A 55,787-nucleotide genomic window follows, 5' to 3' on the forward strand; every position below is an offset into this window, starting at 1 on the left:
GTTCACATGGAACCAGAACTAGTTCATATGGTACCAGCACTAGTCCACCAAGTACCAGAACGAGTTCACATGGTACCAGGACTAGTCTACCAGGTACCTGAACTAGTCCACAACGTACCTGAAATAGTCCACCAGGTTCCTCGAACTACTCCATTGGGTACCAGGACTTGTCTACCAGGTGCCAGAACTAGTTCACATGTTACGTGAACTAGTCGACCAGGTACCTGAACTAGTTAACATGTTACGTGAACTAGTCAACCAGCTTCCAGAACTAGTTCACATGGTACCAGAACTAGTCCACCAGGTACCAGGACTAGTCCCACCACGTCACAGAACTAGTTCACATGGTAAGAGAACTAGTCCACCAGGTACCAGGTGTAGTTCACATGGTACCAGAACTAGTCAACCAGTACCAGAACTAGTCCCACCAGGTACCTGAACGAGTCCACAGGTCCCAGGAATAGTTGACATAGTACCAGGACTAGTCCAAAGGGTGCCAGGACTAGTCCACCAGGTACCAGAACTAGTTCACATGGTACCTGAACTAGTCCACCAGGTACCAGAACTAGTTCACATGGTACCAGAACTAGTCCACCAGGTACCTGAACAGTCCACCAGGTACCAGGACTAGTCTACCAGGTGCCAGAACTAGTTCACATGGTACCAGAACTAGTTCACATGGTACCAGAAACTAGTTCAACATGTACCTGAACTAGTCCACCAGGTACCAGAACTAGTCCACCAGGTACCTGAACTCGTTCACGTTCTCTGAACTAGTCCACCAGGTACCAGAACTAGTCCACCAGGTACCTGAACTAGTCCACCAGGTACCCTGAAACTAGTCCACATGTTACGTGAACTAGTCCACATGTTACGTGAACTAGTTCACATGTTACGTGAACTAGTCCACCAGCTTCCAGAACTCGTTCACATGGTACCAGAACTCGTCGACCAGGTACCAGGACTAGTACACCACGTACCAAAACTAGTTCACATGGTACCAGAGCTAGTCCACCAGGTACTTGAACTAGTTCACAAGGTACCAGAACTAGTCTACCAGGAACCAGAACTAGTCCACCAGATACCATAACAAGTTCACATGGTACCAAAACGAGTCCACCAGGTACCAGAACTAGTTCACCTGTTACCAGAACTAGCTTACATGGTACCAGAACTAGTCCATCAGGTACTTGAACTAGTCCACCAGGTACCAGAACTAGTTCATATGGTACCAGAACAAGTCCACCAGGTACCAGAAAAAGTTCACATGGTACCAGAACTAGTTCACATGGTACCAGAACTAGTTCACCAGGTACCAGAACAAGTTCACATGGTTCCAGAAGTAGTCCATCAGGTACTTGTACTAGTCCACCAGGTACCTGAACTAGTTCACGTTACCAGAACTAGTCCACTAGGTATCTGAACTAGTCCACCAGGTACCAGAACTAGTTCACATGGTATCAGAACTAGTCCATCAGGTACTTGAACTAGTCCATCAGGTACTTGAACTAGTCCACCAGGTACCTGAACTAGTTCACATGTTACCTGAACTAGTCCACCAGGTACCAGAACTAGTACACCAGGTACCAGAACTAGTACACCAGGAACCTGAACTAGTCCACTAGGTACGAGAACTAGTTCACATGGTACCAGAACTAGTTCACATGGTACCAGAACTACTCCACCAGGTACCTGAACTAGTCTACCAGGTACCAGGACTAGTCTACCAGGTACCAGAACTAGTTTACATGGTACCAGAACTAGTCCACCAAGTACCAAAACTAGTTCACATGGTACCAGAACTACTCCACCAGGTACCTGAACTAGTCCACCAGTTACTTCAACCAGTCCACCAGGTACCAGGACTAGTCTACCAGGTGCCAGAACTAGTTCACATGGTACCTGAACTCATCCACCAGGTACCATGACTAGTCTACCAGGTACCTGAACTAGTCCACCACGTACCTGAACTAGTCCACCAGGTTCCTCGAACTACTCCATTAGGTACCAGGACTTGTCTACCAGGTGCCAGAACTAGTTTACATGGTACCAGAACTAATTCAACATGTACCTGAACTAGCCCACCAGGTACCAGAACTAGTTCAAATGGTACCAGAACTCGTCCAACAGGTACGTGAACTAGTTCAAATGGTACCAGAACTAGTTCACACGGTACCAGAACTAGTCCACCAGGTACCTGAACTAGTTAACATGTTACGTGAACTAGTCCACCAGCTTACAGAACTAGTTCACATGGTACCAGAACTAGTCCACCACGTACCAGAACTAGTTCACATGGTAAGAGAACTAGTCCACCAGGTACCAGGTGTAGTTCACATGGTACCAGAACTAGTCCACCAGGTACCAAAACTAGTCCACCAGGTACCAGAACTAGTTAACATGGTACCAGAACTAGTCCACCAGGTACCAGAACTAGTCCACCAGGTACCAGAACAAGTCCACCAGGTACCAGAACTAGTTCACATGGTACCATAACTAGTCCACCAGGTACCAGAACTAGTTCACATGGTACCTGAACTAGTCCACTAGGTACCAGAAATAGTTCACATGGTACCAGAACTAGTCCACCAGGTACAAGGACTAGTCTACCAAGTACCAGAACTAGTTCACATGGTACCATAACTAGTCTACCAAGTATCAGAACTAGTTCATATGGTACCAGAGCTAGTCCACCAAGTACCAGAACTAGTTCACATGGTACCTGAACTAGTCAACCAGGTACCAGGACTAGTCTACCAGGTACCAGAACTAGTTCACATGGTACCAGAACTAGTCCACCAAGTACCAAAACTAGTTCACATGGTACCAGAACTACTCCACCAGGTACTTCAACCAGTCCACCAGGACTAGTCTACCAGGTGCCAGAACTAGTTCACATGGTACCTGAACTCATCCACCAGGTACCAGGACTAGTCTACCAGGTACCAGAACTAGTTCACATGGTACCAGCACTAGTCCACCAAGTACCAGAACGAGTTCACATGGTACCAAGACTAGTCTACCAGGTACCTGAACTACTCCACAACGTACCTGAAATAGTCCACCAGGTTCCTCAAACTACTCCATTGGGTACCAGGACTTGTCTACCAGGTGCCAGAACTAGTTCACATGTTACGTGAACTAGTCCACCAGGTACCTGAACTAGTTAACATGTTACGTGAACTAGTCCACCAGCTTCCAGAACTAGTTCACATGGTTCCAGAACTAGTCCACCAGGTACCAGGACTAGTCCACCACGTACCAGAACTAGTTCACATGGTAAGAAAACTAGTCCACCAGGTACCAGGTGTAGTTCACATTGTACCAGAACTAGTCCACCAGGTACCAGAACTAGTCCACCAGGTACCTGAACGAGTCCACAGGTACCAGGAATAGTTGACATGGTACCAGGACTAGTCCACCAGGTACCAGGACTAGTCCACCAGGTACCAGAACTAGTTCACATGTTACGTGAACTAGTCCACCAGCTTCCAGAACTAGTTCACATGGTACCAGAACGAGTTCACCAGGTCCCAGAACTAGTTCACATGGTACCAGAACTAGTCCATCAAGTACTTGAACTAGTCCACCAGGTACCAGAACTAGTCCACCAGGTACCAGAACAAGTTCACATGGTACCAGAACTTGTTCACCTGTTACCAGAAATAGTTCACATGGTACCAGAACTAGTCCATCAGGTACTTGAACTAGTCCACCAGGTACCAGAACAAGTTCACATGATACCAGAACTAGTTCACCAGGTACAAGAACTAGTTCATATTTTATCAGAACTAGTCCATCAGGTACTTGAACTAGTCCATCAGGTACTTGAACTAGTCTACCAGGTACCTGAACTAGCTCACATGTTACCAGAACTAGTCCACCAGGTACTTGAACTAGTCCACCAGGTACCAGAACTAGTTCACATGGTACCAGAACAAGTCCACCAGGTACCAGAACAAGTTCACATGGTACCAGAACTAGTTCACATGGTACCAGAACTAGTTCACCAGGTACCAGAACAAGTTCACATGGTTCCAGAAGTAGTCCATCAGGTACTTGTACTAGTCCACCAGGTACCTGAACTAGTTCACGTTACCAGAACTAGTCCACTAGGTATCTGAACTAGTCCACCAGGTACCAGAACTAGTTCACATGGTATCAGAACTAGTCCATCAGGTACTTGAACTAGTCCATCAGGTACTTGAACTAGTCCACCAGGTACCTGAACTAGTTCACATGTTACCTGAACTAGTCCACCAGTTACCAGAACTAGTACACCAGGTACCAGAACTAATAGACCAGGAACCTGAACTAGTCCACTAGGTACCAGAACTAGTTCACATGGTACCAGAGCTAGTTCACATGGTACCAGAACTACTCCACCAGGTACCTGAACTAGTCTACCAGGTACCAGGACTAGTCTACCAGGTACCAGAACTAGTTTACATGGTACCAGAACTAGTCCACCAAGTACCAAAACTAGTTCACATGGTACCAGAACTTCTCCACCAGGTACCTGAACTAGTCCACCAGTTACTTCAACCAGTCCACCAGGTACCAGGACTAGTCTACCAGGTGCCAGAACTAGTTCACATGGTACCTGAACTCATCCACCAGGTACCATGACTAGTCTACCAGGTACCTGAACTAGTCCACCACGTACCTGAACTAGTCCACCAGGTTCCTCGAACTACTCCATTAGGTACCAGGACTTGTCTACCAGGTGCCAGAACTAGTTTACATGGTACCAGAACTAATTCAACATGTACCTGAACTAGCCCACCAGGTACCAGAACTAGTTCAAATGGTACCAGAACTCGTCCAACAGGTACGTGAACTAGTTCAAATGGTACCAGAACTAGTTCACACGGTACCAGAACTAGTCCACCAGGTACCTGAACTAGTTAACATGTTACGTGAACTAGTCCACCAGCTTACAGAACTAGTTCACATGGTACCAGAACTAGTCCACCACGTACCAGAACTAGTTCACATGGTAAGAGAACTAGTCCACCAGGTACCAGGTGTAGTTCACATGGTACCAGAACTAGTAAACCAGGTACCAAAACTAGTCCACCAGGTACCAGAACTAGTTAACATGGTACCAGAACTAGTCCACCAGGTACCAGAACAAGTCCACCAGGTACCAGAACTAGTTCACATGGTACCAGAACTAGTTCACCAGGTACCAGAACTAGTCCACCAGGTACCTGAACTAGTCCACTAGGTACCAGAAATAGTTCACATGGTACCAGAACTAGTCCACCAGGTACAAGGACTAGTCTACCAAGTACCAGAACTAGTTCACATGGTACCATAACTAGTCTACCAAGTATCAGAACTAGTTCATATGGTACCAGAGCTAGTCCACCAAGTACCAGAACTACTTCACATGGTACCAGAACTTGTCCACCAGGTACCTGAACTAGTCCACCAGGTACCTGAACTAGTTCACATGGTACGTGAACTAGTCCACCAGGTACCTGAACTAGTCAACCAGGTACCAGGACTAGTCTACCAGGTACCAGAACTAGTTCACATGGTACCAGAACTAGTCCACCAAGTACCAAAACTAGTTCACATGGTACCAGAACTACTCCACCAGGTACTTCAACCAGTCCACCAGGACTAGTCTACCAGGTGCCAGAACTAGTTCACATGGTACCTGAACTCATCCACCAGGTACCAGGACTAGTCTACCAGGTACCAGAACTAGTTCACATGGTACCAGCACTAGTCCACCAAGTACCAGAACGAGTTCACATGGTACCAAGACTAGTCTACCAGGTACCTGAACTACTCCACAACGTACCTGAAATAGTCCACCAGGTTCCTCGAACTACTCCATTGGGTACCAGGACTTGTCTACCAGGTGCCAGAACTAGTTCACATGTTACGTGAACTAGTCCACCAGGTACCTGAACTAGTTAACATGTTACGTGAACTAGTCCACCAGCTTCCAGAACTAGTTCACATGGTACCAGAACTAGTCCACCAGGTACCAGGACTAGTCCACCACGTACCAGAACTAGTTCACATGGTAAGAAAACTAGTCCACCAGGTACCAGGTGTAGTTCACATTGTACCAGAACTAGTCCACCAGGTACCAGAACTAGTCCACCAGGTAACTGAACGAGTCCACAGGTACCAGGAATAGTTGACATGGTACCAGGACTAGTCCACCAGGTACCAGGACTAGTCCACCAGGTACCAGAACTAGTTCACATGGTACCTGAACTAGTCCACCAGGTACCAGAACTAGTTCACATGGTACCAGAACTAGTCCACCAGGTACCTGAACAGTACACCAGGTACCAGGACTAGTCTACCAGGTGCCAGAACTAGTTCACATGGTACCAGAACTAGTTCACATGGTACCAGAACTAGTTCAACATGTACCTGAACTAGTCCACCAGGTACCAGAACTAGTCCACCAGGTACCTGAACTCGTTCACGTTCTCTGAACTAGTCCACCAGGTACCAGAACTAGTCCACCAGGTACCAGAACAAGTCCACCAGGTACCAGAACTAGTTCACATGGTACCAGAACTAGTTCACCAGGTACCAGAACTAGTTCACATGGTACCAGAACTAGTCCACCAGGTACGTGAACTAGTACACCAGGTACCAGAACTAGTTCAAATGGTACCAGAACTAGTACACCAGGTACCTGAACTAGTCCACTAGGTACCAGAACTAGTTTACATGGTACCAGAACTAGTCCACCAGGTACAAGGACTAGTCTACCAGGTACCAGAACTAGTTCACATGGTACCAGAACTAGTCTACCAAGTACCAGAACTAGTTCACATGGTACCAGAACTAGTCCACCAGGTACCAGGACTAGTCCACCACGTACCAGAACTAGTTCACATGGTAAGAGAACTAGTCCACCAGGTACCAGGTGTAGTTCACATGGTACCAGAACTAGTCCACCAGGTACCAGAACTAGTTAACATGGTACCAGAACTAGTCCACCAGGTACCATAACTAGTCCACCAGGTACCAGAACAAGTCCACCAGGTACCAGAACTAGTTCACAGGGTACCAGAAGTAGTTCAGCAGGTACCAGAACTAGTTCACATGGTACCAGAACAAGTCCACCAGGTACCAGAACTAGTTCACATGGAACCAGAACTAGTTCATATGGTACCAGCACTAGTCCACCAAGTACCAGAACGAGTTCACATGGTACCAGGACTAGTCTACCAGGTACCTGAACTAGTCCACAACGTACCTGAAATAGTCCACCAGGTTCCTCGAACTACTCCATTGGGTACCAGGACTTGTCTACCAGGTGCCAGAACTAGTTCACATGTTACGTGAACTAGTCGACCAGGTACCTGAACTAGTTAACATGTTACGTGAACTAGTCAACCAGCTTCCAGAACTAGTTCACATGGTACCAGAACTAGTCCACCAGGTACCAGGACTAGTCCACCACGTACCAGAACTAGTTCACATGGTAAGAGAACTAGTCCACCAGGTACCAGGTGTAGTTCACATGGTACCAGAACTAGTCCACCAGGTACCAGAACTAGTCCACCAGGTACCTGAACGAGTCCACAGGTACCAGGAATAGTTGACATGGTACCAGGACTAGTCCAAAGGGTGCCAGGACTAGTCCACCAGGTACCAGAACTAGTTCACATGGTACCTGAACTAGTCCACCAGGTACCAGAACTAGTTCACATGGTACCAGAACTAGTCCAACAGGTACCTGAACAGTCCACCAGGTACCAGGACTAGTCTACCAGGTGCCAGAACTAGTTCACATGGTACCAGAACTAGTTCACATGGTACCAGAACTAGTTCAACATGTACCTGAACTAGTCCACCAGGTACCAGAACTAGTCCACCAGGTACCTGAACTCGTTCACGTTCTCTGAACTAGTCCACCAGGTACCAGAACTAGTCCACCAGGTACCTGAACTAGTCCACCAGGTACCTGAACTAGTCCACATGTTACGTGAACTAGTCCACATGTTACGTGAACTAGTTCACATGTTACGTGAACTAGTCCACCAGCTTCCAGAACTCGTTCACATGGTACCAGAACTCGTCGACCAGGTACCAGGACTAGTACACCACGTACCAAAACTAGTTCACATGGTACCAGAGCTAGTCCACCAGGTACTTGAACTAGTTCACAAGGTACCAGAACTAGTCTACCAGGAACCAGAACTAGTCCACCAGATACCATAACAAGTTCACATGGTACCAAAACGAGTCCACCAGGTACCAGAACTAGTTCACCTGTTACCAGAACTAGCTTACATGGTACCAGAACTAGTCCATCAGGTACTTGAACTAGTCCACCAGGTACCAGAACTAGTTCATATGGTACCAGAACTAGTCCACCAGGTACCAGAACTAGTCACACCAGCTACCAGAACAAGTTCACATGGTATCAGAACTAATAGACCAGGAACCTGAACTAGTCCACTAGGTACCAGAACTAGTTCACATGGTACCAGAACTAGTCCACCAGGTACCAGAACTAGTTCACATGGTACCAGAGCTAGTTCACATGTTACCTGAACTAGTCCACCAGTTACCAGAACTAGTACACCAGGTACCAGAACTAATAGACCAGGAACCTGAACTAGTCCACTAGATACCAGAACTAGTTCACATGGTACCAGAACTAGTCCACCAGGTACCAGAACTAGTTCACATGGTACCAGAGCTAGTTCACATAGTACCAGAACTACTCCACCAGGTACCTGAACTAGTCTACCAGGTACCAGGACTAGTCTACCAGGTACCAGAACTAGTTTACATGGTACCAGAACTAGTCCACCAAGTACCAAAACTAGTTCACATGGTACCAGAACTACTCCACCAGGTACCTGAACTAGTCCACCAGTTACTTCAACCAGTCCACCAGGTACCAGGACTAGTCTACCAGGTGCCAGAACTAGTTCACATGGTACCTGAACTCATCCACCAGGTACCAGGACTAGTCTACCAGGTACCTGAACTAGTCCACCACGTACCTGAACTAGTCCACCAGGTTCCTCGAACTACTCCATTAGGTACCAGGACTTGTCTACCAGGTGCCAGAACTAGTTCACATGGTACCAGAACTAGTTCAACATGTACCTGAACTAGCCCACCAGGTACCAGAACTAGTTCAAATGGTACCAGAACTCGTCCAACAGGTACGTGAACTAGTTCAAATGGTACCAGAACTAGTTCACACGGTACCAGAACTAGTCCATCAGGTACCTGAACTAGTTAACATGTTACGTGAACTAGTCCACCAGCTTACAGAACTAGTTCACATGGTACCAGAACTAGTCCACCACGTACCAGAACTAGTTCACATGGTAAGAGAACTAGTCCACCAGGTACCAGGTGTAGTTCACATGGTACCAGAACTAGTCCACCAGGTACCAAAACTAGTCCACCAGGTACCAGAACTAGTTAACATGGTACCAGAACTAGTCCACCAGGTACCAGAACAAGTCCACCAGGTACCAGAACTAGTTCACATGGTACCAGAACTAGTTCACCAGGTACCAGAACTAGTTCACATGGTACCAGAACTAGCCCACCAGGTACCAGAACAAGTCCACCAGGTATCAGAATTAGTTCACATGGTACCAGAACTAGTCCACCAGGTATGTGAACTAGTCCACCAGGTACCAGAACTAGTTCAAATGGTACCAGAACTAGTACACCAGGTACCAGAACTAGTTCACATGGTACCAGAGCTAGTCCACCAAGTACCAGAACTAGTTCACATGGTACCTGAACTAGTCAACCAGGTACCAGGACTAGTCTACCAGGTACCAGAACTAGTTCACATGGTACCAGAACTAGTCCACCAAGTACCAAAACTAGTTCACATGGTACCAGAACTACTCCACCAGGTACTTCAACCAGTCCACCAGGACTAGTCTACCAGGTGCCAGAACTAGTTCACATGGTACCTGAACTCATCCACCAGGTACCAGGACTAGTCTACCAGGTACCAGAACTAGTTCACATGGTACCAGCACTAGTCCACCAAGTACCAGAACGAGTTCACATGGTACCAGGACTAGTCTACCAGGTACCTGAACTAGTCCACAACGTACCTGAAATAGTCCACCAGGTTCCTCGAACTACTCCATTGGGTACCAGAACTTGTCTACCAGGTGCCAGAACTAGTTCACATGTTACGTGAACTAGTCCACCAGGTACCTGAACTAGTTAACATGTTACGTGAACTAGTCCACCAGCTTCCAGAACTAGTTCACATGGTACCAGAACTAGTCCACCAGGTACCAGGACTAGTCCACCACGTACCAGAACTAGTTCACATGGTAAGAGAACTAGTCCACCAGGTACCAGGTGTAGTTCACATGGTACCAGAACTAGTCCACCAGGTACCAGAACTAGTCCACCAGGTACCTGAACGAGTCCACAGGTACCAGGAATAGTTGACATGGTACCAGGACGAGTCCACCAGGTACCAGGACGAGTCCACCAGGTACCAGAACTAGTTCACATGGTACCTGAACTAGTCCACCAGGTACCAGAACTAGTTCACAAGGTCCCAGAACTAGTCCACCAGGTACCTGAACAGTCCACCAGGTACCAGGACTAGTCTACCAGGTGCCAGAACTAGTCCAGATGTTACGTGAACTAGTTCACATGTTACGTGAACTAGTCCACCAGCTTCCAGAACTCGTTCACATGGTACCAGAACTCGTCGACCAGGTACCAGGACTAGTCCACCACGTACCAAAACTAGTTCACATGGTACCAGAACTAGTCCACCAGGTACTTGAACTAGTTCACAAGGTACCAGAACTAGTCTACCAGGAACCAGAACTAGTCCACCAGATACCAGAACAAGTTCACATGGTACCAAAACGAGTACACCAGGTACCAGAACTAGCTTACATGGTACCAGAACTAGTCCATCAGGTACTTGAACTAGTCCACCAGGTACCTGAACTCGTTCACGTTCTCTGAACTAGTCCACCAGGTACCAGAACTAGTCCACCAGGTACCTGAACTAGTCCAGATGTTACGTGAACTAGTTCACATGTTACGTGAACTAGTCCACCAGCTTCCAGAACTCGTTCACATGGTACCAGAACTCGTCGACCAGGTACCAGGACTAGTCCACCACGTACCAAAACTAGTTCACATGGTACCAGAACTAGTCCACCAGGTACTTGAACTAGTTCACAAGGTACCAGAACTAGTCTACCAGGAACCAGAACTAGTCCACCAGATACCAGAACAAGTTCACATGGTACCAAAACGAGTACACCAGGTACCAGAACTAGCTTACATGGTACCAGAACTAGTCCATCAGGTACTTGAACTAGTCCACCAGGTACCAGAACTAGTTCATATGGTACCAGAACTAGTCCACCAGGTACCAGAACAAGTTCACATGGTACCAGAACTAGTCCACCAGGTACCAGAACTAGTTCACATGGTACCAGAACTAGTCCAACAGGTACCTGAACTAGTCCACCGGTACCAGAACTGTCGACCAGGTACCAGGACAAGTCCACCACGTACCAGAACTAGTTCACATGGTAAGAGAAATAGTCCACCTGTTACCAGGTGTAGTTCACATGGTACCAGAACTAGTCCACAAGGTACCAGAACTAGTCCACCATGTCCCAGAACAAGTTCACATGGTACCAGAACTCGTCGACGAGGTACCAGGATTAGTCCACCACGTACCAGAACTAGTTCATCTGTTATCAGAACTAGCTTACATGGTACCAGAACTAGTCCATCAAGTACTTGAACTAGTCCACCAGGTACCAGAACTAGTTCATATGGTACCAGAACTAGTCCACCAGGTACCAGAACTAGTTCACATGGTACCAGAACTAGTTCACCAGGTACCAGCACTAATTCACATGGTACCAGAACTAGTCCATCAGGTACTTGTACTAGTCCACCAGGTACCTGAACTAGTTCACATGTTACCTGAACTAGTCCACCATGTACCAGAACTAGTCCACCAGGTACAAGAACTAGTTCACATGGTACCAGAACTAGTCCACCAGGTACCAGAACTAGTTCACATGGTACCTTAACTAGTCCACCAAGTACAAGGACTAGTCCACCAGGTACCAGAACAAGTTCACATGGTACCAGAACTAGTTCATCAGGAACCAGAACTAGTTCACATGGTACCTGAACTAGGCCACCAGGAACCAGAACTAGTTCACATGGTACCAGAACTAGTCCACAAGGTACTAAGACTAATCCACCAGGTACCAGAACTAGTTCACATGGTACCTGAACTAGTCCACCAAGTACCTGAACTAGTCCACATGGTATCAGAACTAGTCCATCAGGTACTTGAACTAGTTCACATGTTGCCTGAACTAGTCCACCAGGTACCAGAAATAGTACACCAGGTACCAGAACTAGTACACCAGGTACCTGAACTAGTCCACTAGGTACCAGAACTAGTTCACATGGTACCTGAACTCATCCAACAGGTACCAGGACTAGTCTACCAGGTACCAGAACTAGTTCACATGGTACCAGAATTAGTCCACCAAGTACCAGAACGAGTTCACATGGTACCAGGACTAGTCTACCAGGTACCTGAACTAGTCCACCACGTACCTGAACTAGTCCACCAGGTTCCTCGAACTACTCCATTAGGTACCAGGACTTGTCTACCAGGTGCCAGAACTAGTTCACATGGTACCAGAACTAGTTCAACATGTACCTGAACTAGTCCACCAGGTACCAGAACTAGTCTACCAGGTACCAGAACTAGTTCACATGGTACCTGAACTAGTCCACCAGGTACCAGAACTACTTCAAAAGGTACCAGAACTAGTCCACCAGGTACCTGAACTAGTCCACCAGGTACCAGAACTAGTTCACATGGTACCAGAACTAGTCCACCAGGTACTTGAACTAGTCCACCAGGTAACAGAACTAGTTCACATGGTACCAGAACTAGTCCACCAGGTACCAGAACTAGTTCAAATGGTACCAGAACTAGTCTACCAGGTACCAGAACTAGTTCACATGGTACCTGAACTAGTCCACCAGGTACCAGAACTACTTCAAAAGGTACCAGAACTAGTCCACCAGGTACCTGAACTAGTCCACCAGGTACCAGAACTAGTTCACATGGTACCAGAACTAGTCCACCAGGTACTTGAACTAGTCCACCAGGTAAGAGAACTAGTTCACATGGTACCAGAACTAGTCCACCAGGTACCAGAACTAGTTCACATGGTATCAGAACTAGTCGATCAGGTACTTGAACTAGTCCATCAGGAACCAGAACTAGTCCACCAGGTACCAGAACAAGTTCATATGATACCAGAACTAGTCCACCAGGTAACAGAACTAGTTCACATGGTACCTGAACTAGTCCACCAGGTACCAGAACTAGTTCACATGGTACCTGAACTAGTCCACCAGGTACCTGAACTAGTCCACCAGGTACCAGGACTAGTCTACCAGGTACCAGAACTAGTTCACATGGTACCAGAGCTAGTCCACCAAGTACCAGAACTAGTTCACATGGTACCAGAACTAGTTCACCTGTTACCAGAACTAGCTTACATGGTACCAGAACTAGTCCATCAGGTACTTGAACTAGTCCACCAGGTACCAGAACTAGTCCACCAGGTACCAGAACAAGTTCACATGGTACCAGAACTAGTCCACCAGGTACCAGAACTAGTTCACATGGTACCAGAACTAGTCCACCAAGTACCAGAACAAGTTCACATGGTACCAGGACTAGTCTACCAGGTACCTGAACTAGTCCACCAGGTTCCTCGAACTAGTCCACCAGGTACCAGGACTTGTCTACCATATGCCAGAACTAGTTCACATGGTACCAGAACTAGTTCAACATGTACCTGAACTAGTCCACCAGGTATCAGAACTAGTTCACATGGTACCAGAACTCGTCCACCAGGTACCTGAACTAGTGCGCCAGGTACCTGGACTAGTTCACATGGTACGTGAACTAGTTCACCAGATACCTGAACTAGTTCACATGTTACCTGAACTAGTCCACCAGGTACCAAAACTAGTCCACCAGGTACCTGAACTTGTCCACTAGGTACCAGAACTAGTTCACTTGGTACCAGAACTAGTCCACCAGGTACCTGAACTAGTTAACATGTTACGTGAACTAGTCCACCAGCTTCCAGAACTAGTTCACATGGTACCAGAACTAGTCCACCAGGTACCAGGATTAGTCCACCACATACCAGAACTAGTTCACATGGTAAGATAACTAGTCCACCAGGTACCAGGTGTAGTTCACATGGTACCAGAACTAGTCCACCAGGTACCAGAACTAGTTCACCAGGTACCAGAACTAGTCCACCAGGTACCAGAACAAGTTCATAAGGTACCAGAACTAGTCCACCAGGTACCTGAACGAGTCCACAGGTACCAGGAATAGTTGACATGATACCAGGACTAGTCCACCAGGTACCAGGACTAGTCCACCAGGTACCAGAACTAGTTCACATGGTACCTGAACTAGTCCACCAGGTACCAGAACTAGTTCACATGGTACCAGAAGTATTCCACCAGGTACCAGAACTAGTTCACATGGTACCAGAACTAGTTCAACATGTACCAGAACTAGTCCACCAGGTACTTGAACTCGTTCACGCTCCCTGAACTAGTCCTCCAGGTACCAGAACTAGTCCACCAGGTACCTGAACTAGTCCACCAGGTACCTGAACTAGTCCACCAGGTACCTGAACTAGTTCACGTTACGTGAACTAGTCCACCAGCTTCCAGAACTAGTTCACATGTTACCAGAACTCGTCGACCAGGTACCAGGACTAGTCCACCACGTACCAGAACTAGTTCACATGGTACCTGAACTAGTCCACCAGGTACGAGGACTAGTCCACCAGGTACCAGAACAAGTTCACATGGTACCAGAACTAGTCCACCAGGTACCAGAACTAGTTTACTTGGTACCAGAACAAGTTCACTAGGTACCTGAACTAGTCCACCAGGTACCAGAACTAGTTCACATGCTACCAGAACTAGTCCACCAGGTACCAGAACTAGTCCACCAAGTACCAGAACGAGTTCACATGGTACCATAACTAATCCACCAGGTACCTGAACTAGTCCACCAGGTACCAGGACTAGTCTACCAGGTGCCAGAACTACTTCACATGGTACCAGAACTTGTCCACCAGGTACCTGAACTAGTCCACCAGGTACCTGAACTAGTTCACATGGTACGTGAACTAGTCCACCAGGTACCTGAACTAGTCCACCAGGTACCTGAACTAGTCCACCAGGTACCTGAACTAATTCACATGTTACGTGAACTAGTCCACCAGCTTCCAGAACTAGTTCACATGGTACCAGAACTCGTCGACCAGGTACCAGGACTAGTCCACCACATACCAGAACAAGTTCACATGGTACCAGAACTAGTCCACCAAGTACCAGAATTAGTTCACATGGTACCTTAACTAGTCCACCAGGTACCTGAACTAGTCCACCACATACCAGAACAAGTTCACATGGTACCAGAACTAGTCCACCAAGTACCAGAACTAGTTCACATGGTACCTTAACTAGTCCACCAGGTACCTGAACTAGTCCACCAGGTACCTGGACTAGTTCACATGGTACGTGAACTAGTCCACCAGGTACCTGAACTAATTCACATGTTACGTGAACTGGTCCACCACATACCAGAACAAGTTCACATGGTACCTGAACTAGTCCAGCAGGTACAAAGACTAGTCCACCAGGTACCAGAACTAGTTCACATGGTACCTTAACTAGTCCAACAGGTACCAGAACTAGTTCACATCGTACCAGAAATAGTCCACCAGGTGCCAGAACTACGTCATCTTTTCTTATTAGAATAATTTGATTTGAGTAGCGTTTAAGTTAATAAAAGGACTATGTGGTTAAATAACTAAAGTAAAATGATTAAAAGTAAGTATTTACTGTAGTTAAAGATAAACAAAAAGTTCCAGGTGATGTCATAAGTTGAAAATTATTATAGTTGGTTTAAAGTGATTGATATTAATACTTAACACTTAGTAAAACGTGTTTATAATTTAATTAATAAATTAACAATGAATAAATAAGTAAATACATTAAATAAATAAATGCAATTCAATTGAGAAAACAAGTGTTTCCAAGTTTAAATAAATTTCAAACTAAGGATTTATAAAAACTATTTATAAATTAAGTACATTTTAGGTTTGATTTTTAGTATAATTTGAGCATACTGTTTAATATTACAAAAACATTTAGTTTAAATCAGGAAAATGGATCAAGTTAACTAAAAATAACAGTGCTGGTAAATTTAGATTTTTTAATTTCAATGTAGAGATAAAAGCCCAGCATGAGAAAATTGTTAATTATGCTTTGATTCTAACTTTCCCTCTTCCTTTGTCCAGGTTAACAACCTGTTTGACCTGCTGAACCAATGGACAGTTAAAATAAACTCTCAACCAAACACAGAGGTGTTCTCAGCGTCCTCTGTCTTCCTCTCTGGTCCTTCAAGTTGGGCCGTGGTGTTACAAACACATACATACTTGACAGACACACAAATAATAAAATAAAATAAAATAAAGTCATTTCAAAATGATAAAAAAAACTTAAATCCTAGTTTAAGGAATGAAAATTCTTCATTACAATCATAGGGATTACAATTAGATAATGAATTGATGCATTTAGATGAACTTTTCCACAGCATTGTATTTTTTATCACCATGACAACTGATGAATTACTGTTTTAAAAAATATAACAATTACAATCAGACACAGGAGATACTTTTACTTTCTGATCTTTTGTTAAACCATCAGGAGACATCCACTAATACACACAATGACATCACAAACACACAAAAAGGAAAACAAAATGCATACAATTACGAGAAAAGACATAAAACAACAAAAACATAGGACAAAAAAAAACTTCAAAAAAGCATGAAAGACAACACAAATACACAATATCTAAACAAAATACATAAAGTTACTATAAAACAACAAAAAAAACTAAAATGACTAAAAATATGACAACTAAATAACACATAATTGAGGCAAAATGTCATTAAAAACATGCCAAAAATGATGTTTTTTAAAACTTAATATTAAAATAACAAAAAAAATTCAGAAATATTATTTGAAAACCATATTGAGGAATATCCCTAAATTTGCAAGTAAATTTAAAATATTACAACACAAATATTATTTACTCACGTTATTCAGAAATATCCTTAAATTTGCAAGTTAATTGTGAATATTAAAATAACTAAAAACAAGCATTATTTACATACTTGATTTATGTATATAACGCAATAAGTAAATACATTTAAAATATTACAAAACATGCATTGAATAATTAGGGGTATGAGTAACTAAATTAACAATAAATTAAAACAAACATAAAACAACAAAAACATAGGACAAAAAAACACAAAAATGACTTCAAAAACGCACGAAAGACAACACAAATACACAATATCAAAACAAAATACATAAAATTACAACAAAATATAGGACAACAAAAAAAAACAAAAATGACTAAAAATATGACAACTAAATAACACAAAATTGTGGCAAAATATCATTAAAAACATGCAAAATATGATGCTTTTTTAAAATTAATATTAAAATAATGACAAAAAATAGACAAATATTATTTGCATACTATATTGAGGAATATCACTGAATTTGCAAGTAAATTTAAAATATTACAATGCAGATATAATTTACTTACATCAACCAAGAAAATCCTTAAATTTGCAAGTAAAATTACAATAATACAATGCAAATAATATTTACTTACTTTAATCAGGAATATCCTTCAATTTGCATGTAAAATTACTATAATACAACACAGATATTATTTACTAAATTTATTCAGAAATATCCTTACATTTGTAAGTAAAATTACAATAATACAACGCAATAATTATTTACTTACGTTATTCAGAAATATCACTGATTTTGCAAATAAAATTACAATAATAAAATGCAAATAATATTTACTTACTTTATTCAGGAATATCCTTAAATTTGCAAGTAAATTTAAAATATTACAATGCAAATATTATTTACTTGCATCAATCAAGAATATTCTTAAATTTGCAAATAAATCTACTATAATACAACGTAAATATTATTTACTAAATTTATTCAGAAATATCCTTAAAATTGCAAATAAATTTACAATACAGAGCAAATATTACTTACTTACGTTATTCAAAACGATCTTAAATTTGCAAGTAAATTTAAAATATTACAACGCAAGTATTATTTACTTACGTTATTCAGAAATATTCTTAAATTTGCAAGTAAATATACAATATTAAAATAACTAAAAACAAGCATTATTTACCTACTTGATTTAAGTATATAACACAATGAGTAAGTACATTTAAAATATTACAAAACATGCAGTGAATAATTAGGGGTATGAGTAACTAAATTCACAATAAATTAAAACAAACATAAAACAACAAAAATATAGGACAAAAAAACACAAAAATGACTTCAGAAATGCACGAAAGACAACATAAATACACAATATCAAAACAAAATACATAAAATTACAAAAAACCACAAAATATAGGACAACAAAAAAAACAAAAATGACTAAAAATATGACAACTAAATAACACAAAATTGTGGCAAAATGTCATTAAAAACATGCAAAATATGATGCTTTTTTAAGTAATATTAAAATAACGACAAAAAATACACAAATATTAATTGCACACTATATTGAAGAATATCACTGAATTTGCAAGTAAATTTAAAATATTACAACGCAAATATTATTTACTCATATCAATAAAGAATATTCTAAACTTTGCAAGTAAATTTAAAATATTACAACGCAAGTATTATTTACTTAAGTTATTCAGAAATATTCTTAAATTTGCAAGTAAATTTACGTTATTAAAATAACTAAAAACAAGCATTATTTACATACTTGATTTAAGTATATAACACAATAAGTAAGTACATTTAAAATATTACAAAACATGCAGTGAATAATTAGGGGTATGAGTAACTAAATTCACAATAAATTAAAACAAACATAAAACAACAAAAACATAGGACAAAAAAACACAAAAATGACTTCAAAAATGCATGAAAGACCACACAAATACACAATATCAAAACAAAATACATAAAATTACAACAAAACAACAAAATATAGGTCAACAAAAATAACAAAAATGACTAAAAATATGACAACAACTAAATAACACAAAATTGTGGCAAAATGTCATTAAAAACGTGCAAAATATGATGCTTTTTTAATTAATATTAAAATAACGACAAAAATATTATTGCATACTACATTGAGGAATATCACTGACTTTGCAACTAAATTTAAAATATTACAACGCAAATATTATTTACTTACATCAATCAAGAATATCCTTAAATTTGCAAGTAAAATTACAATATACAACACAAATATTATTTACTTATGTTATTCAGAAATATCACTGAATTTGCTAGTAAAATTTCAATATTACAACACAAGTATTATTTACTTCATTCAGGAATTTTACAGAATTTGCAAAAAAAAATTGCATTATTTCAACACAAGCACTATTTACTAACTTCATTTAGGAATATTTTTGAAACTGCAAGTAAATAAACAATATTAAAATAACTAAAAACAAGCATTATTTACCTACTTGATTTAAGTATATAACACATTAAGTAAATACATTTAAAATATTACAAAACACGCAGTGAATAATTAGGGGTATGAGTAACTAAATTCACAAAAAATGAAAACAAGCAGTATTTACTCACTTGTTGCAGGAATATCACTGAATGAGTCGTTAAAATGTAGAAAATGACAAGAAAGTCATTTTGGTCACAAACCTTGTTCACTGAGGACATCTACTGGTCAATCTTTACGGGGTGTTTTAAGGATATTAAAGCTACTTTAGTCGTTTAGTGCTGTTATTACTACTGTAGTCTAGATCCTGCACCGCTTTCATCTCAGCCTGAGTTACCATGACTACCTGTCAAACATTGAGCTGTTCTACAAAGCTGCATTTAATGACTAGATGTGTACACTGACACAAAAAGAGGTGCTTGTGTTCAAAAATAACTCATTAATAACTATAATAAAGACAACAATGTCCTTCTAAAAGCGTGGCGTAGTGTTTGATACATTTATAATGCACACTAATGGCTACAAAAATAGGGAAATATATGTTTTACACGGTAAACACTGCTTTCAGTTCAATAGAGATAAACTAGCATCAACTACTGCACAAGACAAGACATAAAGACACTTTTAAATGATGCTACACGACCAGAACACGGTAAAAACTCACTGTGACACACAACGCTCACTGGGGACATCTGCTGGTCAAAATGTACGGTGACATTTACAGATAGAAACTCCAGGTTCTGAATCTCTACTAAAGGAAGTCTTCTGAGCAGACTGTCATCTTGTCTTTCATGTGCTCACACGTCACAGCTCGTGGCCGTTTGCGTTCTTCAAGACGTTACGTCATGACGTGTGTTATGCTGCGTTCAATGAACCTCGGAAACTGTCATTTCAAATCCAGGTGCAGCAGGTCCAAAAAAAAAAAAAAAAAAACCATGGCTGACCTGGACAGTATTTACCATAAAGAACAAACTGTTTGTTTGAGTAATTAAAAATATGATTTTACAGAATAGTAATTATTATATTGGTGCAATAAAGCATGACAAAGACACACAAATAATAAAATAAAATAAAATGAAGTCATTTTAAAATGATTACAAAAAAACAAACTTAAATCCGAGTTTGAAGAATTAAAATTCTTCATTACAATCATAGATATTACAGTTAGATAATGAATTGATGACAAAAACGCATGAAAGACAACACAAATACACAATATCTAAACAAAATACATAAAGATGCAACAAAACAAAATATAGGACAACAAAAATGACTAAAAATATGACAACAACTAAATAACACAAAATTGTGGCAAAATTTCATTAAAAACATGCAAAATATGATGCGTTTTTACTTAAATAACAAAAAAAAAATTCACACGTCATAACGTGTTTTATGCTGCGTTCCATGAACCTCGGAAACTGTCATTTCTGATCCAGGTGCAGCAGGTCCAAAAAAAAAAAAACATGGCTGACCTGGACAGTATTTACCATAAAGGAAAAACTGTTTGTTTGTGTAATTAAAAATATGATTTTACACAATAGTAGTTATTATATTGGTGCAATAAAGCTAGTAGGAAATTTCAACAAGGCATTAAAAATGATTCACGTTGTAATAAGGCATTAAAACATGACAAAGGCACACAAATAATAAAATAAAATGAAGTCATTTCAAAATGATTAAAAAATAAAAAACTTAAATCCTAGTTTAAGGAATTAAAATTCTTCATTACAATCATAGAGATTACAATTAGATAATGAATTGATACATTTAGATGCACTTTTCCACAGCATAGTAATTTTTTCTCACCATGACCACTGATAGTGTTGTGGTAGTCGAGACCGGTCTTCGTCTCGTCTCGGACTCTGAAGCATTTTGACTCGGTCTCGTCTCGGACTTGGGCTGCCCGGACTCGGGATTTTCCGTCAAGACCGTTTGAGACCAACCTTCCTTAATGTGACTGAGTGACATGTGACACATTAATTGTGAATTTATCAGTAGCAGTAGTAGTTTTAATATTTTAGTTCATTTTTTGCAGCAACTTTTTTGTCCAGAATGTTATTTAACTGTCGAACCTTGTCATAATTTTATTTAATTATATTTTTTTTTAAATTGAAAAAAAAATTGTTTATGGTCTTGGTCTCAGTCTCGGCTTGTCTCGGTCTTGGTCTTGACTCGGTCTCGGCTCCCGAAAGTCTTGGTCTTCTCTTGGTCTCGGTGCATTCTGGTCTCGGGCAAGTCTTGGTGTCGGATAGTGTGGTCTTGAACACAACACTAACCACTGATGAGTTACTGTTTTAAAAAATATAACAATTACAATCAGATGCAAGAGATACTTTTACTTTCTGACCTTTTGTTAAACCATCAGGAGACATCCATTAATAAACACAATGACATCACAAACGCACAAAAAGGAAAACCAAATGCATACAATTATGAGAAAAGACATAAAACAACAAAAACATAGGCCATAATAAACACAAAAAGGCAACACAAATACACAATATCTAAACAAAATACATAAAATTACAACAAAACAACAAAATATGGGACAACAAAAAAACAAAAATTACTCTAAAAATATGACAACTAAATAACACAAAATTGTAAATATTATTTACTTACTTTATTGAGAAATATCCTCAAATTTGCAAGTAAAATTACAATAATATAACGCAAATATTACTTACTTACGTTATTCAGGAATATCACTGAATTTGCATGTAAAATTACAATAATACATCGCAAATATTATTTACTTTATTCAGAATTATCCTCAAATTTGCAAGTAAAATTACAATAATATAACGCAAGTATTACGATTATGGCATAATTATCATGGTAATTGTAATATTAAAAAATCTGTTGCTGTTGTATTTCTAATCAAATTGTAATTGTGTTCAGATAATTGACATTGTAATTGTCATGTCAATTACAATTGAACGCAAAACTGGGGAACCATGTTACAGTTCTATGTACAGTTCTACACATCTGTAATTAACAATTATTCAAATATATTTAATATCACAGAAAATGTTGGTCACTGTAATCGTAAATTAATTGTGATTGAAAACGTAATTGTAACTGAAAAATGTAATTGAGCCCAACCCTGGATCAGGGGTTCTGAACTGGTCTCACCCTGGAACCCACATATTACCACAGTCAGTTAGTTTTTCAAAAATAGCCTCTGAAAACACACATATATAGAACATTTTTAAATATAAATCTATATCATGTGCAACATGCATTTCACAGAATGTCTGTCAAAAAATGTTTCTTTCAAATTAAGAGACAAGTCAACATGAGAGACATTAGGTATTTATTTATTTTTGACTAGCTGTCTGTGACCCAACCAGTTCAGGTTCAAGACCCAATTTGAGCTCCAGACCCATGAGTTGAGAATCACTGATGGAGATTATCCAGTGTTTACCAGTTATAAAAATAAAAAGATTTTTCAAGCCTTTTTCTTTAACTACAAACCTTTTCAAAATAAAATAGTACCATGCTGACTTTGTGATAAATATGAATAACACAGTTTAAATAAATCCAGTGATGTTTGGTTGAACCTGAGGAATTATTTACATTTTATTTTTTATTGACAGATATTTTAACTTATTTTGAAAAACAGGTGTTGCCGCTGGGTGGCGCTGCTTTATATACTTGGGTTGGATGGACACGCCTCCGTTTCTTCTTCTCCACTTTTCTCCGAGTTTAGAGCAAACATTCCTTTACACAGGTGGTCGTGATGATGTAGCTCAGCCTTCATCATCATCATCATCATCATCATCATCATCACTGTCCGTCTCACTCAGCTTCACTTCCCTCCATAACATTTCTTCTTCTTCTAGTTTAACGGTAGTCATCATCCAGCTCTGTCCGTCCTCCATTTCACTGCTTTGTTCCTGACTCTAGCTGGTTGCCAGATACAACCAACGATTCCCCGCATGAAATATGTTGAATATCCACAGAAATGCCCCAAAAACCATCCGTTCATCATCCAAATAAAACATAAATATTACCTTTAACCAACGTTAAACTGTTTAATCACTAAGTTAGTTATTTTATAATCTCACAATCAGCGGGAAAATACTCAACCTGGCAACCACTCAACTTTTGTGCTGAAGTCACAAACAACTTTTTATAAACTTTATGACAAACCAGTCAGAATAAATGTGCTTAATGGTGATTTAAGAGTGAATAAAGTAGTTACAGCCTGAAGGATTTGGTCTGTGGATGATTTAATGGATTTCAGAAGAAATTTGTTGAGTATAAATTAATTCATGATTAAATTATGATGGTTTGTTCTCTGAAACAGCAAAAAATTTAATTAATAAATATTTAATGAGCAGTGAAAGTAAAGTCACTGTAGATCACATTAAATCAACAGTTGCTTTTACTTTATTTGAAAAAAATGTTTATTAAAAAAGAGAATTAAATTATTTAAGCAGACATTGAACCATAATGTTTTTGTTCTTCCTTTGAAAATAAATTATATTTTAAAAGTTATTAACTCTGATTTTAGTGAAAATATTCGGAAAAACGGTTTTAAAAAATTAATTCGGAAAACGGATTTCAATTTTTTAAAAATTGGAAAAAGAATTAAAAAACAATAATAATTCGGAAAACGGATAAAAAAAAAATTATTTGGAAAACTGATTTTTTTTTTTTTTACTGACTACAATGCTCCATCGTAATCTATCAAAAACACTCACTACCAACAGTATTCAGGTCAAATATCTGATCAAACGCTTCACATGAGTTCACTTTGACTTTATTTAATACAAAAATACAAAGACGTTTTACTTTAGGAACGACACGTCTGGGATCTTTCTCACCGTCTGAAACAGAAACAGTTGCTACTTTAGACATCAGCACATTTAAACCATGACGTGGATTGTTTAGAGTCGTAAATGGACTTGATTTTATATAGCGCTTTATCACCACACTGAAACAGTCTCAAAGCGCTTTACATATCAGCGCATTCACCCAGTCACTCTCACATTCACACACCAGTGGGACAGGAATGCCATGCAAGGTGCTAGTCGACCACTGGGAGCAACTTAGGGTTCAGTGTCTTGCCCAAGGACACTTCGACACATAGTCAGGTACTGGGATCGAACCCCCAACCTCTCCATCAGAAGACGACCCACTACCACCTGAGTCGTGTCACCTTTAACTGAGTGAAGATATGTGCTGCTTTGTTCAAGTCCCACTTGTTGTCCTGCAGACACCTGCATCACACAGACAGTGTTTACCAGTGAGCTGTGACATTCATCCTAGTCTGGTAGACGGCATTAGGAGAGGACACCTACTTCAGGGACCATTCCAGGTTCATGTCTGACTTCAGGGAGAAGGTGCTGAGCATCTCCTGCTGTGGGGCAGTGAGGGTGGGCACTGGGCTGGAGGAAGGGGGCGGGCCACAAAAGCTCTGCTGATCTGCTCCGTTGTAGCCATTCTGATGAAGAGCTGGTCGTTGATGATGCACAAACTGTTCAAGTATGAACGAGGACCACAGGGTTCAAAGGTTAGAGACTTTCTATGGTGTTAATATTACAGTAATATAGGTCACACCAAGGCTGTGTCCCTATAGTCCCTCCTATCTCCTTTCCTATCCACTGTCCTTTAACACCTGGAAGTGTTTAAGTGGTGGCCGTGATAAAAGAGCGTTTTCTGAGGAAAGGAGGCGTGGCCGTAGGATTATTACATCACCTAGTGGAAGTGTGTCTGATCGTCAAAACAAACGTGATCACCTTTTCCTAACTGCTCTCCTAACACCTTTCCTTAACTCTATGACATCTTCCACAGGGTTAAGGAAAAGTGGATAGGAAAGGAGATAGGAGGGACTATTCAAACACAGCCTAAGCCTTAGTTCATCTTTAGTTTGACTGTGAGCAGGGTTTGGGTCAATTACATTATTCAGTTACAATTACATCTTCAATTACTCATGTTCAATCATGATGACAGTTACATTTTATCCAATTACAATGATTTTTTTGTCCTCTGAAAGTCAGTTACAATTACATTCTCAATTACTAAAGTCCAATTACAATTAAGCCTGAAATAAATAACCTAATAAAAGTTAACACTAATACACTAAATATCAATCATCTCATTTATTTCCTATCTATTAGAAATAAGCTTCCTAATCAATGAAAATATAGGTTTTAATATTTTTAAAATGATAAAATGTGTGAAAGCTTGATATGAAACATATTGTTAACTACATATGTATAGAGCTGTACATATAGAACTGTAACATGGTTTACCAGTTTAGCCTTAAATTATAATTGACAATTTTTATAGAATTTTCATGACAATTACAATTAAATAGTCAATTATCTGAACTCAATTACAATCTAATTACAATTATGACAGCAACAGATTTTTTAAAATTACAATTATAATTATGCTATAATTGTGCTTAATTATCAATTAAGCAATTATAATTATATTGTTGCTACAATACAAACAGATGTTGGTTTGATATATTTATTAAAGTTGTTTGTTATTATTATAATTATTATTATTATTGATATGAGAAATAAATATGGTAATAACTGGAATATTTTGAGATTATATTATTTAATATTTACTACCACACAAAAGTAATAAAAAGTGGTATCGTTGAGTACTGATACTGATTTACGAGTAATGAGTATGGGTTTAAATGTGAAAGGTTCCCATCCCCAGTAATCTCTACAATAACAATAGTTGTTGTGTAAAAGCATTAATGTTTATCATTTTATTTTATGGACAAATAAATATACATTAGGTAAATATAGGAATACACAGAAAACACATGTGGTGAAACAGTATTTACTGTTTGTTCATTCCAGTCATACTAGTGGAGGCAAGCATTATCTGAAGCTACAGCTGATAATGAGCACTTTGGTTTTACGTGTGTAACCTACCCAGAATCCACTGCTGGAACTGTGATGAAAACCTTGTAGATTCTTTAGATTTATCATCTACAACAACTGAAAAAGCCAGGAAAGCGTTAGTGAGAATAGATGAGTTGCAGTGGATCTTCTTAAAACCATGACGACTAAGATACTGACCTTCTTTGAAGACTCCGCCCACTGTGAATGACAGCAGCGTATTCTGTGAAAACAAAGCAGTTTGGCTGAGAGTGAACAACACAAATGATGTACCTCAGTGTGTGGCAGATCAGATGTGAACTCACTGTGTAGGCGTTTACGTCCACGGTGAAAGAGATGATGTCATGCTGGGTTTATGGCAGCTCGTTGAGGAACGTCACCACATTCAGTCATGTGTGCTTCAGCAGATGGAAACGCATCACTAGGGCAGTTAAAAAACAAGACAAACATCAGGTGGGCTCCATCATTACTAGGGTTGGGTATCGATTACTACTCGCTACTTTTTCAACGCTTCTGGTGCAAAATTATTACTTTAAACTAACTTCAAAATATCAAAATGACCTTTTATTTCCAGAGCCAAATTTAACACATTTAACTAAACAAATAAACTTATTAGATAAACTTCACATCAGCGTTTCCCACACATTTATTTATTTATGGAGGATAATGTCACGCACCTTCTTTTAGGCCGTGTTTTGTGTATGTGCTACGGTTAGAAATGAGGTCATTGATCAATGATCTGAGCAGCGACAACAACGTCATGTGTATCAAGTCATGTGTGGCACCGACATCTTTGTTCTTATTGGGCCCGGTTACTAGCGTTTCCATGGGAACTGGTCCCATACTTGTTCCAGGTTTCGGTACCCAACCCTAATCATTACAAGTCATACGTTGACTTCAGGAGAACTTACTGGAGTCTTTGGTCCTCTTCAGGTTTCTACTGTCTTTGAAATATTCTCTCAGAACGCTCCTGAAAAACAAAGACATCAGCAGCACTCAATTAATATGTGTGTGTGTGTGTGTGTGTGTGTGTGTGTGTGTGTGTGTGTGTGTGTGTCCTTACCTTGATGGATTCTGGACGTTGTACGGTAACAAACAAAACACACTCTGCATATCACCACCAATCACTGATGTCATTTCCTACTTATTGTTAGAAACGCTGTGAAGCGACATAGGGAAAAATGTTAGAAACTCACTGTTGCAAAAAGCGCTGAATGTAGACGTTTAGCGTCATCAGAGCCAAAGCAGCTTCTCTGTGTGATCACATGGTCAACATTTAGCAGGAGAAATGAGACGTTCATTACAGAAAAGAAAAGGCTTGAATCTAAAAATATAGTGGCTTCTATATTCTTGTACTTTGACAAGTGACGTTTTGAACACAACAGACAATTCAGCATCACACTGACTAACCTTACAAGGTGGGAGAGTGGTGGGTGTGTCCACATCAAAGCCAATGGGTGGGGGAGGTCATTTCCATCCTGATGAGGGACAATACACAGTTTAGTACAAGTTGGAAAACATCAGTTCATCTGGTGAATATCTGGTGTTATATGAAACATAACATTCTCCTTAAAAACCACTGGAACAAAACACAAACTAAACTCAAGGTACCAGAACAAATCTAATCTGTGACCTCTGAACTAATCTGGTTGGTCCATGTGGATAAAAACAAAGTCAATAAATATATAGTGACTGGTACATCGTACTCAGGTCCAAAGCTGTAGAACTCATTACCACAGAACTTAGAACCATATCTGAGTTTAAAATGTTCACTTCTAGGGTTTAGTCTGAAAACAAACCAAAGTAAATAATGCTGAGTCTGCGTGAATGTACGTGTGATGGTGTGTGTATGTGTGTGATTGAAAAAGTTTTATACAAATGTTGTATTAATGTATTTTATTATTGTAAATTGTGTAAAAAGGCCCAACCAGGGACATGAGCTGTGAATTAGCATTAGCTAGAAGCTCTTTATGCGTCGCATCAGCTGTAAACCTTTATTGTAACTATGTTGATTACATCGTCCCTAAAAATAAAGAAATAAATATTTGGGGAATAAAACTACTTAATTATTTGATGATTTTACATCTTGTAAACAACTACAATAAACTGTACTTATAGCTGCTAGATGTGATCTTTTATTTATTTATTTTTTTAATCAGATAAAGACATACTGTAGACCTCAGATTAATATACTCTAAATGTAAAAGCTTGAAATTGTTGCTTTAAAGTTAATTTCATTCATATCAGGATTTCTGAGTGGCTCGACTCGACAAACTTTCAAGCTGCAATTTCAACTTTTGTTATTATTTTGCCGTGCAATTGATGTTTGAGTTATAGATCTATGGAGGCCTACACCATGTCTTTGATCTGATAGATAATTATTGTTCACAGCAGCTTTAACACAACTGATAATTGACTAAAAGCCTTTAAACACTAAGGTCCTCTAGTATCAACACTATGGTGGTAGAAATGAAGAGTGAGTGACCATAAACTGCTGATGAATGAATGAGTGAGTAGACCTACCAACTTCAGAAGCTGAGGAACCTTCTGGCACACAGCACTGGTATGTAAACTAAATAGAAAAGCAGAAGAATTAGTGTGAGAATTCAAAGTTGACACAATAAGCTGTAAAACTCAGTAAGACCTGCTGCTCCACTAACACATTCATTTTGTTCACTGCAACACTGTGTAGAACAGCTGGGAGATCACATCTGCATTTAGAAACATCTGTTTCAATATGACCAGCATCAGGAAGGATTTCAGCTTCCTTATTGTTGAGTATACGCTAACATACATGTCTGACCATGTCCCACGTTCACCTGAACGCCCACCCTGGAGTGTACTTACCAGCAGGTAAACTCACCCTCTACACACAGATTAGACGTGGCAAAGCAACACATACACAAACACGGTCGACCAGTTTGAGCTGAAAACTGCCAAACAAATGGTTTTTTCTAAAGAGAGAAGTGATACGCTGCTGGGAGAGAGGTGGTTACCACCAGTCTGGTCTTAACTCCTCCCACTCTGGTCAATATGCAGGACAATCAACGAGTCACCGTCACTCAAGAACAAAACAGAGTTTTTTTTATAAAAAATGTTTTTTTGAAGCAATGATCTTTTCATAAACTAGATTAATGAGAGTAAATGTAGCCTAAGAATGATTACAGTCTTCACTGCTCTCCCTTAGACTGAGCTTTGTGTACTGATCACAACCATCACAGGATTTTCAAGGGATTTTCCTGATCATTTTTCAGACAAAGGCGGAGCTTCAACCTTCCATCCAATCACATTTACATCTGCAGTTTAACATATTAGCCAAACTCTCCACTTCAATGAAAACAAGAGGCTTGTTTTAGGCCAACACCAGACTGTGAGTGGAGGCGGACGCTATTTACGTCTTTGGCTTTCCACTGATTATGAGCCCCGCCCCCTCTCGACCTCAACCCAACAGCATCACCCGTAGAGTCCTGTTGTCTCCATCGTTCATGACTGCACGACATTGAAAACATTGCTTTCATTAGGTCTGGACTTCACTTTGATGATCTAACTTTTAAAGTATCCACAGTATATGAAGATACACAGATTGTTGCTGATTGTCGTACGACCGTTACCTGAGGAATGTTTTCTTCAATGATCTTAATGACGGCCTCCATGTTTGTTTTCCTGTTTAAAACCACTTTGACACCAAGTCTGTTAAACAGATAAAAGTTTCAACATTCACGTCCACTTATGAAAGAATCCACAAGGTCATCATGAAACAACACAATTCTGAAGATTTTAAATATTTAAACCACATTTTAAGTAATAATAATAATACATTATGAAACCAACTGTAATCAATGAATAATAATTCTAACCACAAAAAATGTAAACTGTATATAAAAGTATCACCTGGTGCTTCCAGCCTGTTAACCCAGTAACACAAACCATTTAGATTGTGTTTTAAAAAGCAGTGATTGATAAATACTTCCACTATATAAAACAACACATTCACAATCCAAGGTGTTTCCTTTGAGATGTCAAAGGAAGTGGTCAACATTGTGAATAATCTAAGGCCAAAAGATGTGGTGTGGTTACCTGTGTCTGTGTGAATACTGTTCAGATCCAAAGCTTGTTGTGATCCATCAAAACGTTTAGACATGCATTGCTAGAAAAGAGAAAAAAACATCTTTAAAACAGTTTAAAAACATTCTTTTAAATCAGGGATGTTCATAGTTCACTATTTAACAGTTAACAGACAACAACTTTGACCAATTAATGCTAACATATTACTTTCTGCAAGTCCTAAAAAATAAGATGTACTATTGTATGTATTATTTTACATGGATATTAACATTTGGCTATGGTATTATTATTTAAAATAACTCAAAGTGTCCAGTAAATTCATAAACATCATTCTAATAATAAATGTTAAAGAAAGAAAGAAAGAAAGAAAAGAAAGAAGAAAGAAAGAAAAGAAAGAAGAAAAAGAAAGAGAAAGAAAGAAAAAGAAAGAAAGAAAGAAGAAAGAAAGAAAGAAAGAAAGAAAAGAAAAAGAAAGAAAAAAAGAAAGAAAGAAAGAAAGAAAGAAAGAAAGAAAGAAAGAAGTCTTTGGTTACGAGTCCAAGTCAAGTCTCTACAAAATAAAAGTCTTCTGTCTCTTCTGGTTGTAATGAACCTTCTGTCATCTGCTGCTATCTGGTCTCTGAAGAATACTGCACAGTTATATCTAAGAAATTCAAAGTATTGACTGTATTATTATCATCCTTTATGTATTAGCATACAGTACCAGTACTGATTAGTTGGTTATTACAGGCTATTACAATATCAATCTTTGATTTGTTTACTGCAGACTCAGCAGTCAGCGCTCCTTTTGTTGTTGGTACCGTCCAGTTTGAAGTTGTTGGAACCAAATGTGATGACTAATGGTACAGCTGCAGGTTGCACACCTTTGAACCAAGCAGCAGCCATGTTGAAAGTCTCAGGTCAATCTGAGCCTTAATCATTAAATCTGATCAGATTCAGTAAACCAGAGGTCTTCAACAGGGGGTCCGCGGAGGTACTGCAGGGGGGTCGCGAAAGTTTTGGTTGATTAGACATTTTCTTATATTCCCCCCCACAATTTTTCAATAAATTGAAATGTCTTTAAATACACATTAACATGAATCCAACACACTGTAGTGAACAGATAAATGGAGGCAGAAGATGTCTTTCAGTCAGCAATGCACACGTTCAGCGACACACAGGAGCTCTTTCAAGCTGGGAACTGGTTCATTCACCTGTCCCATCAACAAGGAGGACCCACCCCTATCGCTGCTGTGCCAATCACGAGGTCGTAGTTGACACGCTATCTCTGTCAGGTTCCCCGTGATTGGCCGAGAGCCCAGTCTTCTGGAGCTCAACAGTGAGGTTAAAAAAGTGGGCGGTCACTCTTAAGCTATTATGCTAGCAGCTAGTGTTTATGTTTGGATCAAAAAAAATAAAAAATGAATCGTTTTGTAACACTACAAAAAAACCCACAAGAGCAAAAGAGATAGGCCTACCCTCCACCTCAGAAACCGCAGGTGAAAATGAAAGTGACAGTGTACCTGCTGTAGGCCCCGCAGCTTTAAAGGGTAAGCGTAAAAGAGAGACAATGTCCTTCAGACAATTATCTGAAGTTTGGCTTTACCTTCAAGGAGAGAGATGGCATTGAATTTCCAATGTGTGTCATTTGTTCTACTGTGCTGTCAAACGAGTCTATGAAGCCATCAAAACTGCAGCGTCACTTGGAGACAACCCACGGCCAAAAATGTCCATTTGAACAGCTTTTATGCAAAATGTTGTTACATGCAATTTGACAGACATTGTTGATCTTGGCAGGTATCAGGTATGTTATGTTATGTTATGTTATGTTATGTTATGTTATGTTATGTTATGTTATGTTATGTTATGTTATGTTATGTTATGTGTATGAATGGCAGTGGCATGGCCACCCTACTCACTGTACCTTGCACATGTTTAAACTAAAAACAAGAATATATAAACCTGTGTGTTATTTGAATATCTTAGTATTTAATGCACAGTAGTACATTTATACATGGCACTATAGGACCAGTTTAATATAAAACACAATTTTATACAATATATATAAGTAGGGGGTCCCCGCTCCATCTCTCCATCAGTTTGGGGGTCCTTGGCCTGGAAAACGTTGAAGACCCCTGCAGTAAACCATTGATGCCTGAGAGGAACTATAGTGACATTAATGTTGTTCTCATACATCTTTATATAATATATAAATAATTAAAAAGGATCACTCAGAATAATCCATGTCACTACAACTTACATGTACCTTTTAATTGTATCTTATTTTATTTTTGACATACATTTAGTTAAAAACTAATATTTTCTTTAAGAAACTATAAATATTTCTAAAAAAACAGAATTTAAAAATGTATTTTATAGGGCCCTACTTATCCACAGATATATTTGAGAGACACACACACCTTGCTTTATAAATATATACTGTAGTAAGAAACAGGATTGTGATAATTAAATATAATGTCTGGGTTAAAACATGTGGTATCATCTCCAACTGTGAACCACATTTTGAAAAAGCACGTCTTAATCACATTGGCTGGAGCGCTGCACATCTATTAATTATTATTGTATTACTGCTACTTTTTCATTTACAATGTATGAATTGAATGTTGTTTCAGGAATAATATGTATTCTTAGACAACATTTAATGAAATTCAACACTTACTGTTAAATGAAGTAATGATCAACATTGTCATCACTGATATACCAAGTATTTATAAATACATTTTATTTAGAACAGAATGCAAAACAACTTCTGTCATGTTCATATCAGATGGTTTGGCTGCACTTGTTTCTGCAGGAGATGCTGCTGCTTTTTTGTGTTTGTTAAAACCGTATTTCAAGATTGTGCCTTTTTGTAAGACTCTACGTTAAGTATCGTAATAAATGGCTTATATATCACTTAAGTAATTATTCAAAATTCCTCTTCAACTTTTAACATTTTTTTTTTAAAGCATGGTGGCTTCACTACCACCACAGACTTAACACGTTTTCTGGGCAAAACCCCTGGCGTCAGGAACCAAAAGGGGGTCCGGAAAACTGGTCAAAATAAATAAATACTTAGTTAATGCCTCATGATGGACTTGTCCTTTTATTTTGAAATAAACTTTTCTTTTGATAGGCCTGCTGTAAATGCATGCTGTACAGAAAAATATATAGATTTATATTTTTAAAATAATTATTAACATGTGTTGTCGACAGTTATTTTTGAAAGACTAAAATTGGTTGGTTGAGTTCTAAAAAAAAAGTGGGTCGTGATTTAATGACTGTGGCAAAATGTGGGTCACAGGGTGAGACCAGTTAAGAACCTGGTTTACAGGATAATAGATGAAATGAATATTAATTACAGTATTGGTTATTTACAAACTTTAAATAAAACAATAATAAAATAAAAAATAATAAACTGTATCTTTGTTAATATTTCTTCTGTAGTACTTAGATGTTGTTGTTTTCATGGTAGTACAGTTATTTTTTTTAAGTTATTACTAATTAATGACATTAATACTGGATATTAATGAAAACATAAATCAGATAAAGTATCTTCTTAACTATATTTGCTGTAGTAAATAGAGCCCTAATAAAGACTGTCCACAGGGTTATTGGTGTTATTGTTGACGCTTCCTTTGGGGGTGTGACTTTGTAGACGGTCCCTGCCCACTCCTTAGCTCATTAACATAAAGTGTGTTTTTCTGTAGTTTGTTCTCTGTGTTCCACTGAGTACACACAGGTTGTTCCACCTTTACATCGTCACATATTGATAGAGAAATGTGAGTGTGAATGAAGTGGGTCACCAGTTAAACTAGTCTCCAGTGTGTGTGTAACAGCGGATGAATGTGGTGAGTGAGTGAGTGAATGAATGGAAACACACGGAGTGTTCTAACCTCTTCCTTCACAGAGCACACATCTGAAAACTCCTCCGTTTCTTCTTCTCCGCTTTTCTCCATCTTTGGAGCAAACATTCCGTCCCACACATGGTCGGGATGACGAAGCTCCTCCAGCACAGCTTTCCTCCTGCAGCCTTCATCATCATCATCATCATCACTGTCCGTCTTACTCATACTCAGCTTCACTTCCCTCAATAATATTTCTTCTTCTTCTAGTTTAACGGTAGTCATCATCCAGCTCTGTCCGTCCTCCATTTCACTACAGGTAGTCTGCAGTGCTGAGTCAGGTATATGTATACAGGTAGTCTGCAGTGCTGAGTCAGGTATATGTATACAGGTAGTCTGCAGTGCTGAGTCAGGTATATGTATACAGGTAGTCTGTAGTGCTGAGTCAGGTATACAGTATGTATACAGGTAGTCTGCAGTGCTGAGTCAGGTATATGTATACATGTAGTCTGCAGTGCTGAGTCAGGTATATGTAAATAGGTAGTCTGCAGTGCTGAGTCAGGTATATGTAAATAGGTAGTCTGCAGTGCTGAGTCAGGTATATGTAAACAGGTAGTCTGCAGTGCTGAGTCAGGTATATGTAAACAGGTAGTCTGCAGTGCTGAGTCAGGTATATGTATACAGGTAGTCTGCAGTGCTGAGTCAGGTATATGTATACAGGTAGTCTGCAGTGCTGAGTCAGGTATATGTATACAGGTAGTCTGTAGTGCTGAGTCAGGTATACAGGTATGTATACAGGTAGTCTGCAGTGCTGAGTCAGGTATATGTATACATGTAGTCTGCAGTGCTGAGTCAGGTATATGTAAACAGGTAGTCTGAAGTGCTGAGTCAGGTATATGTATACATGTAGCCTGTAGTGCTGAGTCAGGTATATGTAAACAGGTAGTCTGCAGTGCTGAGTCAGGTATATGTATACAGGTAGTCTGTAGTGCTGAGTCAGGTATACAGGTATGTATACAGGTAGTCTGCAGTGCTGAGTCAGGTATATGTATACATGTAGTCTGCAGTGCTGAGTCAGGTATATGTAAACAGTAGTCTGCAGTGCTGAGTCAGGTATATGTAAACAGGTAGTCTGTAGTGCTGAGTCAGGTATATGTATACTGGTAGTCGGCAGTGCTGAGTCAGGTATATGTACAGGTAGTCTGCAGTGCTGAGTCAGGTATATGTATACAGGTAGTCTGCAGTGCTGAGTCAGGTATATGTATACAGGTAGTCAGCAGTGCTGAGTCAGGTATATGTAAACAGGTAGTCAGCAGTGCTGAGTCAGGTATATGTAAACAGGTAGTCTGCAGTGCTGAGTCAGGTATATGTATACAGGTAGTCTGCAGTGCTGAGTCAGGTATATGTATACAGGTAGTCTGCAGTGCTGAGTCAGGTATATGTATACAGGTAGTCTGCAGTGCTGAGTCAGGTATATGTATACAGGTAGTCTGCAGTGCTGAGTCAGGTATATGTATACAGGTAGTCTACAGTGCTGAGTCAGGTATATGTAAACAGGTAGTCTGCAGTGCTGAGTCAGGTATATGTATACAGGTAGTCTGCAGTGCTGAGTCAGGTATATGTATACAGGTAGTCTGCAGTGCTGAGTCAGGTATATGTATACAGGTAGTCTGCAGTGCTGAGTCAGGTATATGTATACAGGTAGTCTGCAGTGCTGAGTCAGGTATATGTATACAGGTAGTCTGCAGTGCTGAGTCAGGTATATGTATACAGGTAGTCTGCAGTGCTGAGTCAGGTATATGTATACAGGTAGTCTGCAGTGCTGAGTCAGGTGTATATACAGGTAGTCTACAGTGCTGAGTCAGGTATATGTATACAGGTAGTCTGTAGTGTATATTTACTAAACATGAACTTTTTCTTCTGAGAAATGATACGATACTTCAACATCAAACTCTATCATTTACCATCTGACTCTGGCTCTGAGGTAATCATCTACTGCTTTTTTATTTGCTGGCTCAACTGGAAAGCTAAGTAGCAAGCTAGCTAGCTACAAGTAGCAAGCTAACTAGCAGAAGAATGGCTCTTTCCACAACAGAATACAGCAGTCTCCTCCAAAAGATTACTGAACTGGAGACTACAGTGTGAGGAATACAAGTAAACATTGAGGTTAATGAACACTGTGGATATGATAATGATACGACTGTGCCGCTGTTTCAAAACAGCGGAGTGGATAAAGCTAACTCGCTACCAGCCCGTGCTAACAAAGCTATCAGGCCTAGGGAGGATCCTGTTCCCGTTGATAAGCCAACAGGTGTGAGTCCTCCCTGGAATACTCTGGGAGCTAAGCCTAAGAAAAAGTCATATCCACTTCAAAGGCTAACGGGCCGAGCAAAGCGCCCTGATATCAATAATGAGACGGACTGGCCTGCACTCCCTTCTCAGACTGCAGCCTCAACATCAACTCCCTTGTCTGCCCAGGCACAAAAGTGGACATCTGCTAAAGGCAGGAGTATCACCAAGTCACAAACCCAGTTTCATGTAGAACTGGGTAATCGATTCATCCCACTGCTGAATGACCTAGGATCTGCTCTAATGAGGTCAACACACAACCTTCTGGAACTGTGAAGACTGAAAGTGCTTCAGGAAAACAAAAGTGACATGGTAGGCCAAAGCAACAACCTCACACACTGATAGTGGGAGACGTTTCTGTTAAAGATGCTCAGAAGATGTTTAGCAGCAACGTGAAAGTGATCTGCTTACCTAATGACACAGTATCAGACCTGGATGACAAAATCTTGCATATCGTTGCAGATTACCGACATTTGAAAAATGTTGTGATTCATTTTGGGTTAAATGATTTAGCCAAGGAGGAGTCTGAGGTGTTAAAGCAGGATTTCACCCATCTGCTAAAAACTGTGAGCTGTTTACAGCCTAAAGTGTTCATCAGTGGCCCGATACCTCCAGTCAGCAAAGGAGATCTGAAATTCTCAAGGATTTACTCTTTGAATAAATTTCTGTCTTCGGCTTGTGCTGCCCTTTCACTAAATTTTATAGAAAATTTTCCTATTTTTTGGGAACGTCGTCATCTTTTTAGAGCAGATGGACTGTGTCTAAACAAGGCTGGAGTAAAACTCTTCACATCCAACTTGTTTTACTTCACCAGTCACACTGCTATCAGTTCTGATAAAGACAGAGGACAACATGTACCATCGGAGAACAAAACAACAAGGAAAGAACATGGAGTCAATGAGCTTCCAGCAAGAAATAAAAATCGCCAAAATGAAGAGGTCAACCCAACCCCCGCATCTCAGGACCCACCTGCTTCACCCCAAAATTCACCTACTTCCACCTCATCCAGCTTTCTCCTACCCCTGCCTTCTTGGATTTAACTGCCCAGATGAACGAGCTGGTTCTGGCTGGCACAAGACTGACACCCCACCCTTTACCCCACCATGGTCAATCTGCACCACCCATCCCTCCTCAGTGATACCAGGCCCAGGATCACTCTTCTCCTCAGGCCAGCTGTGTTCAACTTAGAGCGACACAGGCCTGATGTGTGCTGGGTCTAGACTGCAATAGCTCTATTTTAGGAACAACCAGAAAAAGTCAGGGCCCTATGGAGTTAATGCAGCTTCTTTAATTCCTGTGGTGACAGGTAACACAGGTAAAATTGTGAAATTAAAAAAAGCAAAAAGCTTTATAGAGATAAAAATGTGACTCCTATAACATGTCATCCAAAAAGTCCACCAGTGTCTCCAGTAAAGTCTTTAAAATGAGCTCTTCTTAATGTTAGATATCTTGTTAACAAGTCACTAATAATTAATGATTTTATTTTGACACATCACTTGGACTTTTTATTTCTTAATGAAACATGGTTGAATGATGGTATCAGTAATACTATTCTCAATGAAAGTTCACCACAAGACTTTATTTATTTAAATAAGTGTCGTACTTACAGGAAAGGTGGTGGAGTTGCTGCCATTTTTAAATCAATATTTCAGTGCAAAGAAATAACATTTGATGATTTTATCTCCTTTGAATATATGTTATTCTTACTGAAGAGTGATTCAAGAGTTCTGTTTTTAGTCGTTTATAGACCCCCAAAATATTCTGGAGAATTCATGGATGAGTTTGCTGAACTGCTGTCAGTTGTATGCACTGAATACAACTTTTTAAAAATAACAGGTGACTTAAATATTCATGTAGACAATAACATGGACAATACTGCCAAAGAACTGTATGCTTTAATGGATACTTTTGGTCTTACACAACATGTGACTGGTCCGACACACACTCAAGGTCACACTTTGGATCTGGTTATCTCTAAAGGTGTTGATATCTCTGCTGTTGATGTAAGAGACTTAGCTCTATCTGATCATTTCTGTGTCTTTTTTGACCTAGAGACTGTAACATCTGTTCCCCCTAGTTAGTGTGTTTAAAGAAAAGGTACATAAATGAGAACACAAGTGCACAGTTTATGGAAGCCATAGCAATGACACCAACATTGAGTGCTGAGACAGTTGATGATCTTCTGGATGAGTATAATAGAAACGTCTGTAATGTCATAGATGTGGTGGCTCCAATCAAAACTAAGAGAAAACCAAACACACAGAAAACACCTTGGAGGAGGACTGAGATAATGCAGAATCTGAAATCTGACTGTAGAAGAGCTGAGCGTAAATGGAGATCAACAAAACTCCAAATTCATCTAGAACTGTACAAAATAAGTCTGCGAAAATTCAATGATGGCTTGTTCAAAGCAAGGCAGCAATACTTTTCTGAAATTATTGCCAAAAATGTCAACAACTCTCGCACGTTGTTTTCTGTACTTGAAAAGCTCACAACCCCCCCAGATCAGATAGCCCCTGAATTACTGTCAGCTGGAAAATGCAATGAATTTGCTGTATATTTCAATGAAAAAATACAATCAATAAGGTCAAACATCAGAACAAACCAGCAAAATCACAAAAAGCTTGAACAGCTTCAACCACTGAGGGATGAGTCAATTACAATGTTAGAGTTTATTACAGTGAACCCAAAACAATAGAGGAAACTGTTCAGCAGCTGAATCCATCAACGTGTTGCCTTGACACAATACCCTCAAACTTCTTTAAAACTGTTGTAAAGTCAATTGTCACTGATTTGTGTCAGATAATTAACTGCTCATTCCAATCAGGCACCGTACCAAAATCCCTGAAAGTAGCTGCTGTGAAACCGCTGTTAAAAAAGAGAACACTGGATGCCTCTATACTGGCTAACTATAGACCAATCAGAACCTTCCATTCATGGCCAAGATCATTGAGAAGGTGGTCTTCAACCAACTGAGTCAATTCTTAACATTCAACAAAATATTTGATAAATTTCAGTCAGGTTTTCATTCTCATCACAGCACTGAAACTGCTCTTATCAAAGTGATCAATGACATAAGGTTGAACACTGATTCAGAAAAAGTATCTGTTCTCATTCTATTGAATCTAATCTGCTGCATTTGACACTGTAGATCATACAATTTTGTTGCACAGATTGTAAACATGGGTTGGACTAAATGTTGAAGTAATGCAATGGTTTAAGTCATACTTGGAGGAGCGAAGCTATTTTGTAAGCATTGGAAACTTTGAATCTGACAGATTACCAATGTCCTGTGGGGTTCCTCAGGGATCTGTTCTTGGACCTCTTCTTTAGCCTTTACATGCTTCCTTTAGGACAATTTTACAGAACTGTAAGGTTGATTATCAGAGCTACGCAGATGACACACAACTATATCTATCACTGAACCCAGATGACTATGGTCCCATTGAGGTGTTGTGTGACTGTTTAGAAAAAGTAAACTGCTGGATGAGTGAAAAACTTCCTTCAACTAAACCATGAAAAGACGGAGGTGATTGTCTTTGGTAACAAGGAAAAGAGGACTGCTGTCAGCAATTATCTTGAGTCTCGATCTTTAAAAGCTAAAGACCAAGTCAAAAACCTTGGTGTTCTGATTGACTCAGATCTGACATTCAGCATCAGATCAAATCTATCACAAAAACATCTTCTACCACCTAAAGAACATCTCCAGAGTGAAAGGTTTAATGGCTCAGAAAGATCAGGAGAAACTGGTCCATGCTTTTATCTCCAGCAGACTGGACTATTGTAATGGTCTTCTGACAGGAATCCCCCAAAAGAGCATCAAACAGCTACAGCTGGTTCAGAACGCTGCAGCTCGGGTCTTAACCAGAACAAAGAGGTCAGAAACATTACTCCAGTTTTAAAGTCTTTACACTGGCTCCCAGTCAGCCTCAGAATAGACTTTAAAGTTCTGCTGCTGGTGTATAAATCTGTGAATGGGTTTGGTCCAGAATACATCAGTGACATGTTAGTCAGGTATGAACCCAGCAGGTCTCTCAGATCTATGGACACAGGTCAGATAGTGGAGCCCAGAGTTCACAGTAAACATGGTGATGCTGCTTTTAGTTGTTATGCTGCAAAGAAGTGGAACAAACTGCCAGCAGAGCTGAAGTCAGCATCTAATGTGAACATTTTTAAATCAAAGTTAAAGGCACTTTTTTTCTCTACTGCATATGATTGAGAGAGAGATTTTGTCCGTTGTTGATGTAATGATGATTTTACTGATGATTTTAATTGATTTTACTGATGATTTTAAATGTTCTTATTGATTTAAATGTTCTTATTGATTTTAAACAATTGAATGTTTTATCATGTAAAGCACATTGAGTTGCCTTGAGTATGAAATGCGCTATATAAATAAATTTGCCTTGCCTTGCCTTGCCTTGCCTAGTGCTGAGTCAGGTATATGTATACAGGTAGTCTGCAGTGCTGAGTCAGGTATATGTATACAGGTAGTCTGCAGTGCTGAGTCAGGTATATGTATACAGGTAGTCTGCAGTGCTGAGTCAGGTATATGTACAGGTAGTCTGCAGTGCTGAGTCAGGTATATGTATACAGGTAGTCTGCAGTGCTGAGTCAGGTATATGTATACAGGTAGTCTGTACTGCTGAGTCAGGTATATGTATACAGGTAGTCTGCAGTGCTGAGTCAGGTATATGTATACAGGTAGTCTGCAGTGCTGAGTCAGGTATATGTATACAGGTAGTCTGCAGTGCTGAGTCAGGTATATGTATACAGGTAGTCTGCAGTGCTGAGTCAGTCGTATATGTATACAGGTAGTCTGTAGTGCTGAGTCAGGTATATGTATACAGGTAGTCTGTAGTGCTGAGTCAGGTATATGTATACAGGTAGTCTGCAGTGCTGAGTCAGGTATATGTATACAGGTAGTCTGTAGTGCTGAGTCAGGTATATGTATACAGGTAGTCTGTAGTGCTGAGTCAGGTATATGTATACAGGTAGTCTGTAGTGCTGAGTCAGGTATATGTATACAGGTAGTCTGCAGTGCTGAGTCAGGTATATGTATACAGGTAGTCTGCAGTGCTGAGTCAGGTATATGTATACAGGTAGTCTGCAGTGCTGAGTCAGGTATATGTATACAGGTAGTCTGCAGTGCTGAGTCAGGTATATGTATACAGGTAGTCTGCAGTGCTGAGTCAGGTATATGTAAACAGGTAGTCTCAGTGCTGAGTCAGGTATATGTATACAGGTAGTCTGCAGTGCTGAGTCAGGTATATGTATACAGGTAGTCTGTAGTGCTGAGTCAGGTATATGTAAACAGTAGTCTGCAGTGCTGAGTCAGGTATATGTATACAGGTAGTCTGCAGTGCTGAGTCAGGTATATGTAACAGGTAGTCTGCAGTGCTGAGTCAGCTATATGTATACAGGTAGTCTGCAGTGCTGAGTCAGGTATATGTATACAGGTAGTCTGTAGTGCTGAGTCAGGTATATGTAAACAGGTAGTCTGCAGTGCTGAGTCAGGTATATGTATACAGGTAGTCTGCAGTGCTGAGTCAGGTATATGTATACAGGTAGTCTGCAGTGCTGAGTCAGGTATATGTATACAGGTAGTCTGCAGTGCTGAGTCAGGTATATGTATACAGGTAGTCTGCAGTGCTGAGTCAGGTATATGTAAACAGGTAGTCTGCAGTGCTGAGTCAGGTATATGTATACAGGTAGTCTGCAGTGCTGAGTCAGGTATATGTATACAGGTAGTCTGCAGTGCTGAGTCAGGTATATGTATACAGGTAGTCTGCAGTGCTGAGTCAGGTATATGTATACAGGTAGTCTGCAGTGCTGAGTCAGGTATATGTATACAGGTAGTCTGCAGTGCTGAGTCAGGTATATGTATACAGGTAGTCGGCAGTGCTGAGTCAGGTATATGTAACAGGTAGTCTGCAGTGCTGAGTCAGGTATATGTATACAGGTAGTCTGCAGTGCTGAGTCAGGTATATGTATACAGGTAGTCTGCAGTGCTGAGTCAGGTATATGTAAACAGGTAGTCTGCAGTGCTGAGTCAGGTATATGTAAACAGGTAGTCTGTAGTGCTGAGTCAGGTATATGTATACAGGTAGTCTGCAGTGCTGAGTCAGGTATATGTATACAGGTAGTCTGCAGTGCTGAGTCAGGTATATGTATACAGGTAGTCTGCAGTGCTGAGTCAGGTATATGTATACAGGTAGTCTGCAGCGCTGAGTCAGGTATATGTAAACAGGTAGTCTGCAGTGCTGAGTCAGGTATATGTATACAGGTAGTCTGCAGTGCTGAGTCAGGTATATGTATACAGGTAGTCTGCAGTGCTGAGTCAGGTATATGTAACAGGTAGTCTGCAGTGCTGAGTCAGGTATATGTATACAGGTAGTCTGCAGTGCTGAGTCAGGTATATGTATACAGGTAGTCTGCAGTGCTGAGTCAGGTATATGTAAACAGGTAGTCTGTAGTGCTGAGTCAGGTATATGTATACAGGTAGTCTGTAGTGCTGAGTCAGGTATATGTATACAGGTAGTCTGCAGTGCTGAGTCAGGTATATGTATACAGGTAGTCTGCAGTGCTGAGTCAGGTATATGTAAACAGGTAGTCTGTAGTGCTGAGTCAGGTATATGTAAACAGGTAGTCTGCAGTGCTGAGTCAGGTATATGTAAACAGGTAGTCTGCAGTGCTGAGTCAGGTATATGTATACAGGTAGTCTGAACTGTGGATGTGACGTGGAGCAGGAGATAGAAAGCAGCATGTTTTTCCTCAAGAAAGGAAAACCAGGACAAAAAGTCAAAGAAAGGAGAGAAGGTGAAATGAGGGAAAACAACTGTTTACTCAGTTTTCAGAAATTTAAAACACTCACATCTTTTTTAGACAATATATTATTTAGTCTGAAATTAACTACGTGCACTCTCACACATTTAAATGCTGGAACATTCTTTTGCACGTCAAAATCATGATTCATTCTATATTTACCTCTTAATAACCTTTGTACACATTTGCTTTGTCTGTTGTATATAATATATATATATATAATAAATAAATAAATATATACTGTATACATATATATATATATATATACAGTATATATTAGTGATACCTCCCCCCCCCAAAAAAGCCACTCCTTAAATTGTAGCAAAAATATGTCACAAACAAAATATTCAATAAACCATTAAAATATAGTAGAACAGATTTATAAAATACAAACAATGGATATGGAGTCATTAGCTTATTGCAGTTTTTTAACCTTGGGGTCAGGACCCCATGTGGGGTCAGCCTGGAATTAAAATGGGGTGGAAATGTCTCATAATTGGTTAAAAAAAAAAAAAAAGGAGAAAAAAAAGGTAAAAACAGATTAAAATTATTTTTTATATTTTTTTAATTATTATTTTTCAAATACACGTCACACACAATAAATATTATATATCTGTATCCTATACTTAAACTTTCACAAATATAAATCTAGTTCAAATAAATATGGCACACTTATCACTGTGTGCACTAATCCTGGCTACTCTGTATTTGTAACATACTTTATTAAACATGATCAGAAACTATATATATATATATATATATATAAATGTCTCTGGGGTCACTGGACATTAGTGGCTGTGGTTGTTGTGGTTGATGTTGAAGCAGGGCTGGTTAGGAGAGGAGCTGTCTGTCAGTGTGTCAGCTGACAGTGCACTTATCATTTCAGTTTTGGCTCTAATTATTGATTTATAATCTTATTATTTTTTATTATTTTAATTTTATTTGTTGAAATAGAGGTTCCTGACAAAGTCAAAAAGCCTTGATCTATAAACACATGAATGTGACTCTTTTATGTATTTAAAAACTAAAAACTAGTCGGTGCTGACACTAACACAAGACAAAGGTTAAAGCGTTCTCTGGTGGTCGACTGCCTTTATGGTTAAACACATTGATGTTAAAAACAGCCAAATGAAACTGCACTGGCAGTGTTTTCAAATGTTCATTCACTTTCTTTGCATAGGTGCACTTGTGGAATCTGTGTAACCATGGCAACAGAGAGCCAGAAAACATCTTCTCCAGGGAGATACCACAGCTAATGTCAATCATTAGTTAATGAAATAGTAATGATTATTATCTGCTAGCCTGGCTCACTTATCTTTTCATTTTATATATGTTACAAGAAGAATACATCAGCTTCTAAAGACACCTGCTTGTATGGTGGATCATCCAGGTCTGGTAGTAGTGTGTCTGAATGTGTTCTACCTGCAGAATGCATTCATTATATATACAGTATATAGAGCACACTATGGACCTCTACAGCTATGGAGATAATATGTTTGAAATGAAAGACTGAAATCATACAAATCAATGTATAAACATGAAACTTTTATTGTTGATGACACACACAAGTCATCCAAAACACATTTTTACACAATATGTTGTGTTTTCAGTGGTTCTAGGTACTTGGCATAAAGAAGCTTTGTGAGCTGGTGTTGGGCTTTTTGGGTTCCTCTCCCTGCTTGTGTTGTCCTAAGAATAAGAACTGAGTTCCCAGACGACCAAGGACATTATGTGGGGTTCAGACCTGCCCTTGACTGAACCTGGACACATATCTGCCAACCACCTGCTGCTTCTCAGGTCTGTCAAACTGTAGCAGACAGATCTACAGGGACGGGGATTGACATCAGCTGGGGCGGAGTCCTCCAAGACCTTTTCAAATAGGAGGTCTAGGAGCTGATCCACGTAATCTGTGATACAGAAAAGCACTTTATTATCTTTACTGTTTAAAACCTATGTTGTTGTGTTTTGATATCTAATGATGGTCCTAACTAATTTTTTATTTTTTAATTTTTGAAAAAAATGCCTTGCTTTTGATTTTGGGTGATTTTTGGTTTTTGTCATTTTTTGTGCCTTACTGCTTTCTTAGCCTAGTTTAAGTATGTGCATTATATTTGCAGTAGTTTTTATGGTCTAATGATGGTCCTAACTCAATTTTTTTTTTTTTTTTGAAATTTTAAAAAAAAAATGGCTTTGTTTTAACCTTACTTTTTTTTTTGGGTGTTTTTTTTTTTTTTTTGTCATTTTTGTGTCTTTCTGCTTTCTAAGCCCTGTTTAACACTAGAAGTCCCAGGGATTTCTATATCCCCCCAGAAGTCCCAGAGCAGGGTCAAATGAACTCTAGGACCAAACTGACGACTCTGATGGCTACAATTTGCATCTATTATTTTTTAAATGAATCACCTGAGAAATCAGCAGGGGGGAGAGCCTGACTCTAACAATGGAAGTCTGGAATGTTAGGGGGAAGTGCCCTGGAAGCTAAAGTCACAATGCCCCGTTTATTAACTCGTTCTGCTTGATGCTGGGGGAGAACAAACACAGACTACAAACATTGAAAGAAACAGAGTCACCTCTTCCAACACACCTTATTCAAATGATCATCCAGCTCTGCAGAAGCCTGATAATCATTTGAATAAGGTGTGCTGATTAGTGGCCCTCGAGGACCGGAATTGGACACCCCTGGAATACCCTGTTGTCATGCAGTCTTTTGTGCTGTGGGGAATAAATAGCTGGCTGCTTCCACCTGCTGACACTCCACACTTATTCTACTCAAAATGCAGAGAAGGTTTACCGCTCAAGAAGCGTTGGAATTGATCCTGAACAATGCAAACCCTTGTGACTCAGATGGGGAGGACATAAACCTTCAGCCAAATTCGGATTCGGACTCTGAGCTGTCTTCAGGTTAGATTTCCCAAACATCCTATTTTCATTTCCTGACTTTATTTTATTTAAAACCGAAGAAAAGAATAATTTGAATTTGTTCACATTGCAGATGACGAGACTGCTCCTCATCTGGAAAAGAGAGCTCGGTTGGAGAGTGAGCCCACAGAGACGGCGAAAGAGGGCACAGTGTGGCATGAAGAACATGTGGGTACAATTCTCCGTTTCACTCCAATGGAACCGTACGCTGCAGATGGAGAGCCAACAGCAAAGGCCAGAAGAAGAATCAGGAGTCGCCTTCAGAGCTTCCTCTGTTTCATTACTGTTGGCATGCTCCGTCCCATTCAAGAATGGACTATTCAGCATGCACGGCAAACGGAGCAGACGGACTGGTTCATGATCCTCCATGAACTAATGGCATTTATTTCTGTTATTATTTTGAGGGGGGTGACCAAGGTTCCATCTCTGCGTGACAGCTGGTCAGCATGCCTGGGAAACCCACTTATCACTGGAATTATGTACGAAACCGTTTCCAAGACATCATGCGTCACCTACGATTTGATGACATGTTTACGCGCAGTGAGCGAGTGCAGACAGATAAGTTTGCTGCAATTTCGGATGTGTGGGGATCGTTTGTTACCAACTGCATCACATGCTACAACCCTGGTCGACACATCACAATTGATGAACAGCTTTTCCCATCGAAGACTCGCTGCTGTTTCCTGCAGTACATTGCAACAAAACCCGACAAATTTGGCATAAAGTTTTGGGTGGCTTGTGATTTGAAAACAAAGTACATCTGCAATGTCCTCCCATATCTTGGAAAGGACCCCAGTCGTCCCAGTGAGGAGAGACTTTCTGAGAGTGTGGTGATGAAGCTGTGGAACCATTTATGGACAAAGGCAGGACGGTCACCACGGACAATTTCTTTACATCACTGACACTTGCACGACGACTGCTCAGCCGGAAAACCACCATCCTCGGGACAGTCAACAAGATTCGCCGGGAAATTCCTCAGTCAACTAGAAAGATGGACCGCAAGGAATTCACCACTCAGGTATGTTGTTGGTCTTTTTATTCCATCAACATCTCTGAGTGTGTCATTGTGTTTAAAACCGCTATAATAACAACAATTTCTTCTTTTTTAGGTGTTTTCCACCACTGGTGCCACGCTGACGGTGTATGCGCCCAAACGAAAAAAGACCGTCTACATTCTCAGCAGCATGCACAGCGTGGTTGAGACTGAGGAAACCATCAAAAGGAAGCCAAACACCATCACCCAATACAACACCACAAAGTGCGGAGTGGATGTGATGGACCAGATGGTGCGGGAGTACAGTGTGCGCACAGGAACACGGCGATGGCCAGTCGCCGTGTTCTACAACATGATCGACATGGCGGCACTCAATGCACATCTGCTTTATCAAGCATGCACCGGGGTGCAGGAGAGACGGGTGGACTTGGTTCAGCTAGCAAGAGAGTTGGCTAACTCTCATGTGAGTGAAAAGAAGTAAGTAAATTTTTTATATAGCACCTTTTACAGACAGGAGTCACAAAGTGCTTCACAATACATACAGTGCATACAATACAATACAAATTACAGTTGCAGTCACAAAAATATGATGGTCATAAAACAACCCTTTATCACTGGAATTTTTAAAATGCTTTCTGAAACAGATAGGTTTTCAGTTGGCTCTTAAAAGCATCAACGGAATCAAGCAGACGCAGCGAAAACGGAAGATCGTTCCAGAGCGTTGGCGCGACCGCCTGGAAGGAGCGATCTCCTCTGGTCTTGTAACGGGTACGGGGGACCATGAGCAGGTTCTGATCCTGGGACCTCAGCCTCCGGGAGGGGGTATAAGGACACAACAAGTCTCTAATGTAGGAGGGAGCCTGACCATGCAAGGCTCTGAAGGTCAGCACCAGAATTTTAAAATTGAAACGGAAAGTGACTGGAAGCCAATGAAGGGCTTTTAGAATGGGAGTAATATGGGCCCTTTTGTTTGTGCGAGTCAGTAACCTCGCTGCGCAGAGTTTTGTACCTGCTGAAGACGAGACAGCGCCTTTTTGTTTAGACAGGAAAATAGGCTGTTACAATAGTCTAAACGGGAAGACACAAAGGCGTGGATAATCATCTCAAGATCATCTCTGGACACAATTGAACGTAGTTTAGAGATTTTCCTCAGTTGGTAAAAACAGTTCCTTGTCAGCAGTTTAGAGTGGTGCTCTAATGACATTGCTTTGTCAAAGATAATGCCAAGATTTCTAAGGCTTGTTTTAGAAGACAAACTCAGGTCGCCCAAATACTGGTGAATCCCTGGCAAAGCGTCATCAGGGGCAAAACCAGCACCTCCGTTTTGTCTGGGTTTAGTTGTAGGGAATTTGCACCGAGCCATTGTTTAACTTGCGCAAGACATTTCAGGAAAAGAAGGCACTCAAAGAGCAACTGCGCCAACAACAACCGCCTACACCTGGCCCTGGGAAAAGGGCTAAGTGTCAGATCAACCATTGCTGCAAGAGCAATCGCGCAACTGTGCGATGTGTTCATTGCCACAAATACACATGTGGCAAATGTAGGAGAGAGATACCGTGGCAGTGCCAAGTATGTCACGAGTCTCAATAAGAGGATGAAGGAGATTCTTCTAAATATGTGCACAGTTGCTTTGTTATTATCGTTATTTTTATTTATTTTGTTTGTTTTTTTTTTTTACAAAATAAAAACCATTGAAAACAAATCACAGTTGTTCTTTTGCACATTTCTCACCCACACTGTCATTAAAAATAAAAATTTTTGTGTTCTCTTTGGGTCAAATGACACCTCTCTGGGTTTTATAGGTAAAAAGTTCATTTGACACCTCTGTGGAACTTCTAGTGTTAAGTATGTGCATTATATTTGCAGTAGTTTTTAGGGTCTAATGATGGTCCTAACTCAATTTTTTTTTTTTTTTAATTTTTTATGATACTGAGTTCACGATACGATTTTCTCACTAAAAAATATTCCTTTATTTTTTGGGGGGGAAAAACTGTACTATTTTCCTTTTATTTTTCATTGTTAAAAGAACCAATTGATAAACTATTCAAAACAATGCAATTTAACTAAAAATAAATCTTGAATGAAATAAATAAAGGAATAATAAAAAGAAGAAGAAGCCTTTAATTTAAATTCTGGTTCTATAGTAAACAATGCAAAACTACATAATAGTTCTTTTTCTTTTTAAAAGTGCAACTGAAAATGTATTTTGTGCCTTAACAATTGGACTTAAAAAAAAAACACTGCACTGTCTCTTACGTCAGATTTGTTTGGACCAGCAGAGGGCACTGGTAACCCAGTGGTCGGTTGGCATGCAGCTAATTTACCGGTGAAGAAGAGATGCTATGCTAGCAGACAGAGCTAATAGAAAAACGTGACTTTTAAAGATATTCACGTAATATTACAAATATTCTTTTGGTGCTAAAGGGGTAAGGAATCATTTATGAACATGTTTAAGAGTAGAAGTTGGTCAGAAAGAAAGTAGTAGCAGATTCTGCCCGCAGAATTAAAATGATGGTATAATTGTAATTTAAAAAATATGTTGCTGTTGTAATTGTAATTACATTAGAAATGAGTTCAGATAATTTACATTGTAATAGTAATTGCCATGAAAAATCTATAAAAATTATAATTTAGTGCTAAACTGGAGAACCATATTACAGTTCTATGTACAGTTCTACATATACTGTATGTATTTTGAGCGATACCTTGGGGTGTGGCCAATACTAGACTGAGTATTGTGTGGCCCACGTCTGGTCCAAACCTAAAGCTAATAAATGATTGCTAATCAGGAAATGTCCAAATGAAGCTCTGTGATGATGGGCTTTTATTGTTAGACACGTTGTCCTAACCAACAGGACAGAGGAGTTCATCTGTTGACCAATATCATAGTTAATGTTGTTGTGGACTGTCCCAGAAAAGCTGCTGCTCTCTATTTGATCTTAAAACAAAGACTTTGCTGCAAATTAGAGATAAAATAAAAGAAAAAAACACTACATTTGAGGAGAATTCTTAAAACAAGAGACATTATCTGTTCATGCAGCAAGTTAATCTTAAAATAAGAATGTCCTGATAAATATTCTAAAGGGTTAAAATAAGCACAAATGGCTGATTATTAGATTAAACTACTTGAAATCAAACTTCCTACAACTTAATAAGTGAAATATACTGACTATAAGCAAATAATTCTTGTTAAAAAAAATGTTTTGTTTTTATTTAATTTTGGCAAATGAAAGCTTTGGAACAAGAAGAAAACAACTAATCTAAGTAAAAACTGACTCAGTATTAGTGAAAAATGATTAAGCTGTTTCTTGATACAAGTTGACTCATTTTGAAATAAACTTAAATCTATATTAAAACCAAGTTTTTGTTCTTAGAATAAACATTTTATCAGAATCACAACCAGTGATACACTCCACAGGCCAGTGAAGTCTTTGGTAAGTGGACTGAAGGAGACCACGCCCCCTGCTGTCACAGCTGAGAGTTACACTGGAGAGTCTTCAGCTCACTTCCCTGGTCCTCTGTAGACTTCACAAACCAGGAATGCTTTCCATTCAAAACAATCCTAGAGAGGTTAAAGGGTGTGAACAAAATCCTTAGCCCCACCCCCTTTGACCTGTAGGTAACAGGGAACAAAGGCCTCAATGGGAATTGAACTCACTACCCCTGGTTTACAAGACATGGATCTGGGCTTGTGGTTCAGTGTGTCTTCTTCCTTTCACCAACCTCCATTTCTGTGTCTGAGCAGAAAAGTGAGTTAACCCTCTGTAGTCGATGGACGCGTCGCCGCATCCTGATCACATGACCAATTTAAGACAGCAGAGCGACCAGATGCAGCCTCACAGTGTTAATTTAAACTGTTAAAACTATAAACTAGTTTTTAAATGATCTTGATAGAACAAGTAGAACAATAGTTATGATAGATTAAAAACGCTGCACTTTTCCTGGTCATTTTTGTTGCGTTCAGTGTGTAAACGAAGAGTAAAAACGGGACGTTCTACCTTCTCTCACAAAGCAAAAGTGTTTGAAAGCAAAAAATACACCTCTTCCCTATTGGTGAAAAACACACATCAACCAATCAAAATGTGATGACAACTCATGATGTGTGGTTGCTGAGGAAGCGGTAAAGTGTGTGTGATGCGCTGCAGAGCTTCAGACAGAGCAAACAGAGACGATGAGGGACATGATGAGTGTCTTAGGAGGACGACTAAGTCGGTGAACCATCTTGTTTATAGAGGAAAATAAATGTTCTACTCTTATAAACAGCGCTACATAGAGGAGAGGACATGGAACATGTAACAGACTGATCTCAGCTGCTCAGGCAGCAGAGGCTCCGCCCCCTGAGCTGTGACTCTGAGGAAGGAGAACAGCAGGAGTCCAGATAAAGACACTGTCCTCCCATAGTGCAAAGGACCTGTGTCTAATTTATGATACTGTTCATCATCACCCACTGGTTCAGAGACACAGATGATGGTCAAAAAGCCCCCAAAGGCAGACTGAAGTGCAGGCTCCGCCCCCAGGTGGACACTAGGTGATGGGACACACCAGGTATTGATGGAAAGACAATGAAGCCTATGAATGAAAACAAACTTTCTTGTAACAATGCTTATACACTGTCTTGTTGGTGTAAATCTACATGTCTAATAAACTTAAACCTACACCATCCTCCCAGTCCTGTTATTCTATACAGTACTGTGATGCCGGTGAATCCAGCCTTAATGTTGTTCTATGTTGCCATGTCTGGGTTGCCACGTTGGGTGTTTCCGTGTGTGTTTGCCGCCCTGAATTAATGTATGTGATTGTGACGTTTCCTTTTGTTGTGTCCTCACTCTCGCGTTAGTTCGTGGTTGGCGGGAGTAGAACGAGGATTAATAAGTGTGGGCGGGAGGAAAAGGAGTGTGTTAGTTCACGTGCTGACAGTGTGGATGGTGTGTAAGAGCACTGTGTGCGATAGTCCTGCTTCCCTTGTTCGATAATAAAAGGCGAATTCTGACAAGACTTCAGTAACCCTTATTTCACGGCTCATCCACACGACAGTACTTAACAGAAACCTAAAAGCTGCTTGGTCTAGTTAACCTCCTGAACAATGTACAACATATAATGGGATCCTGAAATTAGGACAGAGAGGAATAGAAGTGAGACATGATCATTGATGAATATTAAAATGAATAAATGACAGATTAAGTGATATTTTCACAGACTATGTACTCACCACATCAATAAACAGTCACCTTAGACCTCCACAGCAGTAACACAGACATGGCAACCTTTAAAAAGTGTAAGGAGACAAACAGAGAAAGGTGAGAAATAAACACCTGATGGACTTGATCAGATGATCACAGTATTGATATGTTCACTCTAGAAAAATAGCTGAATCATGTATTCTATACAGTACTTACTGAGAGGAAACAACGACAGGCTCCCAAAAATGAGTGACATCATCCTATAAGAGACAGTGAGAGGTTAAGGCTGGAAGAAAACAGCTGTTTGTAAAACAATACCTCATTCTTATATTTATTCCACCAAGTGTCTTATATATTAAGACTTATTAAGATGCACTAATTCTTATTCTTTACTTGTTTTTCTCTCAAGTTAGATGCAAAACGTTTTCTCTGGACTGTACTTTGTGAAATGACAGTAAAGTTTAATCTAATGTTATCTGATACATTATAATGAGTTTTTGATTATATTTGACCTCATCAGGCTACAAAATAACTTTCTCAACAGTTCACTCTTCTCTTTTTTAAACTCAAATTTGCAAAATAAAATAATTTTATATATATATTTTATATATATTTTTTTATAATTCAATAAATCTCCTTTTTTTTTTTGCCCAGCATGCACAGCTAGCTAAATTATAAAATGTCCTACTTCTAACGACTGATTGTGTTAAAGTTAACAAGCACAACAAAAATAAATGACACCCAATCTTGATTGATATCTGACCCAGGTAGACGACAGTTCATCACTTCTTAGCTGTAGTTCAGATTCCCTCCACTCTCACCTGCGGAGGCCGCGGGTCTCTCCTCCTCCTGTTTCCCCTTCCCCTCATCCACCTGACGACCACCTCCACCATCATCACCTGTGGGCTGTGGCCGCTTCAGATGCTGCTGAAGATGAAGCTCCACCATCGCCATCAGCAAACATCTGTTATTTTCACACATTTGGCAACATCTGCCTGAAGAGCTTGTAGCTTTTTATGTCAAATTTAGAAATACAAAAATACACATAACTACGTAAAACAAAAAAAACTAAACAATATTTACACAAAAAGTACACAAAATGATGACAGAAATACACAAAAAGGCTCCAAAAACATACATTACAGAAAAATACACCAAATGACAACAAAAATATGAAAATGACTCAAAATACACAAAAACTAAATATTTATAGAAAAATACACAAATGACTCCAGAATCACTACAAAGGCAAAAAATAATAATAATAATCATACAAAAATACACATAAAAAAACATACATTACAGAAAAATACACCAAACAAAAATTTATAAAAAGAGTAAAGAAAAAAAAAACAAACTCATTTATCATGTTCATGTCCCATAGAATTAAACCAGGGAAATCACACATGCTATTTTATTTTGCACCTGCAAATAAACCCATTTTTAAACACTACAGAGTACAGAGTATGTACTCGATTCGATAAACAGTCTGTGGTGAGAGTTTTCCAGCCAGATGACAAAGTTTTTAGTGCTAGCCGCTGCGGGGCGGTAGTCTGCAGTGTCGATTTGCAGGTCCATATGTAGTGGAAGGAAATTAAGTGATACAAATTATGTTTAAAACTCCTGATCGCCAAAAAAAACACGGATGTGCCACATTAATATGTTAAAACGTTACTTTTCCGAGAGGATCCCCCCATGGCTCCACCTGAGGGCCCGTGGTGGTTGTTTGTGAAGCCGTCCACAGTACACTGTGAGTCATGATGGCACGAGAGAAAATGGTTTATTGCCGGTTACTCGTCTACAAAAACTCTGAAGTGTTGAGTGACTTAGAATCATTTTATCAATTTAGATGAATCGGCCAAAACTGACATCATTAAGCTCATTGAGGATAATTTAAACATTTTTTCTGATCATCCTCATCAGACTTCGGTTTTAAGCCATGACATTGATGTGCAGGGTACCTGCCAATCAAACAGCATGCATATCGGGTCATCTAACCAAACGAGCTTTAATGAAAAGTGAGGTGAGTTATCTTCTCGAGCAGGGTTAGCTGTTCCAAGCGTAAGTGCCTGGAGCTCCCCGTGTGTCTTAGTTCCCAAACCCGACAAACTGCTCGTTTTTGTAATGACTACCGGAAGGTAAACGCCGTCACAAAGCCCGACTCCTACCCATTACCACGAATGGAAGATTGCATAGATCGGGTTGGTTCTGCCAGATATGTTACTAAGTTGGACTTATTAAAAGGTTACTGGCAGGTTCCATTAACTCCTCGTGCTTCTGAGATCTCTGCCTTCGTCACCCCTGATTCGTTTCCTCCAATATACAGTGATGCCATTTGGATTAAGGAATGCTTCCTGCTACATTCCAGCGATTTGATGAGCCGAGTTTTAGCTGGAATCGAATTGTGAGGCATATCTTGACGATGTGTGTTGCTTAATCAACCACGGGGGTGGAGCATGTGGCAACATTGTCCCTGATTTTCGTTTAGGCAGAATTGTGCCGCATCCCTTAACCCTATCTGGCTAAATGCGAATTCGGTAAGGGAAAGGTAACCTATCTTGGAAAACAAGTGGGTCAAGGTCAACGTTTAGCACAGTTGCCGCAAAGTACAGGCTGTGATTGACTTTCCTGCTCCCCAGTCAAACGGGCGCTGCCGCGATTCCTGGGAATGGTGGTGACTATAGAGATTTTGTTCGAAATTTCTCAGAAGTTGTCGCCCCTACGCCGCGTTGGGTAGGCCGTTGAAAAATTTTGTCTGGTCCCCGAGTGTCAGACTTTTCGAGTCTGCAAAGGCTCTTTTGTGTAGTTCCTGTGTTGGCTGCACCTAACTTTGAGTCGCCCTTTTAAGTTGGAAGTGGAACGCCAGTATGTGGGGTGCTGGTGCTGTTTTGCAAACACGATGAAAACGAAGTCGACCATCCTATTGCTACTTCTCGAAAAGTTTATACAAACACCAGAGGACATACAGTTAAATCGAGAAGGAGGCCCTCGCTATGTTGTTAGACCTTCAGAATTTTGAGGTCATTAGGATCAAGTTCCCAGCAGTACAGGTTTTTCAACCGACCACAACCCCCTCGTTTCCTTTCGCGGATGAGG

At 39.7% G+C, this 55,787-nt stretch overlaps 3 long non-coding RNA genes across 3 annotated transcripts; all 3 read right to left on the reverse strand.

Moving 5' to 3' along the window:
• Positions 1 to 2,870: 2,870 nt before the first annotated feature.
• On the reverse strand, positions 2,871 to 4,966 carry LOC114459242 (uncharacterized). The gene is made up of 3 exons (XR_003673289.1): positions 4,646 to 4,966; positions 4,226 to 4,246; positions 2,871 to 2,904 (listed from the first exon to the last, which is right to left on the reverse strand). It is a non-coding gene; the product is annotated as an uncharacterized LOC114459242 (long non-coding RNA).
• A 19,448-nt stretch (positions 4,967 to 24,414) lies between these two features.
• Positions 24,415 to 25,052, reverse strand: LOC114459238 (uncharacterized). Its single transcript, XR_003673285.1, has 3 exons — positions 24,973 to 25,052; positions 24,831 to 24,891; positions 24,415 to 24,498 (listed from the first exon to the last, which is right to left on the reverse strand). It is a non-coding gene; the product is annotated as an uncharacterized LOC114459238 (long non-coding RNA).
• Positions 25,053 to 26,718: 1,666 nt separating this feature from the next.
• Positions 26,719 to 34,537, reverse strand: LOC114459237 (uncharacterized). Its single transcript, XR_003673284.1, has 7 exons — positions 34,479 to 34,537; positions 30,616 to 30,685; positions 29,062 to 29,110; positions 27,949 to 28,016; positions 27,735 to 27,791; positions 26,844 to 26,959; positions 26,719 to 26,761 (listed from the first exon to the last, which is right to left on the reverse strand). It is a non-coding gene; the product is annotated as an uncharacterized LOC114459237 (long non-coding RNA).
• Between the last annotated feature and the right edge of the window lie 21,250 nt (positions 34,538 to 55,787).

Source organism: Gouania willdenowi, unplaced genomic scaffold (genome assembly GCF_900634775.1).
Source record: "Gouania willdenowi unplaced genomic scaffold, fGouWil2.1 scaffold_275_arrow_ctg1, whole genome shotgun sequence".
NCBI classification, from domain to species: Eukaryota; Metazoa; Chordata; class Actinopteri; order Blenniiformes; family Gobiesocidae; genus Gouania; species Gouania willdenowi.